The 72,089-nt window shown below is 32.1% G+C and overlaps 3 protein-coding genes and 2 non-coding genes across 5 annotated transcripts; 3 read left to right on the top strand and 2 right to left on the bottom strand.

Annotated features, from left to right (window-relative positions):
* Window positions 1–8,466: 8,466 nt before the first annotated feature.
* LOC131180583 (extensin-like) lies at window positions 8,467–9,635 on the bottom strand. The gene is made up of 3 exons (XM_058147924.1): window positions 9,390–9,635; window positions 8,996–9,030; window positions 8,467–8,593 (listed from the first exon to the last, which is right to left on the bottom strand). Exons 1-3 carry the CDS (start codon window positions 9,633–9,635, stop codon window positions 8,467–8,469), a joined length of 408 nt encoding a protein of 135 aa, XP_058003907.1.
* Window positions 9,636–20,646: 11,011 nt separating this feature from the next.
* LOC131181097 (small nucleolar RNA R71) lies at window positions 20,647–20,753 on the top strand. Its single transcript, XR_009149724.1, has one exon. It is a non-coding gene; the product is annotated as a small nucleolar RNA R71 (small nucleolar RNA).
* Window positions 20,754–32,300: 11,547 nt separating this feature from the next.
* Window positions 32,301–37,155, top strand: LOC110665321 (probable leucine-rich repeat receptor-like protein kinase At1g35710). The gene is given in 2 exon segments (XM_058148397.1): window positions 32,301–35,704; window positions 36,016–37,155. Coding segments are annotated over 2 exon segments (3,555 nt in total). The 5' UTR covers window positions 32,301–32,514; the 3' UTR covers window positions 36,381–37,155.
* A 971-nt stretch (window positions 37,156–38,126) lies between these two features.
* Window positions 38,127–38,680, top strand: LOC131180582 (uncharacterized). Its single transcript, XM_058147923.1, has 2 exons — window positions 38,127–38,448; window positions 38,520–38,680. Exons 1-2 carry the CDS (start codon window positions 38,127–38,129, stop codon window positions 38,678–38,680), a joined length of 483 nt encoding a protein of 160 aa, XP_058003906.1.
* Window positions 38,681–58,569: 19,889 nt separating this feature from the next.
* On the bottom strand, window positions 58,570–58,676 carry LOC131181165 (small nucleolar RNA R71). The gene has a single exon (XR_009149793.1). It is a non-coding gene; the product is annotated as a small nucleolar RNA R71 (small nucleolar RNA).
* Window positions 58,677–72,089: the final 13,413 nt, after the last annotated feature.

Below are 72,089 nucleotides of genomic sequence, written 5' to 3'. Positions count from 1 at the left end.
AACAAGATGAATAATCAAATTTTATTTAAATTTATACATTAAATTCCAATTTTTTCAATAAAAATAATTATTTTTCTCTTTTAATTACTATAAAACAATTATTTTAATATTTTGACTAATAATAATTAATTTTTATCACATAATGATTTCGTTTTATTTTTAAATGAGCATTATATAACGTTTGCATATTAGCTTTATGCAATATATCATTATCTATAAAGCTGCGTCATTTAATATTTCTTTAAACCATAAGCTCTGTTCATGATGTGGCTATCAATTACCACTAAAGTTTTTATCATAAAAAAAAAGCCACTAAAGTTTTATTTTTTACTTGGAATTGATTGAGGGTATAAATATTAATTTTATGCAATTTATCATTAACTTTAAATTAGAAAAAAAATTAACATTATTCTTTCAAAACATACTCTTAAGCTTCAACAAATTTTAAGAAATCCAAAGAGATTACTCAAATTTCAGACCAATTATAATGTTAACCATGGTAATATTCCTTGCATTGTGTCTATCCCAACCTACTCAATGAGTTAGAAATTTGAGTTTTTATGAAAGAGAGAGACGCTTATAAAGTTGCAATCAAATATTATAAAGAAAAATAATTAAGTTGTAAATTTATAAATGAGTTTCTGTTTACAAATTATAAATAATATTTAATCCATTTCAAAATTTCGATAATATTTATCTATTTGTGATTCCATGCAAAAATTTAGCATAAATTTTTTGAACTTTATTAGAAACATAATCGTATCCATTTGGAATATTCGTTTCTAAACCTTTAATTTCTAATATGTTTTTAGTGTCCTTGATTATATATTGTTTGAGAGTTGTTTCAAATTACAAATGGAATTAACCCGTTTTTAATTATATTTCATTTCTATTTCGAAGATTTCTTGTTATGAATTAATACAAATGTTATATTAAATTTTTGGCAATTGCAAATCAAGATGAATAATCAAATTTTATTTAAAAATTATGCATTAAATTAACTTATTATATTAAACATCTAATTTTTAGATTTTTTTCAAATTTCAACTCTCAAATTCTTATCTCATACAAAAAAAAAATCTAAATTTCTTTTTTACAACATCATTTAAAAAATTTTAAAATTCTTATGTTTATAATTTCAAGCATTAAAAAATTTATTATCACCTGAATAAAATTGTGATTAATTAAAAATTTTATCATTAACATAATTTTATAATATAATTATAATAATATAAAAAATAAAAAAAGAAAAATATATTAATTAATATTACTAAAATAAAATAATGAATAATTTATGTAATATGTAAACAAAATGACTAGTTAAATATTATAAAGAAAAATAATAAAGTTGTGGATTTATAAATGGACAGAATTTCCATTTGTAAATCAGAAAGGATATTTAATCCGTTTCAAAATTTCAATATTTATCAGTTTCCAATCTAAACATTTTAAATTCGTTTCTAATGTCCCTGATTATATTTTGCTTTAGAGCTATTTCAAATTATAAACAGAATTAACTCGTTTTTAAATTTCATTTATTCCGAAGATTTCTTGTAAGGAATGAATAAATATGTAATATTAAATTTCTAGCAAATCAAGATGCATAATCAAATTTTGTTTAAAATTATGCATTAAATTCCAATTTTCTCAATAAAAATAATAATTATTCTCTTTTAATTACTATAAAAACCATTATTTTACTATTTTAACTAGCAATAATTAATTTTGACTAACAATAATTAATTTTTATCACATAATGATTTTTTTTTTAAATTTTTACATGAGCATTATATAACGTTTGAATATTAGCTTTATGCAATATATCATTATCTATAAAGTTGTGTCATTTAATATTTCTTTAAACCATAAGCTCTGTTCATCAGGTGGCTATCAATATGAAGCAACTTATTATCAATTACCACTAAAGTTTTGATCATAAAAAAAAAGGCCATTAAAGTTTTATTTTTTACTTAGAATTGATTTAGGGTGTGAATATTAATTTTATGCGATTTATTATTAACTTTAAAGTTGAAAAAAATTAATATTATTCTTTAAAATCATACTCTTAAGCTTCAACAAATTTTAGGAAATTCAAAGGAATTATCCAAATTCTGGACCAATTATAAAGTCAATTATGGTATTATTTCTTGTCCATCCCAAAGGATAAGTTATAATAATTTTATTTTCTTTTTCCATATTTCTCTTTCATATTATTTACATTGAATTTGAGTTTCAGAGGGAGGAAAATAAAGAAAAATAATTAAATTGTGGGTTTACGAAACGGATGGAATTTCTGTTTTATTTAATCTGTTTTTAAAATTTCGATGTTGATGCTCTGAAACTTCCTCAGGGCTTAATGTTGTGTTGCTTTTTACCATTTTGGATTTCATTTTTTTACCTTCTTTTTAATAAAAATTACAGCAGCAGATTTTTAGCTTTTAAAAATGTTACAAAAGAGTTTCTTTAAAATCAAAACATAAAATCTCTTATAAGGTTAAGATATGTATTTTTATAAAATTTAACAACCAAAACTTGTATTGATTAATTCAAAAAATAAAAAGCTGTAAATAAATTTTGATTTGATAATTAATGAAATAAATTTTTTAAAAATGATATGTTTAAATTATAACTAAAATATTAATTTTTAAACTCATTTAATGTTTTTATGTATAAATAATTTCTATTTAAAATTAAAATATTAAATGATAATTAATGAGTTATATCATAAAAAAAAAATTTGATGGATACTTTCTTATTTTTAAATGTTTAAAAGTATATGATATTGATTATCGGAGTTATATTTTTAATTTTTAATATATTAATATTTATTTTTAAGTAAATTTTCATTTTTAGGATTAAACAAATTATCTTAATGAATAAAATATTAAAAAAAGGATGACACCTCATTGTTTAAGCTCATTAAATATCACAGTCTCTCACTTTGTTGCTCAACGAGACCTTTAAGAACCAATTCAATCACTGGCCATTTTCTAGAGAAAAAGAGAAAAATAAAGAGGAAAAGAAAATCTTCTTAGAGAACCCTCAATCGAATCAAACCAATTAGAGATACAATAAATGGGGACAAGTTTAACATGTGTAACAACATTTTAATCAATAAATCCTCTCTGCTTCTCCGCTCACAATTTCTTCCACAAGCAGCTTCTCTTTGATTGGATGTATTTTATGTGTGGGAAATGAAAATAGTTAACTAATTTTTATAATAACTTATAAATAATAATTATATATTTATTTATTTACAAAATTATAAAAATTTTCATAATAAAAAATTATACCAGCCGTATTGCGTGGGTTATAACTTTTGTATTACTAAAAACACACTTCTTTTTATTATTCTTAAAAATAATAAAAAGATTTTCTTGCCCATATTTTCTCTTTTTCTTTTTTTTATTATTAAATTTTTGTTTTAATGCAAACCTAGGACAAGTTAAATGATACACTTGATTGCATATACCCTTGGTTTCCATATTAATGTGAATTTCACGTAAAAATACGTAATATTCATATCAATTAATGATTCAAATTACACAATTACTTCATTTGCGACTATCTTAGCATCCTGACAATTTTAAATTAAGTCTCTGGTATATGATATTATTAAAAAATATATAAAATTAAAAAATTACTCTGATTGTATAGGTAATAGTTTTATGTATCAGGTCAAATGATTAAGTCGGTTGTTAAGTGGGTTTGCGCAAATCTCCTGGCTATACCATGAATAGTGTGCCTTTGACCAAACAGAGAACATAGACAGTGTGGGAAAATTGGCACGTGATATCGCCTTACCACATGACTAACAAAAGATTTAAATTAATTATTAAGCATAAAGCATGATGGCTGGGTTTAGTTCAATGTCCATCATTAAGTTTTTCCTAATCTTTAAGTTCTGTTTAGCAATAGTTTTTAAAGTAGTATTTAATGATTTAACACTAGTCATAGCACTATCTCTCTTATTTATATTATTTGATAGCATAATATTTATACTAGTATTTATAGATTAAGGAAATAGTTTATGAAAAGTTATTCCTCCTAGCATTTAGAGATTGAGGAAGCATGTTGACTAGGGTAAACAAGACGATACCACTTGTTAGAAATATGGTTTAGGTCACCCATGTGAGTCTATCCAAATTTATTAGACTTAAAACCAGAATTAAGAACAACCATATGAAAGTTCATGTTCATAACCAAAAGGTGTAAAAATCCAAAAGTCCTATACATTACCTGATGTGGCCCAACCGCAAGTGCACGGGTCGTACAAGTAATATAGAAAAGATATCGTTCCCACGAGGAGTTGTGTTAATGATTGAATTTTTGATATAAAAAGTTGACTAAATTGAACTATTTTTGAAATTAAAGCAATAAATTGATGGGTATTGGAGTGTGAAATCTATATGTGCAAAATTAATAATCTATTCAACTATGTAATGATTTAACTAAATTTGCATCAAATTAAAATAAGCAATTTCAAATATGGCAAGATTTAAAATGGCAAGCAATTAAATTTGATTAGAAATTAACAATGATAAAAAGGCGATTCCGGAGTTCGGGATTTCATATTCGAGCTATTTTGGGATTTTAAATTGGTTATCCAATCTTGTGGAACTTACGGGTTTTAAGAAGATTAATTCTTAAATCCTTTGAATACCCTTTCGAGTGAGACAAAGCGTGCCTTAATCAATCTAATCCTACTTTCGTGGAGTTAGAGTTAATTAAGACCCATTAGGTTCTTTAATTAATCTGTGAATCCTCTTGATCCTTAGTCTATTTCTAGATCTAAGTTAATTAAGTCCAATTTCTTGATTATCTATCACAAGGCCTTCTCCTTTCGGTGCCTCAACCATGGATTAAGAACATCACTTAATGGGATCCTACACTAAGCATGTCATTAAGCACACAAGAAATGAATAAAACTCATTAAGACCACAAAATATGGATTACCCAATCAAAATCCACAAAATATCTCAAATATTACAACCCTTACTCCAGAATCAAATTAAAACTACTCACTATCCATAATGTTTACAAGATATTCTGAGTTTATAAGGAAATAAAGCTTTAATCTAAGCTAAGAAACAAGAAACTAAACACTAGAAAGGTAGGAAAAATGTAAGAAAAGAAAGAAATCTCCAAATCTGGTTGGAAATGGTGTGGAAAATGATTGTGACTCTTCAGCTGCTCCTGCTCCTTTTTCTCTCCTTCCTTTCTTTATTCCCTTTCTTTAAAATGGGAAATGGGGCATATTTATAGCATTTTCTGACATGGAGCCCTAAAATGGTGTGTTTGAGGAGGGATTTTCTGAGGGAATCTTCTGCCAGCTCATTAATGAAGTCTTTGTGGGACTGCATAAGTGGACTGCATAAGTTATGCAGTCCCTTATGCAGTTTTCGGCTGTTTCTGGTTCACTTATGCGAAACTGCATGACTAGGCGCATAGGTTATGCACAATTCCGTGAGATTGCATAAGGGAGGCGTGAATCTGCATAAGCTATGCACTCTGCTTATGCACAATTCAGCAGGTATTGGAACAGTGTTTCTTCTCCTTATGCAGATCTGCATAACCTATGCACTCTGCTTATGCGCAATTTGGCCAATGCATATTTCAACTTTGAAACTTGTTTTTGACATATTTGGCTGTAGAGATCACTCCTCAATGGCAAAATTTCTTTTTAGTCCTTCCAAAAACACCATTTTTCCTACAAAATAAAGTAAAATTTACAAATTAATCCAAAAATTGACAATTATGAAAAACTAACTAAATGACTAATGAAATTAGCTAAAAGTGACTAATAATCAAATAAAATGGCTATGAAATTAAACCTAAATGATTATGCAAAATGTATGCATCAAATACCCCCAAACTCAAGCTTTTGCTTGTCCTCAAGCAAACTTTAAAATGTGATGCAATTTTTAGGGGTGCCTTATCCAAAGAGCTATGAAAATCACCTATTAAAGTAACTTAACACCCCTTTAGCCATACCAACAATCCATATACCCATCCTTCAAAATGCAAAGAATCTAGTGCTTATCCAAGCTTTCACCGCTTAGCCATCAAGTCAATTATCATTCAAAATTCCCAAACCAACCAATCAAAAGAGAGAGTCATGCTCAAAAGGAATTCTAGGATAATCAATAGTCAAAGTGTCTCTATATGGAATGATGGAATTGAATGAATGAATGAATAGTTTTCCAATCCCATAGGCAAATTCCCTACTCCCATCTCTACTAATGTAGCAAGTACTATCAAGAGATCAAAGGTCTTTTTAGGGATGTAATGGGGCCATGGGGTTCAAAATGAGGCTAAGAAGAAAGATGGGTAAAAAGGATTCAAAGCATGAGAATATTTTCAATCTTGACAACATAAGGTACACTTTTTATTTTATTATATTATTTCTTTTTCTCCTTTTTTTTTTAAATATATATATGGAGGAGAAATACACAATGAGAATTGTCAAGTGCTAGCATATTTTACAAAACACATAAAAATGGAGGGACATTTTGATTCTTTAACTTGTATTTTGCATTTTCTTTTGATGATTGTCCCTAAAATTGCCACCCCCAAACTCATTTCTTTTAATACTTTGGGTGGATGTCTTTCATTTTGAATGACAATAGTGAAAAGCACATATACTAGCATTTTTACAAGATGACAAGCATTTCTTCTCCCTTTTATTGTATATATTTTTTTTCTTTTCTGTTCTTTTTTTTTCTTTTTTTTTATGTACCTAATATTATAAATAATTATTCTCATGAAAAGGGTTGGAGTGTTTGGTTCATTGGCTAGGTAGCAATAAGGGTTTCAAGAAAAATTAGGAATAAAAAGGCTCAAAGGGGTTTGCAAGGGTCAATTTTAATTAGGACAAGGGCCAAAAGTTTAAAATGAAAAGGTTTAAATCAAAGAATGCCTAATCATCTCTCTTTTCAAGTACAAGCTGGTATTTCACCTTGAAAGGTTTAGAAAATTTGTTCTAGGATTGGTGAGACATCATTTGACTACCTTATATCCAATAACTCCCTCTAAACACTCCAATCTCTAAAGGACTAGTTGGATGGCTTTTTGGCTAAGAAGATATAGGCAAGGGATAGACACTTCAAAACCTTGCACCTCTTAGGAAACTTTCAATCCACAAACCCAACTAAAGGTAAGTCAAATCACTCTCATAGGCAACTTTTCAATACTCAAGGGATTTGGCAAAAGATTTTAATGCATGATGTATGATTCCTAAAAATGAACAATGCATTAACTAAATGGAGGAAATCTATTTGTCTATTTGTGTGCAATGTGTACAATTTCTAAGTGATATATAATGTGTGTGTAAATGTGTTATGTATATGTATGTATGGATGTATATGTAAAATATTTACAATATATGTAAATGGAATGGGATGAGATGTTCCTATACTCAAAATGTAAAAAATGTAGCAAAAATTAAAATGTATACCCCCAAACTCAAAATTGGACATTGTCCTCAATGTCTCAAGCAGTGTATTAGCAAAACTCAAAGCAAATAGTAATTACCAGGAATTGTGAAATTTAAGAGCAAAAAGAAAGAGTTACCTGGTATAGAGCAGATGAGAATTCAAGAAACAATGGGGATGCATAAGAAGCTGCACAGGTTATGCAGAATAAAGTGCTGTCCAGAACAGTGCATAAGTAGGGTGCATAAGCTGTGCGGTTCTGCATGAGTAGCAATAAGGACTGCACAGGCTATGCAGAACATTTGTATAAGGGGATTACAGCCTGTGCAGTTCTGCATGAGTGGCATAAAGGACTGCACAGGCTATGCAAAACATTTGCATAGGGGATTCACAGCCTGTGCAATATATTCGAAAGCTGCTACATGATGATTAGCAAGGAAAAATGTGCAACCACCAGTAGAAGCATGCAAATATATACAATGTATGGACAAGTATGCACAAAAGGGCAGTAAAGGCAATGAAAATCAATGAAAAACTAATGTAATAGCCATCCAATAGAACTTCAAGAAAAACAGAATTCAAAACAAACTAAAATTGTTTGAACATATCTACAAAGAAAAAACTCCTAAAAGTTTGAACAAAAGTAAAACAGAAACTAATCTAATTCTATTGTTTTGCCCTTGTCCAAAGATGTTGCTAAGGGGCTGGTTGGAGCTGGTTACTGTCGAAGTGATGGTGCTGGAGGAGGTGATGGAGGTGGAGGTGGCATTCCCAGAAAAACCATGAGCTGTTTCATCATCTCCTTTAATTCTTTCTGCTTATCTCTGGTTTCCATGACAAAGTCAAATAGTTGATCATGACGATCCTTGAGGGTATCAAGACCAATGTCAAGTTTCCTATCCACAAAATATATATCATCACTAAGCCTTTCAAGATAGGTGAATAAGGCTTTAGTGTTGAAGGCAGGGGGTGTTGTGGATGAAGAGGGTTCAGCTGCAGGAGGTGTAGGTTGTGCAGAATCTGTTGGGATGTCCTATGCAAGCTGAGTGGGTGGTGTAGGTTCAGCAGAATGCTGTTGGACTGGTGGGACAGGTTGTGTTTCTGGTTGTGCAGTGGGTTCAGTTTCTGCTGCTGGTTGTGCAGTGTCAGAATGTGGCAAACTGAATCCAGTTTTGGATAGGTGTGTAGCATCAAAATATAAAGTGTCTGAAAGTGCTGGTATTGGATGCTCTTCCGGATTAAAACCAAAATGTTGGCTATGACAGTTATGAGCCCACCCAAGACAATGTCACCTATGGATTTGGTAGCAATATGTAATACATGCTCACAAAAGAAGTAACCAGGAAAAATCTTGACCTTGTGAAAAGCACACCATAACATGAATAATTCAGATTTCCCAACAGCACCAGAACTAGTCCCTCTGCCCAAGATAGTGCTAGCAATAAGCCTATGGATAAATCTAAGTACAGGGTTTAGTATTTGAGAAGTTTTGGATCTGCCAGCAGAAAAAGTCTGAGGTTGGTTTGTGATAATTCTCCAAAACTGAGCAGCATTTCAAATACCTTTGTTTGCTATCTCTACCCTTGTATATGGTACTCTAAACAGCCCATCAATTGCAAACCCAAGAATGCTATGAAATTGGTCCAATGATAACTCTCTATTTTTCCCCAAACATCTAAATTTCATAGTTGGCTTATAATCTACGTCATGCAATTTCAGGGTGGCAGAGAATGAGGAAATAAATTCCAAAACTAGAGCTGGATAAACTATTTCCTGCTTATGCACAAATTCCATCCAACCCATACCATCAAGGTATGCAACCACATTATCAAATAAACTAGCTGATTGGAGGGCCTCTGCAGAAATATACCTTGTGGGTTGCACCCTCCTTTCCTTAAGTCTCTTAAAGGCTGCCTTGTGAGTTGCATCAGGAAGAGGCCAAGGTAGTTTTGATACCTGTGTTGCTACTGATGTCTGCTTTTTGCTGAAAGAGGGTGATTTGGCTTGTGTGGAGGCTGAAGTTTTTGGGTTTTTAGTTGGAGGCTCTGACATTGGGGTGGTGGGTGGTTCTTTACGTTTTGAGAGAGGAGGTGCAGAAGCTATGGGTCGGGTGGATTTCGACCTGATTTTTCTCTTGTAAGTGGCTATGGGAGGTGGAGGAGGGGTTTCTTGTGGAGGGGAATCGAGGTTGGGAGGCCGCATTGCCAAGGGTAAAACTTGAAGAGGGGAGGTTTGAGGGGAATGAGGAGGCGACTCCATTGGGTTGCCGATGGTGAGGATGAAGGAGATGAGGGAGAAAATGAAAGATGCAGAGGGTAGCTAGGGCTAAGGCGGCGAAAAGATGAGTAGAGCAGAAGGGAGGGGTAATGCCGGAATAAATGGACGTGGGGGGGAAAAAAGTGAACAGGAATATCGGGAGGTGGAGGTGGGAAAATGGGTGCCGAAAACAAATTTTGATTTGAACAGGACATGTGTTAAGGCTGCATAAGGGGAAAAGTGGGTGTGCATAACTTATGCACTCTCTTATGTAGGTTTCAGTGGAAGATAAACAGTGTGAAAAACTGATTATGCAAGAGTGCATAGCTTATGCGCTAACTTATGGAAGTTTCGATTAAAAATGGAAGTGTAGGAATTGTGGTCATGCGGAAGTGCATAAGCTATGCACTGTCCTTATGCAGGTCTCGGCAAGTTTTGATTTTTGGAGAGTGTGGTCATGCGGAAGTGCATAAGTTATGCACTCTCCTTATGCAGGTCTCGGCAAGTTTTGGAAGTCAGAGTTGGTGGTCATGCAGAAGTGCATAAGTTATGCACTCTCCTTATGCACCTCTCGACAGGTTTTGGAATTCAGAGTTGGTGGTCATGCGGAAGTGCATAAGCCGTGCACTCTCCTTATGCACCTTTCGGCAAGTTTTGGAATTCAGAGTTTGTGGTTATGCGGAAGTGCATAAGTTATGCACTCTCCTTATGCAGATTTCGGCAGAAAGAGAAAATGCAGGATTTGAAGTCATGCAAAAGTGCATAAGTCATGCACACACTTATGCAAGTCTCGGCAAGTTTGAAATTTGACAAAAATGTGGCTATGCAGAGTTGCATAAGCTATGCACCTCCTTATGCAGTTTGCAACAGAGATGAAAATGGCAAGAATTGTGCTTATGCAGGATTGCATAAGCTATGCAGTTACTTATGCACAATTCAACAAGATTGATATTACAATTGAAAATGATTTGCAAGTATGAAAAATACCCTAGAATGAAGAAATATAATTCTATGAAGCATAAATCATGAGAAATTGTCATAAAAAACACATCAATATATACAAAGTCCATCAAAATTGCATCACACAAGCTTGTAGAAGTGAATCCTGCATAAAAAGGCCTTTGTGAACCATGCCATTTCAACTCAAATTCTGCAAATCAACCTTTAGCACATAAAACTCAATAAAATCTGCATAAAGTTGCATCTTTCCACAAATGATGAACTCCCCAAGTTATGCCAAGAAAATGCAGTATGTCCACGTTGAATCCCACAACCCAAATAAGCTCAAAATTGCAAAAATGACTCACTTACCACCATATTAACATTATAAGCACAAATACTTAAAAGTTACACACCCAACCTTACCAAGAACATAAGTCATCTGCTGCAGACCCTTCCTTGTTGCAAAATTTCATTTTTTTCTCTGCATAAACCAGATAGCAACCCTGCACAGGTTATGCAGTAAAAATCAATCAATTTTGGGAGAGTTTAAAGGACAAAATTTCACATTTTAGATTAAGAATCACTCCCCAGTAGTTCACCAATCTTCCTCCATTGAAATACATCTACAAGGGACAAGATTCAACAATGTCAAAAATTGAATTTGGGGAGATTTAAGATAAAAACAAAAGCAATGTAAATAAAAGTAAATCAGCAAAAGCAAAATAAAAGGACTTGGGATGCCTCCCAAGAGGGCTAATTTATAGTCCTTAGCTGGACTCTTCATGAATTTCACTAAAAAGAGGTGAGGGATTGGAGAGCTTGTAACAGCTTGCTCCTTTTGTTGGGTCTCCAGTTATGTAATGTTTCAATCTATGCCCATTGACCTTAAAATTCCCAGATTTTTCACTCCAAATTTCAATTGCTCCATAAGGAAAAACCTTAGAAACTCTATATGGACCAGTCCACCTTGAACAATTTCAATCTTGAGTTGAACAACAAAACTGAATCACCTTCTTTAAATTCCTTTTTTCTAAGATGCTTATCATGCCAAACTTTGGTTCTTTCTTTGTAAATACGGGCACTTTCATAAGCATCCATCCTCAATTCTTCAAGCTCATTAAGTTGCAATAACCTTTTCTCACCAGCTTGCTTAAGATCAAAATTCAAGGTCTGAATGGCCCAATATGCTCTATGTTCTAGTTCCACAAGTAAATAACAAGACTTACCATACACCAACCTAAAAGGAGTAGTTCCTATAGGGGTTTTGTAAGCAGTCCTATATGCCCATAAAGCATCATCTAGTTTGACAGACCAATCTTTCCGAGAATTGCTTACTGTTTTCTCCAAAATATGTTTGAGTTCTCTGTTAGAAATTTCAACTTGACCTGAAGTTTGAGGGTGGTATGGGGTAGCTATCTTGTGCACTATACCATACTTCCTCATTAAGCTCTCAAATTGCTTATTACAAAAATGTGAACCCCCATCACTAATTACAGCCCTAGGAGCTCCAAATCTACTCAAGACAAATTTCTTCAAGAATTTCACTACCACTCTAGCATCATTAGTTGGAGTTGCAATAGCTTCCACCCACTTTGACACATAGTTAACCCCAACTAGGATGTATCTATTACCATATGAAGGAGGAAATGGCCCTATAAAATCTATTCCCCAGACATCAAATAATTCTACTTCAAGAATATCATTCAAGGGCATTTGATCTCTTTTTGACAAATTTCCACTCCTTTGACATTTATCACATTCTAACACAAATTTCCTCACATCCTTAAAAAGATTTGGCCAAAAGAAACCAGCTTGCAAAATTTTACTAGCTGTTTTAGAGATTCCAAAATGTCCTCCATAATCAGAAGCATGGCAATGATGCATAATACTCTGTGTCTCCTTATCAGGAATACATCTTCTTATTAAACCATCACAGCATCTCCTAAAGAGTAAAGGATCATCCCATCTATAAAATTTTACCTCATGCAAAAACTTTTTCTTTTGTTGCTATGTCATTCCTAGAGGCAAAAACTCCACAAGATAAATAATTCACAAAGTCTGCATACCAAGGTAGTTTAGCAATAAGAGAGAAAAGTTGTTCATCCAAGAAAAACTCATCAATAGGGACTTCATCCATTTCTTCATCATCCAATTTCAACCTACTAAGATTATCAGCAACTACATTTTCAGCTCCCTTCTTATCTCTAATCTCCAAATCAAACTCTTGTAGCATCAGAATCCACCTAATGAGCCTAGGTTTGGCCTCCTTTTTACAGAGTAAATACCTGATGGCTGCATGATCTGAAAATATAACCACCTTTGAGTCAATAATGTAAGGTCTGAACTTTTCCAATGCAATGACAATTGCTAAAAATTCCTTTTCAGTTGTTGCATAATTTGTTTGAGCCTCATCCAGTGTTCTACTAGCATAATAAATAGCGTAAGCCTTTTTGTCCTTTCTTTGACCAAGAACAGCTCCAATTGTATAGTTGCTAGCATCACACATAATTTCAAAAGGTAGGCTCCAATCAGGTGGTTGCATGATTGGTGCAGTGATAAGAGCTTGCTTCAACCTGCAAAAGGCATCCAAACACTCTTGGTCAAATACAAATGGTATGTCATGACTTAACAAATTAGACAAAGGTTTGGCTATTTTAGAAAAATCCTTGATAAAGCGTCTCAGAGAACCCAAAGATGTCCTAGGAAACTTCGAATTCCCTTGACATTGGTAGGAGGAGCCATCTTCTCTATCACTTCAACCTTGGCTTTATCAACCTCTATTCCTCTGTTAGACACCAAATGTCCAAGCACTATCCCTTCCTGAACCATGAAATGACACTTTTCCTAGTTTAACACAAGGTCAGTATCTGCACATCGCTGCAAAACTTTAGAAAGGTTAGCCAAGCATATGTCAAATGAAGATCCATAAACAGAAAAATCATCCATAAAAACCTCCATTATATCTTTAATGATGTAACGATTGGGAACCAGCCACTAGAGGAATTGTCCGCTTTGGCCATAAGCCTCACGGTTTTGTCCCATAGGTGGAATGGAGAACTTCCCAGGAGGTCACCCATCTTGGGATTTCTCTCAAGCGAGCACGTTTAACCCTGGAGTTCTTCCAACTCTCCAGGCCATTCCACCAAAAGGCGCCTCTAGTGATTAGTTCCCCCATCTTATATATCATTACTTTTGAGCCCAAGACCATCTCCGTGCTTTGCCGATGTGGGATTTGCCTAAGGGACCTTTCTCCCCCCCTTTCGGGACTCAGCGTCCTCGCTGAGGTTTGCCCCACCATCGCCCAAGAGGACACGCGAGTGGCTCTGATACCAATTGTAATGATCGGGAACCAGCCACTAGAGTAATTGTCCGCTTTGGCCATAAGCCTCACGGTTTTGTCCCATCGGTGGAATGGAGAACTTCCCAGGAGGTCACCCATCCTGGGATTTCTCTCAAGCGAGCACGTTTAACCCTGGAGTTCTTCCAACTCTCCAGGCCATTCCACCAAAAGGCGCCTCTAGTGATTAGTTCCCCCATCTTATATATCATTACTTTTGAGCCCAAGACCATCTCCGTGCTTTGCCGATGTGGGATTTGCCTAAGGGACCTTTCTCCCCCCCTTTCGTGACTCAGCGTCCTCGCTGAGGTTTGCCCCACCATCGCCCAAGAGGACACGCGAGCGGCTCTGATACCAATTGTAACGATCGAGAACCAGCCACTAGAGGAATTGTCCGCTTTGGCCATAAGCCTCACGGTTTTGTCCCATAGGTGGAATGGAGAACTTCCCAGGAGGTCACCCATCCTGGGATTTCTCTCAAGCGAGCACGTTTAACCCTGGAGTTCTTCCAACTCTCCAGGCCATTCCACCAAAAGGCGCCTCTAGTGATTAGTTCCCCCATCTTATATATCATTACTTTTGAGCCCAAGACCATCTCCGTGCTTTGCCGATGTGGGATTTGCCTAAGGGACCTTTCTCCCCCCCTTTCGGGACTCAGCGTCCTCGCTGAGGTTTGCCCCACCATCGCCCAAGAGGACACGCGAGTGGCTCTGATACCACTAAATGTGACACCCCTTACCCGTCTACAGTATAGCCGAGCAAGAAGTGCCACATTCGGTGCCGGAGCACCCTATCTTGTTTTATCATATCTATTGTAAACTTTTTATGTCATTTAAAACATGTATTCTATGTGTAGAATTTTTTTTTTTATATCTTATTTCTGTGGAGACCTGGACAGAGCCTCCCTTGTTTTATTAGCATCTGGCGGATTCCACTAATCACCTGTTAACATGTTCATATTCATTTTACACATTTCCATATCATATTCTCATGTATCATATCATTTACAATTATTTATGAGATCTCAAAATGAAGTATTATCTATTGCATTCATATAGAAATTCATAGATAATAAATTACAAGTTTTCATTTCAATCTCAAAGTTTAATTACAAATCCAAAATGAAATACATCATAAACTAGTAATTACATCATGACTAAACATAATGAACCAAAATACTAGTCTATACATGGGCCCTACCAAAATACAACAGACCGGTGAGGTGACTCTGGACAATGGCAGATCTGATCAAAGCTCACGGTGTACTCGGTGTCTTTCTCTTTGCCGCTGATCTCGATACCTCTGCCGATGGAAAACCAACGCGTTAAGCATAAGGCTTAGTGGTGCATAATTTATAATAACAATAATTTAATAATTTGAAATAATATATGCAACTCATAATTTCTGGGTATTTTACATTTTTATTGCTCTTTGGAAATAATTAACATTATTGGGATCTTTTATGATTACTTATTGTATTTTAAGTCTTAATTATTTTTTTTTTCAGTGCCCAAGAAAACCTATAACAAATTATAAAAGCTGGATGTACGGGTGTATACTGGTTAGACAGCCATATGTCTATCCAGTATACGTCTGTCAGGCACGAGGCCAGCTGTCGGGCACGAGGCCCGCTGTCAGGCTTGTAAAGCCAGAAATAAAGTAGGCATATAGCCTGTAGAACAATCATACCAGACATATATTGTCAGTTCATGATTTTCTCGGTAGGCAGTACTGCTATCTGTAGTCCCTAATTGGTATACCAATTTATCCAACTAAATAAATAAGTCTAGGTATACTATGGGCAATTAAATATTTTTAATTAATTTAGCACTATTCACTATTACTATTATCTAGTACTGTTCATTGGTACCATAAATTTCATATTAATAGGACATTAGTCCTAATTTACATATTCATATCATTTTTAATATTAAATTTTCCTTATGAGTATTTTAATTATCCTATATAGCATTTTTCCCATGAACCTTTCTTTAGGTTCATGTTGATGTGTTATCCTTATCTAGGAATTTGACTAGGTTGGGATGTCTATTTAGTCACAATTCCTTCATAACAATTGCTCCTCTATGTTTAAACTTGAATTTCAGTTTTTGAATCACTGAGTTTGGGGTTATAGAACTCAAGTTATGGTCAAAATACCAAAGGAATAGTATTTTGGGACATTTTCTGGGTTGGCAGTTTTAGTGACCCAACTTGTGCTAACAATTTGAATTGGTTAAAGGCAAAACTGGGTTAAGTGGTCTTCATGAAAAGTGTAGCCCTATGTCTAAACTTTCCATGGTTAAAATTTTAGGTCATTTGGACCAGTATAGAGAGAGTTATGACCAAATGAACACGTACTGTTCATTTGGTCATTTTCTGGGTTGGCAGTTTCAGTGACCCAACTTGTGCTAACAATTTGAATTGGTTAAAGGCAAAACTGGGTTAAGTGGTCTTCATGAAAAGTGTATCCCTATGTCTAAACTTTCCATGGTTAAAATTTTAGGTCATTTGGACCAGTATAGAGAGAGTTATGACCAAATGAACACGTACTGTTCATTTGGTCATTTTCTGGGTTCAGTTTCAGTGACCCAATTTGTGCTAACAATTTGAATTGGTTAAAGGCAAAACTGGGTTAAGTGGTCTTCATGAAAAGTGTAGCCCTATGTCTAAACTTTCCATGGTTAAAATTTTAGGTCATTTGGACCAGTATAGAGAGAGTTATGACCAAATGAACACGTACTGTTCATTTGGTCATTTTCTGGGTTGGGTTGCAGGGAAATCCGAATTTGGGCAGTATTTAGGTCAAGTTTTGGACAGAATTTGGGCATGGTTTCTTCATGGAAAATGGGCTATTTTGGGTCTAGTTTCACCTCCAATTGGCCTCATACCAATTGGGGTCACACAATTTTATTTATGGCCTAAAATGTACACTGCCCTCAACAAACACAACCTGCAGAAAATTGACACTTCCAAAACTCAACCTCCTCCAACTTCCTTACTTCAATTTGCATGCAATACACTTCTATAAGCAACAATCTCATCCCAATAGATCAATTTCAACATTTTACACAAAGTCCTCAACATTTACACAAACCCTAGTTTTCAAAGTTTCAAATTTACACAATCAAACACCCAAACATTTCAACTAATTACACATTCTCATAGAACCATTTTTCATCACTTAAAAGCAATAAATTTCAAGTTCCATGGCTGCCAAAAATTCAAGGGTTCTTTCCTCTAGATTTTCTTTTTGTTTTAATGGTATTTATGCTTAGCTAAACATGCTTTTCATGTTTAATAAAGAGAAGAAGAGGGATTAGTGCACTAACCTCTTGTGACCCACTTCAAACTTTAATCTTTCTTCTTCTTATGGGTATCTAAAGCTTCCTTATGGTGTGGGCTAAATTTTTTGTGAAGGGGTCTATGGGTTTTGGTGAGTGAAAGCTTGGGAAATCAAGCTTTAAGCTTGATAACAATGGTGGGGAGGGAGAGAGCAAGGGAACGGCAAGGAGAAAGAGAGAAGAGGAAGAAGAATGGTTGGTGGGGTTTTGTCTTCTTGTGTCTATTTATATACATTTATGTGTACTTTATTATTTTTTTTTTTAAAATTTCATAAATCTATTTCCTTTCTTTTCTTTTCTTTCCTTTTCTTTTCTTTCCTTTTCTTTTATTTTCTTCTTCTTTCTCTTCTCATTTTTCAAATTCAAATTCATAAAGTTAATTTATGTTAATTATTCTATTTCCAAATTTTAATTTGACATTTAAGTCAAAATTCACCTCTAGGGGTGAAATGACCAAAATACCTTTCATGGTGCTCATCGGATTATTTTTATTTTATTTTTTTATACCAATTAATAAATTCTTTAAATTTTATTTTATTTCTCAAAATTTTTCATATATTTTTTTTAATATTTATTTCATTAATTTATGCCTCCTCACTATAGTTTAGGTGTAGTTCCAGACATTTTGACTGTCCGAACAGATATGAGTCGTCGGAACAGTAAATTGTACGGACTACCTATGGTGAGGGCGTTACAAATGAAATCTGAGAAGATTGCCATCATGCACCTTTGAAAAGTGGCTGGTGCATTACACAACCCAAATGGCATCCTCCTATAAGCCAAGGTTCCATATGGACAAGTAAAAGTGGTTTTCTCTTGATCATTTGGATGGATAGGGATTTGAAAAGAACCTGAATACCCATCTAAATAGCAAAAATAAGAATGCCTAGCCAGTCTTTCTAACATCTGATCAATGAAGGGAAGTGGAAAATGATCTTTTCTAGTGGCAACATTTAATTTTCTGTAATCTATGCACATTCGCCAACTAGTCACTGTTCTGGTGGGAATTAATTCATTATTTTCATTTTTGACCACTGTCATTCCACCCTTTTTTGGGACAACATGTACTGGGCTCACCCAAGTACTGTCTGAGATAGGATATATGATCCCTGCATCAAGCAACTTCAAAATTTCCTTTTTAACAACTTCTTTCATATTTGGGTTCAACCTCCTCTGATGTTCAATAGATGGCTTACAATTTTCTTCCAAACTGATTCTGTGCATGCAAAAGTGTGGGCTTATTCCCTTAATGTCATCTATGGTATATCCTAAAACTTTTCTGAATTGCCTCAACACTCTTAACAACTTATCAACCTCTAAGGTACTCAAGTTTGCATTTACAATTACTGGATAAGTGTTATTGGTGCCAAGAAATTCATACCTGAGCTGAGAAGGAAGTTGCTTAAGTTCTACCTTAGGTGCATCTTCTTCCTTGAATGATGGTTGCTTAGATTCTGCTATTTCCTTTTGTGTGAGTTGAAAAACTGGAGCAGAAATGAATGGTGGACTTCCCTCTAAATGTTGAGCATATGCAGCCACATGAGGGTTGTCATAGTCTATGCCTCCTCCATGAACCAAGCAATTTTCAAGTGGATCTTCTGGATATCTCTTTCTGAAGTGTTCTTCAACCAGCTCATCAATGATATCAATTCTCAAACAAGTATCAGCTTCAGAATGATGCTTCTTCATAGTGTTATTAATATTGAAAACCAATTGATCTTCACCAACTCTAAGAGTCAATTTTTCTCCCTTAACATCAATCAATGCTCCTGCTGTAGCTAGAAAGGGTCTTCCCAAAATGATTGGGATATTAGAATCCTCCTCCATGTCCAAGATGACAAAGTCAACAGGTATATAGAACTTCCCAACCTTCAGAGGCACATTCTCCAAAATCCCTTCAGGATACTTAATTGATCTGTCAGCTAACTGGAGAGAAATGTGGGTTGGCTTAAGATCTCCCATATTGAGCTTCTCATAAATGGAGAGGGGCATAAGGCTAACACTAGCCCCTAAATCACATAAAGCTTTTGTAGAACATGATTCCCCAATGTGGCATGGAATTGAAAAACTCCCTGGATCCTTGAGCTTTGGAGGAAGTTTCCTTTGGAGGATAGCACTACATTCTTCTGTCAAAGCTACAGTATCATGGTCTTCAAGTCTCCTCTTGTTTGAGAGAATTTCTTTTAAGAATTTTGCATAAGAGGGCATTTGTGAAAGAGCATCAATAAAAGGCACATTTATGTATAGCTGCTTCAAAACCTCTAAGAACTTCCCAAATTGCTTATCAAGCTTGGCTTTTTGAAATCTTTGTGGAAAGGGAAGCTGTGGCTTGTAAGGCTCTGGAGGTACATACTTCTCTTCCTTCTCTTCAATTTTCTCTTTACATTTTTCTGCACTTTCTTTCTCACTTTCTTGTTTTTCACCCTCATCAGTTTCTTTCTCATTTTCTCTCTTCTTGCTATTTTCACTCTTCTCATTATTTACAACTTTCCCACTTCTTAAAGTAATAGCTTGACACTGCTCTCTTGGGTTTTCTGGTTGACTTGGAAGTTTTCTAAAAGACTTGGTACCTGAGGAAGATGCTTGTTGAGCAATCTGATTTTCTAGCATTCTGTTGTGTGTTTGCATTTGTTCTAGCCTTGCTTTCATCTCTCTCATCTCCTCATCATGCTTAGTTTGGTTAGCAAGAATTTGTTGTAATAAAGCTTTTGTGGTGGAACTTTGTTCTTGCTGTTTTGGTGGAGGATTCATATTTTTCTGCTGAAAATTAGGCAATGGTTGCCTATTTTGCTGATATGGAATTCCTTGTTGCTGTTGTGGTTGAAAATTCTGATTTGGAACTTGACTTTGCTGATTTCCCCATGAAAAGTTGGGATGATTCCTCCAAGTTGGATTATAAGTTTGAGAATAAGGATTCCCCATTTGTTTGTTTCAATAATTACCAACATATACAGCTTGCTCACCATAGTCTACTCCACAGCTGGTAGTTCCCTCTGCATAAGCAACTTGTTGTGAACTTCCAAATGATGATGATGAACTAACCAACATACTTAAGTCTTCCATCTTCTTAGCCAAAACATTTGTAAGTGCATCAAACTTTGCATTAATCATGTTGAACGGATCAAGATCATACATTCCAGCAGCTTGCCTCTTTTGAGTTGGAGCTGGTCCTCTTGGACTACTCCAAAGATGAGTGTTCTTTGCAATTTTCTCCAATAGCTCATAAGCTTCATCTTCATGCTTCATAATAAATTCTCCTCCTGTTTGAGCATCAATTATCCCTCTAATTGCAGGAGTGACATTTGTGTAAAAATTTTGGTTTATTATCCATTTCGGAATGGCATGATGTGGGCATTGTCTCTCTAATTCCTTCCATCTCATCCATGATTCATAGAGAGTTTCATCTTCTCTTGGTCTGAAAGCTGTCATTTGATTCCTCAATTCTTGAGTTTTTCCAGGTGGAAAATATTGTGCAAGAAATGCATCAGTGAGTTGCTCCCAATTTGTGATGGAGTTGTGAGGTAAAGAATCAAGCCAATCCAATGCTCTATCTTTCAAAGAGAATGGGTATAGCTTCAATCTTGCTGCATCATCAGACACTCCAGGTTGTTTTTGCATGTCACATATCATAGCAAACTTCTTTAGATGTGTGTGTGGATTTTCAGAAGGATGTCCCCCAAATTGGGAATTTTTAATCATTTGAAGAACTCCAAAATCCATATTGTAACTATTTGCATCAATTCTTGGTCATGCTATGCTTTCTCTCAAGTCATCAAAACGAGGAAAAGCATGATCCATCATACTTCCCCTAGGCACATTAGCATTTACAACCTCTTCACCTTGGGCTGCATTTTCATTGTTTCGATCATTTCCAGCATTACCGCCACCAATTCTGATTCTTTCGTCAGCCATGTCTGCTTCTAATTCAGTTTCTCTCAAAGCTTCTTTTCTTTTTCTGGTTTCTTTCTTGTTGGCTTTACAAAATTTCTCAATTTCAGGATTGAACTATAAGGATGTGTCACTTGTGCTTCTAGCTCTTCTCATAAAAGATTAAGAGTACCTGAAAAAGAACAAACAAATACAAAATGAAAAGATAACAAAAATAAAACTATGAACAACTAAAATAATCAAGAATTCAATCTTAAACAAACAACTCCCCGACAACGGCGCCAAAAACTTGATGTGGCCCAACCGCAAGTGCACGGGTCGTACAAGTAATATAGAAAAGATATCGTTTCCACGAGGAGTTGTGTTAACGATTGAATTTTTGATATAAAAAGTTGACTAAATTGAACTATTTTTGAAATTAAAGCAATAAATTGGTGGGTATTGGAGTGTGAAATCTATATGTGCAAAATTAATAATCTATTCAACTATGTAATGATTTAACTAAATTTGCCTCAAATTAAAATAAGCAATTTCAAATATGGCAAGATTTAAAATGGCAAGCAATTAAATTTGATTAGAAATTAACAATGATAAAAAGGCGATTCCGGAGTTCGGGATTTCATATTCGAGCTATTTTGAGATTTTAAATTGGTTATCCAATCTTGTGGAACTTACGGGTTTTAAGGAGATTAATTCTTAAATCCTTTGAATACCCTTTCGAGTGAGACAAAGCGTGCCTTAATCAATCTAATCCTACTTTCGTGGAGTTAGAGTTAATTAAGACCCATTAGGTTCTTTAATTAATCTGTGAATCCTCTTAATCCTTAATCTATTTCTAGATCTAAGTTAATTAAGTCCAATTTCTTGATTATCTATCACAAGGCCTTCTCCTTTCGGTGCCTCAACCATGGATTAAGAACATCACTTAATGGGATCCTACACTAAGCATGGCATTAAGCACACAAGAAATGAATAAAACTCATTAAGACCACAAAATATGGATTACCCAATCAAAATCCGCAAAATATCTCAAATATTACAACCCTTACTCCAGAATCAAATTAAAACTACTCACTATCCATAATGTTTACAAGATATTCTGAGTTTATAAGGAAATAAAGCTTTAATCAAAGCTAAGAAACAAGAAACTAAACACTACAAAGGTAGGAAAAATGTAAGAAAAGAAAGAAATCTCCAAATCTGGTTGGAAATGGTGTGGAAAATGATTGTGACTCTTCAGCTGCTCCTGCTCCTTTTTCTCTCCTTCCTTTCTTTCTTCCCTTTCTTTAAAATGGGAAATGGGGCATATTTATAGCATTTTCTGACATGGAGCCCTAAAATGGTGTGTTTGAGGAGGGATTTTCTGAGGGAATCTTCTGCCAGCTCATTAATGAAGTCTTTGTGGGACTGCATAAGTGGACTGCATAAGTTATGCAGTCCCTTATGCGATTTCATTGTTCTGGTTCACTTATGCGAAATTGCATGACCAGGCGCATAGGTTATGCACAATTCCGTGAGATTGCATAAGGGAGGCGTGAATCTGCATAAGCTATGCACTCTGCTTATGCACAATTCGGCAGGTATTGGAACAGTGTTTCTTCTCCTTATGCAGATCTGCATAACCTATGCACTCTGCTTATGCGCAATTTGGCCAATGCATATTTCAACTTTGAAACTTGTTTTTGACATCTTTGGCTGTAGAGATCACTCCTCAATGGCAAAATTTCTTTTTAGTCCTTCCAAAAACACCATTTTTCCTACAAAACAAAGTAAAATTTACAAATTAATCCAAGAATTGACAATTATGAAAAACTAACTAAATGACTAATGAAATTAGCTAAAAGTGACTAATAATCAAATAAAATGGCTATGAAATTAAACCTAAATAATTATGCAAAATGTATGCATCATTACCCAAAAAATGTAATTACATAAAAGAGATGCAATTATTTGGCCAAAAAGTATAATGATTTATAAATAGCTAAGTTTTTGTCTTCATTAAGGAGATAAGGAAAAAACACATAAATAAAATGACAAATAAGTATGCATTCGTGTGTGTGCAAGTTTAGCCTGATTCTTAATATTTAAAGGCTTCATTTTAAACAAGTTATAGAGTAATTTATTTCTGTAAATAAGGTACAAATCTAGACTATAAATTCACCTATGTAGTTCATCATAAACATGTGATTACATAAAAGACTAATAAAACAAATATGGTATAGATCTTAAGATTGCATAAATATGGGTTAGAACCTATGCATTTGAATCCATATGCCGGATCTCTAATTTCTCTTCACCACTATTTTAACTTTTAATAGGTAATCCAACAACTGTTTTTACTGAACACTTCTACTTTAAATCACTATATAAACCGCTAACCACTAATAGTTAATATTTAATAGTTAACAACTAGTAAAACTGCTGATAGACGTGATATCGCCTTACCACATGACTAACAAAAGATTTAAATTAATTATTAAGCATAAAGCATGATGGCTGGGTTTAGTTCAATGTCCATTATTAAGTTTTTCCTGATATTTAAGTCATATTTAGCAATAGTTTTTAAATTAGTATTTAATGATTTAACACTAGTCATAGCACTATCTCTCTTATTTATATTATTTGATGGCATAATATTTATACTAGTATTTAGATATTAAGGGAATAGTTTACGAAAAGTTATTCCTCCTAGCATTTAGAGATTGAGGAAGCATGTTGACTAGGGTAAACAAGACGATACCACTTGTTAAAAATATGGTTTAGGTCACCCATGTGAGTCTATCCAAATTTATTAGACTTAAAACCAGAACTAAGAACAGCCATATGAAAAGTCATGTACATAACCAAAAGGTGTAAAAATCCAAAAGTCCTATACATTGCCCAAAAAATGTAATTACATAAAAGAGATGCAATTATTTGGCCAAAAAGTATAATGATTTATAAATAGCTAAGTTTTTATCTTCATTAAGGAGATAAGGAAAAAACACATAAATAAAATGACAAATAAGTATGCATTCGTGTGTGTGCAAGTTTAGCCTGATTCTTAATATTTAAAGGCTTCATTTTAAACAAGTTATAGAGTAATTTATTTCTGTAAATAAGGTACAAATCTAGACTATAAATTCACCTATGTAGTTCATCATAAACACGTGATTACATAAAAGACTAATAAAACAAATATGGTATAGATCTTAAGATTGCATAAATATGGGTTAGAACCTATGCATTTGAATCCATATGCCGGATCTCTAATTTCTCTTCACCACTATTTTAACTTTTAATAGGTAATCCAACAACTGTTTTTACTGAACACTTCTACTTTAAATCACTATATAAACCGCTAACCACTAATAGTTAATATTTAATAGTTAACAACTAGTAAAACTGCTGATAGACGTGATATCGCCTTACCACATGACTAACAAAAGATTTAAATTAATTATTAAGCATAAAGCATGATGGCTGGGTTTAGTTCAATGTCCATTATTAAGTTTTTCCTGATATTTAAGTCATATTTAGCAATAGTTTTTAAATTAGTATTTAATGATTTAACACTAGTCATAGCACTATCTCTCTTATTTATATTATTTGATGGCATAATATTTATACTAGTATTTAGATATTAAGGGAATAGTTTACGAAAAGTTATTCCTCCTAGCATTTAGAGATTGAGGAAGCATGTTGACTAGGGTAAACAAGGCGATACCACTTGTTAAAAATATGGTTTAGGTCACCCATGTGAGTCTATCCAAATTTATTAGACTTAAAACTAACTAAGAACAGCCATATGAAAAGTCATGTACATAACCAAAAGGTGTAAAAATCCAAAAGTCCTATACATTGCCCAAAAAATGTAATTACATAAAAGAGATGCAATTATTTGGCCAAAAAGTATAATGATTTATAAATAGCTAAGTTTTTATCTTCATTAAGGAGATAAGGAAAAAACACATAAATAAAATGACAAATAAGTATGCATTCGTGTGTGTGCAAGTTTAGCCTGATTCTTAATCTTTAAAGGCTTCATTTTAAACAAGTTATAGAGTAATTTATTTCTGTAAATAAGGTACAAATCTAGACTATAAATTCACCTATGTAGTTCATCATAAACACGTGATTACATAAAAGACTAATAAAACAAATATGGTATAGATCTTAAGATTGCATAAATATGGGTTAGAACCTATGCATTTGAATCCATATGCTGGATCTCTAATTTCTCTTCACCACTATTTTAACTTTTAATAGGTAATCCAACAACTGTTTTTACTGAACACTTCTGCTTTAAATCACTATATAAACCGTTAACCACTAATAGTTAATATTTAATAGTTAACAACTAGTAAAACAGCTGATAGCTAATAAAATAGCTAACAGTTACGAGAACAATTAATATTCCCTAATAGGGCCTAATAATAATAATAAAACTCTTGGTGGGAAGGAAGGTGGGTGAAAGATAGTTATAAATTAAACCTGCAAAGAAGCCCCCTCTTTAATTTACCATCAAGTTCATGATTGATTGCATTGGATTCATATTACATTGAAAAGATCATTTCTTTGAAGCAGTCAGCAAGGACCACCAATAGATATTACCAAGTCTAATCAACATTTAAAATTTAATTTTATAATCCACATATATATTCCCAGTTATCTATGAATAATAGCATTATGACTAATTAATTGCAGACAAGTCTACATAAGCATATTTCCTTCTTTAATAACATTAGGAAGATAGCAACCGCAACTCCATTATCTTGTTAGAATTAGTCAAATGTCATCTATCATGGTAATGTAAGAATTTTCAAATATTGAACTAATTAACTCAGCTCATTTAACACTATGAAGTAACGTTCAACCTCCTACTTTAAGGTAGGACTATAAGCTCAAGTAATGGAGAGATATTAGCGGAAGAATGCAACATGTCAGCTCCTATTTAATTGGATGTCCCACGTCAAAACAAATAAGGAAAAACAAGAGAATATATAGCAAGAAGAAGCCAAGACAAATTGACTTAAGTTATTTTAGTGGAGGCAACTCCAAGCTCAATGCATATACTTTGCAGATATTTTGAGACCCTAGAAGCATACTGGACAGTGTTATAACGAGCCAAATCAGGTGGATCCATGGGTTAGGAAAAAACTAGACTTAGTAGGCCAAGCCGAAAAGAAGAGGCTAGAGTCTAGGTGGGCCACTACATACAGTACAAGTAATAATTGGACCTATAAATTTAAGTCTAATATTATTGTGCTTGATGGAGAGTGTTGGATGTCCCATGTTGAAAGAAAAAAAAAAAGAAGCATGCTTATATAGCAAGTGGAAGTTAAGCTAAATTGGCTTAAAGACGAAGACATTTCTAAACTCAAAACATGGACATTACCTGCAGTGATCTGCTTTCTAGATCAGAAAATTTCACATACTTCCAATGAAGGAGAAAAAAAGTAATCCTCAATCAAACGTTACATATGGACACACCTGTAGCATTTAGATATATACATGATAACTGTCTAACTAATTTGAATTTTCAAGCACTCAACCATAACAAAATGGTCACTTTTCCCATTTGTCATAGAGTCTATAATGAATATAGAAACCTGTAAATTAATTAATCCTAAGGTTAGCTTTGTTAAGTGGGTTTACTTCTCATCTTATCGATCAAGGTTCGAATCTTAGATCAAACCATAATCTTTTTATTTATTTATTATTTTTCGAATTCCCCAGTTCTAGCATGAATATTGAATAGTCTACCTTTGACCAAACTGAGAAGAAAGACAGTATGGTGCGGAAAATTAACACCTTACCACAACACTAATAAAAGATCAAAATTTTATTAAAAAATGATTTGAATTAATTATTAAATTAAAAAAAAATTGCATTGACCCAATAGGAATTTGAAATATCAGGAGGAGTTAATGATATTTTAGTATTAATATTTTGCCAAATCAAAATAATAATAAAATTTTATTTAAAATTATGCATTAAATCCCAATTTCCTCAATAAAAATAATTATTCTTCCTTTTTTAATTATGACAAAAACTTGATTAATATTTGAAAAATAATCGATTGTTGAACAATCTAGAATTCAAATTAAGGAGATTTTGCTTTCCATGCATTTTAATTAATTTTATCACATAAAGATTTTGTTTTATTTTTACATGAACTCTAAATAGTGCATGAATATCAGCTTTATGCAGTATTTCTTTAAACTATGAGCTCTGTTTATGACGTGACTATGAATATGAAGCAACTTATTTTACCCCTAAAGTTTTATTTTTTACTTGGGCTTGATTTAGGGTATCACTATATGTTAGCTTAATGTAATTTATCATTAGCTACAAAGCTGTCACAATTAATATTATTGTTTAATATTATGGTCATGAGTTAATCTTGTCCAAATGCCTTTGAATCCTTTTAAGTCTCAAGCTACTATAACTTGCCTCTAATTTGTGTAACTTAGACCATAAATGACAGTAAATCTTTCTAGGAAAAGAATGGAAAGAACAAGAGGAAGAAAAAGAGCTGGAAGCCTTCCCTTCCTTTCTCAAAATCCCATTTTTTATTCAGTCTCAAAAGAAAGAAACAAACCATTACTAACAAAAGAAAGAAAGAAAGAAAAACAGAGGAGCACAAGCGTAAATTGCACCAAACATCCATACACACAAGAAAAGGTAAAAGAAAAGGACTTGTATTTCTCTCTTGTGTATATTAATGGTGGGAAGATGATTGATTAAACCTGCAAAGAGGGGCCCCCCTCTTATGCATTAATTCACCATCAAGATCATGATTGATTGCGTTTGATTCATATCACATGGAAAGTATCTTTTCTTTGAATCAGCCAGCAGGGACCACCAACATATATTACTAAGTCTAATCAACATTTAAAATTTGGTTTTACAGTCCAGATTTTTATTCCCAGCTTAGATTGATTAATAACGGCTAACAGTTAATTGTGCAACTCCATTATCTAGTTAGAATTAGTCAGATGTCATCTATCATGGTAGAGTAGATGACAATTTCCTTCTCTCATGTCCATTTCCACCCACTGGATGAGTTAGAAATTTGAGTTTCAGTGAGAGAGACGCTTCATTGTCCATTTATAAATTTGTAATCAAATATTATAAAGAAAAATAATTAAATTGTGATTTTACAAATGGACGGAGTTTTCATTTCTAAATTAGAAACGATATTTAATCCTTTACAAAATTTCAATATTTATCTATTTTTCGTCCAATGCGAAATTTAGCATTAATTTTTTTCTCGCTATTTAGAAATAGAATATTATCATTTTGAATATTCATTTTTACACCTTTTCTAATGTCCTAGATTATATCTTGTTTCATAGCCGTTTTAAATTACACACAGAATTAAATTGTTTTTAAATTTCATTTCTATTTCGCACATTTCTTGTAATGAATTAATAAAAATGTAATATTAATTTTTTTTTGTCAAATCAAGCTGAATAATCAAATTTTATTTACAATTTATGCATTAAATTCCAATTTCCTCAATAAAAATAGTTATAATCCTTTCTTAATTTCGATAAAAACAAATATTTTAATATTTGACTAATAATAATAATTAAATTTATCACATAATGATTTTGTTTTATTTTTACATGAGCATTATGTAGCGTATGAATATCTATCATTGTCTATAAAGTTTCCACATTTAATATTTCTTTAAACCATAAGCTCATAGTTAAAATAAATAAATAAACAAACCATAAGCTCTGTTCATGATGTGGCTATCAATATGAAACAACTTAGTTTTACCACTGAAGTTCTATTTTTTACTTGGAATTGATTTAGGGTATGACTATTAATTTTATGCAATTTATTATTGACTTTAAAGTTGGAAAAAATAAATATTATTCATTAAAATTATATTCTTAAGCTTCAACAAATTTCAAGAAATTCAAAAGAATTACTCAAATTCCAGACAAGTTATAAAGTCAATTATGGTATTGTTTCTAATTGTCCAACTCAGAGGATAAGTTATAATAATTTTGTTTTCTTTTTCCATATTTCTCTTTCACATTATTTTCATTGAAAATTAGTCCCTCCACAATTTTATTTAATCTGTTTTTAAAATTTCGATGTTGATTATTACATGCACTGAAACTTCCTCAGGGCTTAATGTTGTGTTGCTTTTTACCATTTTGGATTTCATTTCTTTTAGCTTCTTTTTAATAAAAATTATAGCAGCAGATTTTTAGCTTTTAAAAATGTTATAAAAGCTTTTCTTTAAAATCAAAACATAAAATCTTTTATAAGGTTAAGATATGTATTTTTATAAAATTCAACAACCAAAACGTGTATTGAATAATTCAAAAAATAAAGAGCTGTAAATAAATTTTGACTTGATAATAATGAAATAAATTTTTTAAAAATGCTATGTTTAAATTATAACTAAAATATTAATTTTTAAACTCATTTAATGTTTTTATGTATAAAATAATTTCTATTTAAAATTAAAATATTAAATAATAATTAATGAGTTATATCATAAAAAGAATTTTGATGGATACTTTTTTATTTTTAAATATTTAAGAATATATGATATTGATAATTATGAATGAACTCTTATTTAGTAGGTAATATTAAAAAGAAAATAAAAAATAAAATTTTAAAATAAATTAACTATGAAAATGTTTTGTAAATAATTACTAACTTGTATTTAGTCAGTAATATTAAAAAAATAAAAAATAATATTTTAAAATAAATTTTCTATGAATATGTTTTTGTGGGTAATTACCAATAAACTCGTATTTGCTCAGTAATATTAAAAAAATAAAAAATAAATTTTAAATAAATTACCTAAGAAAATATTTCATGGTTAATTTTCAATAAATTCGTATTTGGTTGATAATATTAAAAAAATAAAAAATAAAAAATAAAATTTTAAGAAGATATTATGATAAAAATATTATGATAAAAATTAGATGATTAATATTTAAAAAATAATTGATTTTTTTGGAAAAAAAAATCGATTGATAAACAATAGAATTCAGAGGAGATTTTGCTTTTGATGGATTTTAATTAATTTTATCACATAAAGATTTTGTTTTATTTTTACATGAGCTCTATATAGTGCATGAATATTAGCTTTATGCAATATTTCCTTAAACCATGAGCTCTGTTCAAGATGTGACTGCCAATATGAAGCAACTTATTTTTACCACTAAAGTACTATTTTTTTACTTCGGTTTGATTTAGGGATGACAATATATTAGTTTTATGTAATTTATCATTAGCTATAAAGTAGTAAAAATTAATATTATGGTCATAAGTTAATATTGTTCAAATGCCTTTGAATCCTTTAAAGTCTCAAGCTACTATAACTGGCCTATGATTTGTGTAATTTAGGCCATAAATGACAGTAAATCTTTCTAGGGAAATAATGGCAAGAACAAGAGGAAGAAAAAGAGCTGGAAGCCTTCTCTTCCTTTCTTAAAAACCCATTTCTCATTCAGTCTCAAGAAAAGAAACAAACTTAGAAAACAACAAACCATTACTAACAAAAGACAGAAATTGCTTTAAAGGAAAACAGAGGAGCACAAGTGTAAATTGCACCAAACACCCATAAGAAAAGGTAAAAGAAAAGGACTTGTATTTCTCTGTATGTGTGTGTTAATGGTGGGAAGATGAGTGAAGAAGGTTATTTTAACTTGCAAAGAGAGGCCCCTTATGCATTAATCGTCATCAAGATCACGATTGATTGCATTGGATTCATATTACATTGAAAGGATCTTTTCTTTGAATCAGCCAGCAGGGACCAGCCACATATATTGCCAAGTCTAATCAACATTTAAAATTTGATTTTACAATCCAAATTTATATTCCCAGCTTAGCTATGATTGTACAAACAAGTCTACATAAGCATATTTCCTTCTTTAAGAACATTAGGAAGATAGCGACTGCAACTCCATTATCTAGTTAGAATTAGTCATATCTCATCTATCATGTTAGAGTGGGAATTTTCAAATATTAAACTAATTAATTCAACTCATTTAAGTGTATGAAGTAACATTCAACCTCCTACTTTAAGGTCAGGACTATAAGCTCAAGTAATGGGGATAAATTAATGGAAGAATGCAACATGCCACCTCCTACTTTGTCGGATGTCGCACATTGAACTAGATTCGCAGTGTCAAGTCAAAAAAAAAGAGGCCAGACTCCAAGTGGGCCACTGCATACAGTACAATTGACACGTTGACCTGAAGACCTAAGTCTAATCCGATGCACTTAAGGAAGAGGGTTGGATGTCCCACGTCAAGAAACAAACCAGGAAAAAAAAAGAGAGAATATATTGAGAGGAAGTCAAAACCAAATGGGCTTAAGCTATTTTGGTGAAGGTAACTTCAAACTTAACACGTAGATTCTGGTCCAAAAATTTCACATACTTGAGATTGGTGTATTTGTGGTCCTTGTGATGATGCTTTGTCATCTAACAACTGCACAGTAACTAAAATTTCAGTGCAATTATAAAGTCAATCATGGTATTATTTTTTGCCCAATCCAGAGAAATGTTATAATAATTTTGTTTTCTTTTTCTACAATTCTCTTTCACTTTATTTTCATTAAAAATTACTCACTGCCCAACTCACTGGACAAGTTAGAAATTTGATCCAACATTTATGAAGATGATGCAAACCTTTACTTCTTTCATTTTCCGTCACTATTTTCAGTGGACCTCAACATTAACAATACCAGTCTCGAGGTTCATATTAATGTAAGTAATGTAAGAAATTTATATAATGTTGACAAAAATTTGACAGCTAGCTTTATATATATATATATATATATATATATATATATATACACACACACGCACACTCTCTAAGCAATAGGTTATACAACTGAAAAATAATTTCCAAGAATATTAGATTAATGGTTCATTTTATCTTGATTGAACTAGCAATATGGAGTTCTAATTTGATTTCTACTTTTACATAGACGCTCACAAAAACCAGAAATAAAAATGATATGATAGAAAAGTGTCAAAAGCAATTTTAAAGTCAGAGGTTAATTTTATAATTGCTTTTAAGAATTACAGTGCCAAAAGTGAAAGTGGATTAATTTCATATTTCGAATTAATATAATGGATAATGGATTTATTAACACCTGCAAAAAGGAAATTTCCCTGAGGGCTTCTCAACATAAGTGATTTGTTAAGAGATTTTTGACTGTTCAGGATAATGCGTTATTCTATAAATACCTCTCCATGATGTTAAAGCTCTTCACTCGCCTAGAAAATAATCCATCTCCTTCTATTTTTGTACTGTAATAGACTTGACCTAAACTAGTCACCAAAGCCACAATGTGCTTGCTCGCTAAATCACTTTCTAAGTTTTTCCAACCTCTGCTTGTTCTCATATTTCTATCTTCTATATCTTTCTTCATCATTTCTTCTGCTTCCATGGCAACTTTAGTCTTTGCTGATGCAAAGAGTGACAAACTAGCTAAAGGTGGGAAGGAAGCTGATTCTCTCTTAAAATGGAAAGCCAGTCTTGACAACCAAAGCCAATCTGTTTTAGATTCTTGGGTTGGCAACAGGCCTTGCAATTGGGTTGGGGTCACTTGTGATAGCTCTGGAAGTATCACCAATTTGAGCCTCATTAATTTAGGTTTAAGAGGTACGCTTCATAGTTTCAATTTTTCATGCTTTCACAACCTTTCAAGTCTTGAGATTTCAAACAACTCATTGCATGGGACCCTTCCGTCACATATCTGTAATCTCTCCAAAATTATCTTATTGGACTTGTCCGGTAATCATCTCACAGGAAATATTCCATCTGAGATAGGTATGTTGATAGATCTTTCTGAGCTCCATATGGAGATAAACAATCTCACTGGTTTAATTCCTACTTCCATAACAAACTTGACAAATTTATCCATTCTCTCCTTGTGGGGTAATAAACTCTCTGGTTCCATACCTTCAGAAATTGGGTTCTTAAAATTTTTAAAACGACTTGAGCTCTGGAATAATAGTTTAACTGGTGTAATCCCTCCTTCCATTGGAAAATTGAAAGAGCTATCAATTCTTTATCTTGATGACAACAAACTCTCAGGATCCATTCCCCATGAAATTGGGATGCTTAGTTCTCTTTCTGAACTCTATTTGGAGGCAAACAATCTTACGGGTTCTATCCCTACTTCCATAACAAACTTGACAAATCTATCTTTCCTCTACTTGTGGGGTAATAAACTCTCTGGTTCCATCCCTTCAGAAATTGGGTTCTTAAAACTTTTAAAAGAAGTTGATCTATCGACTACCGGTTTAACAGGTGTAATCCCTACTTCCATAACAAACTTGACAAATCTATCCATTCTCTCCTTGGAGGGTAATAAACTCTCTGGTTCCATACCTTCAGAAATTGGGTTCCTAAAATTTTTAAAACGACTTGAGCTATGGAATAACAGTTTAACTGGTGTAATCCCTACTTCCATTGGAAAATTGAAAGAGTTATCAATTCTTTACCTTGATGACAACAAACTCTCAGGATCCATCCCCCATGAAATTGGAATGCTTAGTTCTCTTTATGAACTCTATTTGGAGGCAAACAATCTTACGGGTTCTATCCCTACTTCCATAACAAACTTGACAAATCTATCTTTTCTTTACTTATGGGGTAATAAACTCTCTGGCTCCATACCTTCAAAAATTGGGTTCTTAAAATCTCTAAAAGAACTTGACTTAGCGAGTAATTTTTTATCCGGACCAATCCCTTCTTCCATAACAAACTTGACAAATCTATCTTACCTCAACTTGCGGGGCAACAAACTTTCTGGTTTTATACCTTCAGAAATTGGGTTCTTAAAATCCCTAAAAGATATCCAATTGTGGGAAAATGTTCTATCTGGACCAATCCCTCCTTCCATAGGTGAACTTAAATCCCTTAAAAGATTGATCTTGTCATCTAACCAACTCAATGGTTCGATCCCCAGAGCCTTGGGAAATTGTACTAGCTTATTCAGACTTAGGCTTGACTCAAATCAGTTAACAGGGAATATTTCAGAAGATTTAGGGATATATCCTCATTTGAGTTTCATTGATTTGAGTAACAATAGATTGCATGGAGAGCTTTCATGGAAATTGGGACAGTGGAAAAACATTTCTTGCCTAAAATTTTCAAACAACAATATCTCTGGTAGCATACCGCCTGAGCTTGGAAATGCTACTCAATTACAATGGATTGACTTTTCCTGGAATCATTTGCAAGGGCAAATTCCTAAAGAATTGGCAAAGTTGAAGCTGTTGTTCAAAATTTTTCTAAATAACAACAATCTTTTTGGCGTTGTCCCTCTAGATTTGCAGGTGCTATTTAATCTGGCTGAACTTAATTTAGCAGCAAATAATCTAAGTGGTTTACTTCCTGGACAACTTGGAAAACTTCCAAATTTATTGGTCTTGAATTTGAGCCGAAATGAATTTACAGGAAGTATTCCGTTTGAGTTAGGGAAACTACATGTTCTAGATGTTCTTGATCTTAGTCACAATTTGTTGATGGGACATATACCACAACAACTTGGGCAATTGAGCACTCTAGAAGTGTTGAATCTCTCTTGTAACATGCTTTCTGGTTCAATTCCAACCACTTTTGATGATTTGAAGAGCTTGATTGCTGTGGATATATCCTACAATGAGTTAGAAGGTCCTATTCCTGATGTTAAGGCCTTCCGTGAGGCTCCATTTGAGGCATATAGAAACAACAAAGCCTTATGTGGTGATGCTAGTAGTCTAAAGGCTTGTTTGTCTATTAAAACAGGTAAAACCACTAAGAAAAAGAGAAAAAAAGTTGTCATCCAGATTGTACTTCTTGTTTCGGCGACTTCGTGTCTTGTGTTCTTGATTGGAGGTTTCCTGATTCTTCTTCGACGTAGAAAAAGACATGCCCAGGCAAGGGAATCAAAAGATAAAGATATAATGGTGATACCTGGTCATGATCCGGAATTACAGTATGAAAAAATCATTGAGGCCACTGAGGATTTCAACTCCAACTATTGCATTGGAGCAGGTGGAAGTGGAGTCGTTTATAAACTTGTGCTGCCATCAGGTCGACTGTTTGCGGTGAAAAAACTTCATCCATTACGGGATGACAACTCAGGGAACTTGAGAGCTTTTGAAAGAGAGATTCAAATGTTGTTAGACATTCGACATCGAAATATTGTAAAGTTACATGGTTTTTGTTTACATTCAAAGCACTCATTCTTGGTTTATGAGTTCGTGGAAAGGGGTAGTTTGAGAATCATTTTAACAAGTGAAAAGCAAGCAACGGAGTTGGATTGGATCAAAAGGCTAAATGTTGTTAAAGGGGTGGCCAACGCTTTATCTTATATGCACCATAATTGCCCTTTTCCAATCATTCATCGGGACATTTCTAGCAATAATATTCTTTTAGATTCAGAATACGAGCCTCGTCTATCTGATTTCGGCACAGCTAGTCTTTTATTGCCCGACTCATCCAACAGATCCTCATTTGCTGGTACCATTGGATACACAGCTCCAGGTACATGCAAATTTATATATATAGATAAATTTATATATATAATAGGCCCTTTTTATTATATATGGTCACACACAAGCATTAAGGTTCCACTTTATTTTCATATTATGAATTATTTAGAACTCTTTTATAAACTATATTCTTTCTTGGATTTTTTTTGGATTAGTTTGAATTAATTAAACAAATAATGAAAAATTACATCTGAATTTTCTGAATGTTTTAATTTAATGATTTCTAGCCATAATATTATTAGGAATATACCCAAAAAAATTAACATATCATTAAGCATAATTGCACCTTTTTTTTTTTTCCAGAATTAGCCTACACAATGCAAGTGAATGAAAAATGTGATGTGTTCAGTTTTGGGGTGATAACACTGGAGTTAGTAATGGGAAAGCATCCTGGCAACCTTATTTCATCTCTTTGGTCATCAACATCTTCCTCATCACTAAATGATCAGCATAAATTGTTAAAGGATGTGATTGACTAGCGTCTTCCACTTCCTCAAAATCAAGTTGCAGAGGGTGTTGTCTACATTACCATGTTAGCATTTTCATGCTTGCATATCAATCCCAAATCTCGACCTACAATGCAAAAAGTTTCCTCGAAGCTGATTCCTAAGTTTCCTTTAATTTCAAAGCCATTCTCTGCAATAAAATTAGAAGAACTATTTCCCTAAAGTAATGCCGACGTTTGAATATTTTCTTGCAGGTCTGTATAGATGTGTCTGTTGAGTGTTCCTTCCCATCTATATTTTCTCCCTTTGTAATATATATATATTTTTTGGCTTGTGTTTTGTTTTATTAAATAGTACTAGATTTACTAGTTGATTTGCCCCACATGTGCTCTGGTGCTGATGGTTTTATTTTAGAATCTGACTCTAAAATTGCAGCGTCCTGGGTTTTATGTCCATGTAATGGTCCTTGGCGTCTAGCAGCATTCATCAATTCCATTATCAATAATCTGTCAACTTTACCGCATCTGGTGATCCAACACATTTTCTATAAGCATCGCGATCTGAAGATTTCATTGCTTACTTTTGAGTTCTTGCCTTCGGTTTTCAGCCTTATGTTGTGTGTTTTGTTGTTGTTATTTTTTGCTTGTGTTGTGAAGTTTTGGATATTTGTATTTACGCTGTTTTGAGTGAAATTTCTATTCAGTGTGGTCTTGGTTGTCTGCATCTCTCCTTCCCAGTTTTTCACTCAACATGTCGTGTCCTAGGTTGAGTGTATTGAGGTGGCCTATTGGCCAGGTTTTAGATGGACAAGCTAACGCTAAGTTTTTCCTAGATTTAATTGATAATAAAAATTATTATTTATAAAAAAATAAATTAGTACTATGCTTTTTAAGGCAATTTAGCTTTACTAGATCACTGATCTCGTAGAGATAAAATTGTATTAAACACAAATTGCCTAATTATTTAATTGATTTTTAGTACTGTGAGGTTTTAATATTGTTATACTCAACTTCCATTAATAGAACATATGTAACCTCTAACCAAAATACCATGTTTTCCCCCAACAATTAACTAATTGAATATAAGGGGCTACTAACATAGACTTCTCAAACAACTGATTTAAATAAAATCAATCAACGCACACGCACATATATATATAAAGCTAACCTTTTAACGATAAATAAGTCCGTCAATAAAACCAACAATGTTTGAAATTGAGAATATGCTCGTAGCTAAATTTTGGCGACAGACAATTAAAATAGTCGCTAATTAACTACAGATAGTTTCATCCTTGACGCATGAAATTAATCAATAGCTTAAAATAATGCAAAAAGAAAATGTAGTTTCTCGTATTCAAGGTGTAACACCCTTCCCCCTATTAGATTTACCTCTTGCTTCTTAGGACTCTGGAATCTAGCAAATCAGAGCTCAATCATCAACTGATACCCACCATTCACCTTATATAACTTCCAAAACTATTGAGTTTAATGAGGTGAGCTTTTGGGGAAAAGCTAAGTAAGTTGGCATTTACAATATATATCACGCAACAAATAAGATAAACAAGTAAGCAAGTAAGAAGAACAATCATCAAGCTAAATGAATAAACTTAATGATTATAATTTTTTTTTAGAATAAGCTAAATATATTGGACAATCAATTCCAACATGCTATGCAGTGGTAAAATCTTCATATCAATCTCAAATTATACTTTTCCTAGTCTCCAATCACTCTTCATTGCAATGGTAGAGATCATTTGTGCACCAAATATTGGCTTTGGCACATTAATTTGGTACCTTACTCTCAAAAACTTGATCTTGTGCTGTGCTGAAAGGGAAACTGTTTCCCACATTTTCCTACATTGTAAAAGGGCATGGTCAGTCTGGTCCTAGTTTATGAGCTGCTGGGACACTTTGTTTTGTATGACTTGTACTCTCTCTTCTTTCTTTAAAGAATGAAGTTTTTCGGCACATGGTTTTTTCCAGAAAAGATTTTGGTCTAACATGTTTTACGCAAAAAATTTGGTCGCTCTGGTTGGATAGAAATGACAAAGTCTTCAATGGGAAGGATTCTTCAACTTTTGACTCGTATGCTATTATTCTTCATCTTCTTTCTCCTTGGGTGAAGGCACTTGACGCAGATTTTCCGTACTCAGCAACAGATTTGTTTATTACATCTGAATCCATAAGGTCTTGGACTAATCATCCAAAGTGCAGGCGTGTGTCTCCATGGATTGCCCCTACCCTTTCTAGCTTCAACCGGAACGTTGATGGCTCTTCTCTAGGAAGGCCTCGTATTAACACAATTGTTGGAGTTCTTCGGGACTCAATAGGGCTTTCAAATGCATATTTTCTTGTCCAATAGGATGTATGGACTCTAATGCTGCAGAACTACTAGCCATCCGCAAGGCTCTGGAAATTTCAGTACCTTTACCTATTTTGAAGGAAGGCTCATTCCCCATTTACTTAGAATCAAACTTGCAAGTTGTCGTCTCATGGGTCTTAGACTCTCCATCAGCTCCTTGAAGCTGACTTCAGTCATTAATGAATTTTCCAATCTCCTAAATGCTTTCTGTTGACCCCGTGTAGCTCAAAATGAGCATTGATTTTGATGATAACAAAACTCAACTAGAATTTATCTAACTCAATTTTAAGTGATGTTTAGATTCTTTCTCTTACTCATGAAAAATCTTTGAGGTTGCATATAAGGAGGAATAGCACTCAAAAGCATCTCAAGATGAATCCAAGTTGAGAAAGAATAAGATTATGAAATTTAAAACTCGAAGTAAAAGTATGAAAGTCATAGAGTTAGGAATTGAGTCTTAGAACTTGTGTAAAAAGAATAGATGAAAGTTTTAGTCAAATGGAGCTCAAAATTAATTTTTCTTTTAATTATTTTATAAAATTTTCTCTCATCATGACATTGGACATTGCTATTGGAATATATATTTTTCTTAAGGTCTAAATTAGATTTTTAAAGATTACAATTTGAAACAAGCATCTGATAAATTAGTTTGCTAACTGGTTTGCTAAAATATTAGTTTGCTAATGTGTTTAATAAAATATTAGTTTGTTAACTAGTTTACTACTGTCGCCAAAAATTTCATTAGTTTGCTAAATGATCAGAGTTGCTATATGATGCATACATTTTGCATAGTCATTTAGGTCTAATTTTATAGCCATTTTACTCTATTATTAGTTATCTTTAGCTAATTTCATTAGTAAATTAGTTAGTTTTTCATAATTGTCGATTTTGGATTAATTTGTAATTTTTACTTTGTTTTGTAGGAAAAATGGTGTTTTTGAAGGACTGAAGAGAATTTTGCCATTGAGGAGTGTCTTCTACAGCCAAAGATGTCAAAAACAAGTTTTCAAGCTGAAATATGCATTGACCAAATTGTGCATAACTTGCCGCATAAGGTATGCAGATCTGCATAAGGTATGCAGATCTGCATAAGGAGAAAGATCACTGCTCCAGAACCAGCCGAAATGTGCATAAGGAGACTGCATAGCTTATGCACATTCTCGCCTCCCTTATGCACCTTCACGGAATTGTGCATAACCTATGCACCAAGTCATGCGATTTCGCATAAGTGACTCGAGAACCAGTAAGCGCATAAGGGACTGCATGACTTATGCAGTCCACTTATGCAGTCCCATAAAGAGTTCATTAATGAGCTGGCAGGAGATTCCCTCTAATAATTCCTCCTAGAACATACCATTTTAGGGCTCCATGTCAGAAAAATGCTATAAATAGTCTCATTTCCCATTTTTAGAGAGGGGGACAAGGAGCAGAAAAGGAAAGGAGAAGAGAGGCAGAATTTGAGGAGTCATTTTTACCTTCCACACCATTTTCAACCAAGATTTGCAGATTTCTTTCCTTTCTTACATTTTTCTACATTTCTAGTGTTTAATTTCTTATTCCTTAGCTTAGATTAAAGCTCTATTTCCATTTAAACTCAATATATCTTGTAAGCATTATGGATAGTGAGTAGTTTACTTTTGATTCTGGAGTAAGGGTTGTAATATTTGAGATATTTTGTGGATTTTGATTGGGTAATCCATATTTTGTGGTCTTAATGAGTTTTATTCATTTTTTGTATGCTTAATGACATGCTTAGTGTAGGATCCCATTGAGTAATGTTCTTAATCCATGGTTGAAGCACCGAAAGGAGAAGGCCTTGTGATAGATAATCAAGAAATTGGACTTAATTAACTTAGACCTAGAAATAGGCTAAGGATTAAGAGGATTCACAGATTAATTAAAGAACTTAATGGGTCTTAATTAACTCTAAGTCCACGAAAGTAGGATTAGTTTGATTAAGGCACTCTTTGTCTCACTCGAAAGGGAATTCAAAGGATTTAAGAATTAATCTCCTTAAAACTCATAAGTTTCATAGGATTGGACAACCAATTTAAAATCCCAAAATAGCTCGAATATGAAATCCCGAACTCCGAAATCACCTTTTTACCATTGTTAATTTCTAATCGAATTTAATCATTTGCCATTTTGAATATTGCCATATTTGAACTTGCTTATTTCAATTTGATGCAATTTTAGTTTAATTAATACATTGTTGAATAGAATGTTAATTTTGCACATTTAGATTGCATACTCCATTACCCATTAATTCATTATTTTAATTTCATAAATACTTTGATTTAGTCAACTTTTATATCGAAAATTCAATCATTAACACAACTCCTCGTGGGATCGATATTTTTCTATACTACTTGTACGACCCGTGCACTTGCGGTTGGGACGCATCACTATACTTCGTACAAAAAGACAAAATAACGGTTATTTTGCCTAGAACAGAGTGTATAACGTTCCAAAAAGGTTTTAAACAGTTTAAAATGATTTGGGACTATAAATACATCTTCTTTACTTCGTTTAACATTGGATGAAAGCTTACAATTGCACTCCAATCTTGATTTTTTATTTATTGCTTTCATTCAAAAGCTTTAAAGTGTTTGAGCTACCATTGGTAAATTAACTCATCTCTTCTTTATAGTTTGATTTGTATTGAGTGAGAGTGAGTGTTAAAACATTAAAATGCATTTAATAAAGGTTGTATAAGCACCTATTGAAGATTGAGAGTGTGAGTGCTTGAGATAGCACTTGTCTAAGGGTTCAAGCTACCTTGGTAAAAGTTTGGTGTTGAAAACGTTTAAAGGGCTTTTAGTCTCTTGCCTTTAAAAGAGCAAATAGTAGAGAGAAGACTCAAAGAGAGTTCTTTGAGAGAGTGGATGTAGGCTAGTTAAGCTGAACCACTATAAAAATCATTGTGTTTGATTTCTCCAACCTTAATTTCTTTACTTTTGTGTAATTTAAATTCTATGCATGTTATGTTAAAAATTGCTATAAATATTGATTGAGGCTCAAATTGCAATTTAGGGACACATTCTTAAAATACATATCACTTTTACTATATATATAGAAGCACCTAGTTGAACAAAGCCACAATTTTTCATTAGGCTACAAGCAAGAGCCGAAAAATTGGTTAAGTCCTCTTGGACTATTTTGGGACAACACTTTCCCTCTTGTAGTGATCAGTCATATTCTCCGTAAGGCAAACTTTGTTTCAGACTCATTGGCCAAGCAAGGTCTTAACCAAAATTCAGACCTTATCACCACTCTTCAATCTCATTTCGGTTGTATCTTTGAGTTTTTTGGCAGATTGTGGGTTCCAAATTGGGATAGTTTTGTGGCTACAATTTCTTTGTTTTAGCTAGTTATAGATTAGGAAATTCTGTGGTTTTTGTTTTGTTGCTTCATGTCTTGCCTTTGCTGCTTTTGATGTGTAATCTGGATTTCCTTTGCTATTTTGAGATTTCTTGTTTTGGTAGTATCCTTTTGCATTTGTACCTCTCTTTTTCAGGGTTTTCACTTAGCATGTCGTTGTCTAGGTCTGGGTGTATTGGGGAAGCCTATCAGCTTGGTATAGATGACAACATTGCAATGGCCATAGTGGTGCAATGAAATCTATAATGCTTGAAAGCAATGAATAATTCCAAGTTATAAAGAAGCAAAAAATTACATAAACCCCAACACGGCCGTGCTTGTGGTCGTGTACATATGAAAGCCATCATAACACAAGTACATGGTGCTTCTATTCACATAAGTGGTGTAACCTCTAATATTAGTTTGAACAGAGAAAGCGATGCAAAAAACATGAGGGATAGCACGAGTAATATTTTTGGTTGTGTAAAGACATTCAATGAAATTCCACCAGCTTGTGTAAAGTTTACACAACTAATGCTGCACGAAGCTTGAAGGCTTCCTGTGCCAAACAGATTACACGTGTGGTGTAATTTCAGCATTGAATTTACACCAGTTGTGTAAATTAACTCTAATTACTGACCTGGGTTGTATGATTTCTGCTCTTCTAAATTCTTCTTGTACTTATTTTCTGACCTAATATGGCTACAATTTTGGCAATATATAAGCTTCATTTTACTATAATAAATAAAAGAATGTCAAAGAGCATATGACCTTATTTAAAGAGCACATTTCATGTATTTGAATGCTTATAAATAAAAGAATCATCGAGTTTAATTGTAGCTTGGAGATCAAGCATTTGCAAGAAAAATAGAATTAACTGGTTAATTATTATACAAATGGATAAAAAAAATAACAATAGTCCTCTGATGTGTAAGAAAGAAAGAGCTGTCAATAGATTCAAAAGTTAATCAATAATTAATGGAAGCCAAAACGTAAGTTATAGAAATTAAAACAAATTCTCTTGAATGACAATTTGTGCTTGCTCGATTTAAATACAAAAGCTACATGAGCTGATGCAGTACTTAGTAAAAAAGAGTATTTGAAGCCCCAATTGATTTAGGATTTCTATTATAATTTGGATTCTTTAATTTCTATTTAGTTTTAATTTGTTATTTCTAATTTATTTAGGACTGCAAAATATTATTCCAAATTAATTTAGGCATTTTAAATTATTTCTTTATTAGGATTAGGATTTAGAACTCTATATGTATCCATTATATTTTCAATATGTACAAGTTTTCAAATTTATTCAATTAAGTTTTTTTTTTTTCCTAATTTCTCATCATGTTTATGCATGGCTGCACCAATTTATTCTATGTTTCCAATCAATTAATTTCAAAATTTCAATTGGCTGGTTATTGATTAAGCATTGGTTGCGGATAAATTTTAACAACTGTCCCTGAATTTATATAGTTATAACACTACAGTCCTTTAACTTTGAAATGTAATATAAAACCCCTTAAACTTTCAAATTTTACACAGTAAAATCCCTTTGACTTTCAATTACTGATTTTTTAATTAGAAACTGATGTGAATAGCTCCCGCATAGCACTTAGTCAACATTTCTCTCTCATCTCTTATGCAAAGTACAAAATTATTCTCTTTGCGCATGAAAATTATTCTGTCTATAGAGAGAAAAATAATTCAATTTAAACATGGCTTGAGAGAGAAAAGAGAAATACTGACTAAACTCTATACTGGAATTGTCCAGGTCAGCGTCTAACTGAAAAGCTAGTAATTGGAGGTTAGAGAGATTTTACTGTGCAAAATTTGAAAGTTGATGGGGTTTTATGTTATATTTTTAAGTTGAGATACTATAATGTTACAATTAGATAAGTTCAGGGATAGTTGTCAAAATTTATCCCGTTGGTTGCAGCAGCAGTCAAATTCTTATGTTGTCTAGGAGTGGACAAGTGACACATAACTCATTTACATAGGATAAGCTTCATATATCACCCAACTTATTCAAATAGCAAGGTGGCTTAAGTAAATTTTCTATTCCTGAAGAATCCTTGTGCCACCTTTCGAACGCCAAGACTAAGCCCCTTCCTCAGGCTAATAGATGTGATTGTTTTTAAATATTGTTTCTTTTATTGAAAAATATATTTAAAACCAAAATATATAATTAATATGCTAATTTTGCCAATTATTGAATCTATTAGTTAATTTAAATTATTAGATAACTTCAAATCCTGTTGATTGAATAATTCTTCTTATCTTATTTTAATAAAATGAATATTGTAAAATTTATATGGAATTTTATTTTGAGTGGAAGTTGTTGTGGAAGTTTAACTAAATATTTTATTATGTACTAAAAAGAAAGTGTAAATGTAATATTTTCTTTTATTTGATTTAGATTGAAACTTGAATTTGAAATGTCATAGTTGTTAAAGATAATTCAAGTGCTATTTAAATTAAAACTCATTAATTATATGAATAATTTTATTAAAAAATATAATTCAACATTATGTTAAAAATTTAGATAAAATTCTATTAAAACCTAATAACACTAACATTCTTGAATCAAAATGAAAAATTTTTTTCCCGTTTTCTTCATTGAGCAGAAACAGGGAAAGAACTACCCAAAATTTCATAAGAAAAATTTCATTTTTCCTCCTTTCAATGCATACCCAATTTCTTCTTCCTCCCTCCATTCACCTCCCTTTCATTAAATCAACATATAGACCCACACAAGCATTAGTTAAACCTCTAATTTTGACCAAAACATAAATCTAAAATCCATTTCCCCCTGCAAAAGCTAGTAATTTCTTTCAAAGTGCTGAGTCCTTCCTTCCTTTCTTCTTAATTATTAAAGTTTAATTTGATATTCCTTTGTTTTATGTTGATTTTCTATGCCATAGGAATAAGAGGGACACAAGTTTTATATTAGATTAGTGAAAAAAGTTTTATTTTGAAGTAATAGGTTTATATGGGTTAATAAAAAAATATAAAATTTCTACCTTGTTAAGTATGTGTTCTTTAATATGTGAAATTAAGAGTTGATGTATGTGGAGAGGATTGAATTTATTTTATGTCTTAAATATTAGGTTGAGAATGAAGAGAATTAAAGTATGAGGTGGTAGGTTTTGGAGCTGTTAATAGAGATTAATTATGATTAAATTAGCAAGAATTTTGATTTAATAAATGGAAGGAATTTTAGCATGAAATGTTTAAGGAGCAGAAAAATATGTTGAATGGAGGAGGAGAAATAAACGGAGAAAATATGAAATTTATTACATTATTTTGTGTAGGTCCTAGATGGACATTTTAGATTTATTTGTGATGCGTTGTGAATTGTTGAGAGCTTATTGAGCTGTTGGAATTTTGGGGAACGTTAGGTTTTATGTCGAAGTGCTACCGGATTTCTTTTAAAATTTTGTACATAAATCATGCATTTTACATCTCACTATTCTCATTTTGGACTTTAAATTTCCTTCTTAGATGCACTTCTATTTTTCCTTAACTTTAGGAGAGGATTCAACTCTTATAGTAGATATTAAGGGTGCTCTAGTGGTCTAGGCTTCAGTCTGTCTTCAGTATAAGTGAGTGAATAAATATATGACACTGATAATTTATTAAATGTAAATTATTTATATTATTTCTAATTATGTAACTGCGAACAGAGAATGGTAATTAATGCTTTATTATTCAATAGAATGAGATCTACAATGTAGCTTAATAAATAGCTGAATATACTTAATATATGCACTGAATAGATAGCACATTGATGACAAGTGGCTTATTTTCAGCTCAACTTATATTTATACTATCTTTGGGACAGTGCTTGATATACACATAGCCTTTGGGGCGTATATTATGTGGTCGCTCTTTGGGAGTAGCTTTGCACATGTGTATGACCATTGCTCTTAGGCCAATAGAGTCATCATAGAGCCTAAGATACCAGCATTGCTCTCTAGCCGCCAGAGTTTATTTTATGCTCCTTAGATGCCAACATTATCTACAGGAATAATATTGCAAGTGTATGAGGATATTACAGATTTCATGATATTCCAGCAACTTTATTTCAACAATAATTTTACAGAATGAATTTATTTTAATTTAATTATGTGGCTTCAAAACGTTGGAATTTATTCAGCTGACTCACACTAGTATCATATAATGGTACTTTTAAGTACTAAAACCTTTTTTTTTCCCTCTGTTATTTATTTATTTATTCATTGGGTATTTGTACTCACCTCTCAATTTTTAATATTTCAAATCCTTTTTGCTAACTCCAATACTAGCAGCCTAGCCTTTAGTATTGTCCTCTCTTCCACTTCACTAGTTGTAGAGTTCTGTGGAGGTTGGGCTAGTATGTTCTTTCATAATTTATTTTGTATTGGATTACTGTACATATGTATAATTAGCTAGAAGCTTTGGTTTATAAACATTTTCTTTTGATCCTCACAAAGAGGAAATATATATATTTGTGTATTTAGAAATGTCTGATTGGCATGGAGCCATTAACAGGTTTGACATGTTCTTTTAGTTATAAACTTAGGGGAAACTCTATCAGTTTTATAGGTTATATCAGTCTCATAGGTTGGGGACAGATGTGACATTTTGTGATTTCAGAGCATAGATTTATAGGTTCTGTAGGTCCTTCTACTTCTAGTGTTAGTATTGTTAATTATATACCTTGATATTCTGTTCCTTATCTTTATTTTATAGGACAATGCCGCCCAAGGTAGTTCATAGTAGAGGTCGTGGTGTCAATCATGGCTATGGTGCTTGCAGAATTAGATTAACTGATGTTAGTCAAACTTGTAGGGATCCTGCAAATCCACTTCCACCTCTAGAAGAGGTGGCAGATCATGAGTTTTATGAGGTGTCACAAGCGTTTTACAATTCTCACCGAAGTAGAAAAATGAGGAGTCACCACTTTAATTTTGAGGAAAATTAAAGAAAACCATTTTTATTTTGAATTGTTTTTTTAATGTCACTTTTAGAACAGAGGTTCTAGGTTCAGGGTCCGTATACGTATGGGGAAGGTGTAAGGCATCTCACATCGTTCCTCAATGAGGGCAAGTAGATTCAATGATGTGCTTTTTATAATTTAAAGCCGATAATTTTGGGGTTAAAATTGCCATGTTGGTTCCTTTGACTTAATAAAGGAATATATGATTTTTCATTATTTTGGATTTCCCATAAACATAGGTAAATGAGATGACTCCAAAGTGAGTTGAGTTTGAGTTTGTTTAATTTATTATGCACTTATTAAATTCCTCCCTCCCCGAATTAGGACTCTAATTCCAAAGAGGTATTATTTGGTTCCTAAAGATTCATAATGAGTGAGGAGGACTCTCGGCTCACTCATCATTCACATCCTCATTGGCATTCAAATAATTGAGGGTGTGGTGTATGTAGTGAATATGTATGAACTGATATGGGTATAGATTTTCATTCCTTTTAATTAGGACTCTAATTCAAAAGGAATGGGCTAGTTAAAACCTAGAGAGTTTCCTTCATTAATGAGGACTCTCAGTTAATAAAGGAAGGTCTCATCGTCCGCAATAATTTTGGGACCCAATTTTAAGGTTTATTTAGGTAAAAAAAAAATGACATTAAAAATGTTAAAGAAAAGTTAGAGAAAATAAAATAAAATTTAGAGAATTTATTAATTGATACAAAAATAATAAAAATAACTCGATATGCACCCCGAAGGGCATTTTGGTCATTTCACCCCCCAGAGGTGAATTTTGACCTAAATATCAAATTAAAAATTGAGAGAATAAATAATTAACATAAATTAAAAATTTATGAAATGAATTGGAAAATGAGAAAAGAAAAGAAAAGAAAAAAGGCTTATGAAATTAAAAAAAAAAAAAATTAAGTACACATAAATGTATATATATAAATACCCACAAGAGACAAAACCCCACCAATCATCTTCTTCTTCCTCTTCTCTCTCTCTCCTTGCTGTCTCCCTTGGTCTCTCCCTCCCCACCATTGTTATCAAGCTTAAAGCTTGATTTCCTCTTCATTTACCCATCAAAACCCATAGCTCTCTTCACAAATAATTCTCCCCACTCCATAAGGAAGCTTTAGATACCCATTTGAAGAAGAGAAATTGAAGTTTGCAAGTTGGGTCACAAGGTAAGTGTAAAAATACCACCCTCTCTCTTCTTTAAATCTTGTAAGAATGATGAGATGAGTGAGTATTCCATGAAAATGAAAACAAATAAAAAGGAATTGAAGAATCCTAATTTTGGCAGCCATGAATCTTGTGAGGTTTGCTATTTTTAAATGATGAAAAATGGTTCCATAAGGATGTTTGAATAGTTGATATGATAAGAAGTGTAAAAGAGTTGAGTTTGTGTAAATTGGGTGATTAGAATTAGAGTTAATTGGAATTAGGTTACCCAGAAATTACTGGACCTAACCTCATCCGACCAGTTTTGGCAAAATGACCATAACTTGGTCTACAAGAACTCAAATGTAATGAAACTAGTGGCAAAATGTCCACAAGACACAGACCTACAAAATTGGTGTTTTGACCAAAACCCAGAAAACAAGAGAACTAGGTCAAACAGTTAGAATAAGTCACTGCATCAAAACCTGTACTCTGACCAAACTTCACTTGACCCCAAAACAGTCTTTTAGTCATAACTTTCGCTAGAAAATTCCAATTGAGATTAGCCATATCTTTCCAGAAACCTAAGAAATAGGGATACAACTTTGTTTTAGGAACTATCCTCAAATTATGAATTTAGGAATCTCAAAAAGTGACCTGCAATCATTGTCCTGAATTGAGCCCCTGTTGGCACAGGGTACATGAACCCAGGTCAGTTAATTGGCCATAAATAATTCCACAAATATTAATTTTGTGCAATTTATCATTAACTTTAAATTTAAAAAAAAATTAACATTATTCTTTCAAAACATACTCTTAAGCTTCAACAAATTTTAAGAAATCCAAAGAGATTACTCAAATTTCAGACCAATTATAATGTTAACCATGGTAATATTCCTTACATTGTGTCTATCCCAACAATGAGTTAGAAATTTGAGTTTTTATGAGAGAGAGAGAGAGACGCTTATAAAGTTGCAATCAAATATTATAAAGAAAAATAATTAAGTTGTAAATTTATAAATGAGTTTCTGTTTACAAATTATAAATAATATTTAATCCATTTCAAAATTTCGATAATATTTATCTATTTGTAATTCCATGCAAAAATTTAGCATCAATTTTTTGAACTTTATTAGAAACATAATCGTATCCATTTTGAATATTCGTTTCTAAACCTTTAATTTCTAATATGTTTTTAGTGTCCTTGATTATATATTGTTTGAGAGTTGTTTCAAATTACAAATGGAATTAACCCGTTTTTAATTATATTTCATTTCTATTTCGAAGATTTCTTGTTATGAATTAATAAAAATGTTATATTAAATTTTTGGCAATTGCAAATCAAGATGAATAATCAAATTTTATTTAAAAATTATGCATTAAATTCCAATTTCCTCAATAAAGGTAATTATTATCCTCTTTTAATTACTATAAAAACAATTATTTTAATATTTGATTAATAATAATTAATTTTACCACATAATGATTTGTTATATATTGGGTTGAATTGAGCTCTCTAAATTATTTTATAATTGAGTTATAACATTTTATAATATTTTCATTTCTGTATTTTGAATTTTGAGTTTTGATTCAGTTACGAGTTTAAGAATAATAAGACTTATTATAAGTTTCGAAGGTTTATACTAATCCAATTTCTAGTGTTAGTCCAGCCCTTAAAATTGGATTGTTACATAATCATGGCATTATTTCTTGCTCAACCCATAGGACAAGATATAATAATTTTGTTTCCTTTTTCCACATTTTCCCTTCACCTTATTTTCATTGAAAATTTGTCTCTTGGCAATTCCCTTTCCTTGTGCCCATCCTCACCCACTTGACGTGTTAGAAATTTGAGTTTCACTGAAAGAAAGAGATGCTTTGTTGTCTGTTTATAAAGTTGCAATCAATTAATCACTTTATATTAAAGCTGAAGCTTCAAAATTTATTTACAAGAATATGCCATCTAAGCTATTAAAGTGCTTAAAAATCACCATGTAGAACAACCTCCTCATTATTTTTATTTTTGTATTCTTTTATATAAAAAAAATTAACTTATTATATTAAACATCTAATTTTTAGATTTTTTCAAATTTCAACTCTCAAATTCTTATCTCATACTAATATATATATATATATTTTTTTTCTTTTTTACAACATCATTTAAAAAATTTTAAAATTCTTATGTTTATAATTTCAAGCATTAAAAAATTTATTATCACCTGAATAAAATTGTGATTAATTAAAAATTTTATCATTAACATAATTTTATAATATAATTATAATAATATAAAAAATAAAAAATAAAAATATATTAATTAATATTACTAAAATAAAATAATGAATAATTTATGTAATATGTAAACAAAATGACTAGTTAAATATTATAAAGAAAAATAATAAAGTTGTGGATTTATAAATGGACAGAATTTCCATTTGTAAATCAGAAAGGATATTTAATCCGTTTCAAAATTTCAATATTTATCAGTTTCCAATCTAAACATTTTAAATTCGTTTCTAATGTCTGATTATATTTTGCTTTAGAGCTACTTCAAATTATAAACAGAATTAACTCGTTTTTAAATTTCATTTATTCCGAAGATTTCTTGTAAGGAATGAATAAATATGTAATATTAAATTTCTAGCAAATCAAGATGCATAATCAAATTTTGTTTAAAATTATGCATTAAATTCCAATTTTCTCAATAAAAATAATAATTATTCTCTTTTAATTACTATAAAAAAATTATTTTACTATTTTAACGAGCAATAATTAATTTTGACTAACAATAATTAATTTTTATCACATAATGATTTTTTTTTTTAATTTTTACATGAGCATTATATAACGTTTGAATATTAGATTTATGCAATATATCATTATCTACAAAGTTGCGTCATTTAATATTTCTTTAAACCATAAGCTCTGTTCATCAGGTGGCTATCAATATGAAGCAACTTATTATCAATTACCACTAAAGTTTTGATCATAAAAAAAAGGCCATTAAAGTTTTATTTTTTACTTAGAATTGATTTAGGGTGTGAATATTAATTTTATGCGATTTATCATTAACTTTTAAGTTGAAAAAAATTAATATTATTCTTTAAAATCATACTCTTAAGCTTCAACAAATTTTAAGCAATTCAAAGGAATTATCCAAATTCTGGACCAATTATAAAGTCAATTACGGTATTATTTCTTGTCCATCCCAAATAATAAGTGTTAGAATCCCACATCGAAACAATATGAAGTAAAAGGGCAATATATAAGTGGTTAGTTTGCAACATTGACTTGATTAGTTATTTTGATGTGTAAAGCAATCACTTATATAAGCCCGAATTAAAATAAATTAAATTGTAATTTGACCGACACTCTCTTCGAATTTAATATGGTATCAGAGACCGAACTGAGTTGTAGATTTCAACCGCCCATAAGGCTGTATGATTGGGCTCGTATTGGGTTAAAAATATAAACTAATTTTCAAGTGACAACCATATGGTTGCACTTGAGGGGGGAGTGTTGGGATTATAAATCCCACATCGGGAAAGTATAAACGTAAAATGGTAAATATAACTGGTTAGATTATAACATTGACTTGACTAATAATTTTGATGTGTAAAGTAATCTAATCACTTATATAAACCCGAATTAAAATGAATTAATTATAATTTGACCGACACTCTCTCCGAATTTAACAATAAATTATAATAATTTTATTTTCTTTTTCCATATTTCTCTTTCATATTATTTTCATTGAAAATTAGTTCCTTTGCAATTCTTTCCCCTCTTGTCCGGTTTGCCCAACCCGCTGAACAAGTTAGAAATTTGAGTTTCAGAGGGAGAAAAATAAAGAAAAATAATTAAATTGTGGGTTTACGAAATGGATGGAATTTCTGTTTTATTTAATCTGTTTTTAAAATTTCGATGTTGATTGTTACAACTTCCTCAGGGCTTAATGTTGTGTTGCTTTTTACCATTTTGGATTTCATTTCTTTTAGCTTCTATTTAATAAAAATTATAGCAGCAGATTTTTAGCTTTTAAAAATGTTATAAAAGCTTTTCTTTAAAATCAAAAAAAAAAATCTCTTATAAGGTTAAGATATGTATTTTTATAAAATTTAACAACCAAAACGTGTATTGAATAATTCAAAAAATAAAGAGCCGTAAATAAATTTTGACTTGATAATAAGGAAATAAATTTTTTAAAAATGATATGTTTAAATTATAACTAAAATACAATTAATAATAAATAAATAAAACTTAATTTTTAAACTCATTTAATGTTTTTATATATAAAATAATTTCTATTTAAAATTAAAATATTAAATAATAATTAATGAGTTATACCATAAAAAAAAATCTTTGATGGATACTTTTTTATTTTTAAATATTTAAAAGTGTATGAAAATGATTATCGGAGTTATATTTTAATTTTTAATTAATATATTAGTATTTATTTTTAAGTAAATTTTCTTTATTAGGATTAAACAAATTATCTTAATGAATAAAATATTAAAAAAAGGAAGACACCTCATTGTTTAAGAATAGTGAGACTTATGATGGCTTTCGAAGACTTATGCCAGCCCAACTCCTAGTGTTGGTCCAACAAATAAAATTCAATTGTGACATAATCATGGTATTATTTCTTGCCCAACCCATAGGACAAATTATAATAATTTTGTTTCCTTTTTCCACATTTCTCTTTCACCTTATTTTCATTGAAAATTAGTTTCTCGTCAATTCCCTTTCCTTATGTCTATCCCAACCCACTGGATATGTTAGAAATTTGAGTTTTAATAAGAGAAAGAGATGCTTCATTGTCTATTTATAAAGTTGCAATTAAAATGGTATTTGGTTTGGTTTATAAGTCGATTAAATCTACTTATAGTAGAAAATTATAAGTAGATTAGTATTTGGTTTGGCTTATAAGTTAAAACTACTTAAAATAAGTCAAAAGTCAAAAGTAATGGCTTATCTATATATTTTAAAACTATATTTTGACTAAGCAAAAAATTATATTATCCTAATAATTTTTTAAATGCCTAATATTAAAAAAAAAATCCAAAACTTTATGCGTTTTTGTAATTATAGCCAAAACTTTTTTTTATCAATTTTTGCCTAATTTGAAAGTGTAGCATTTATTATGGTCCGGTCAAAATTGGGGATTTTGGAGTGCTTATGTAGTGGCTGATATGGCAAAAATATTATTTTTAATATGTTATTGCTGACGTGGTAAATTATTATTATTATTATTATTATTATTATTATTATTATTATTATGTCATTGCTAACGTGGTATAACTTTAATGATTAAAAAAATTTAAAACTTTTTTACTTATATCAATTATAGCCAATGCTATAAGTTTATTTCATTTATAGTCAATTGATTAATTTTGATCTAACTTGATGAAAATTTAATATTTAATTACCTAATAAAATTGTAAAAATGAATATTTATGTTGGTATAATAAAAAAATAATTTTTCCCTTTCTCCTCTCATTTTTTTATTTATTTAAAAATTAAAATTTCATGCAAAAATTGTCAATAATAACAATGTTCATCATTCTAGCAAATAATAATAATAATAATAATAATAATAATAATAAAACATGTGGTTGAATGTCTATATATTATTGGATCATAAAGGGTGGGGAGAGAGAGATATGAATATTATTTAGAGGGAGACAAGTGAGTGGATGGTGTATATAGACGTGTTATTGGATAACGTAGGACGAGAAAGAAATGGGTAAAAGGATATTTTTAATTTTAAATAAATAAAATTTTATCTATTTTCATAAATAAATTTCATAAATAAAAAAAAGGGAGAGAGATAGGGGAAAGTTTCATTTTTTAACCTTCTATTTAATAAAAATTATAGCAGCAGATTTTTAGCTTTTAAAAATGTTATAAAAGCTTTTCTTTAAAACCAAAACATAAAATCTCTTATAAGGATAAGATATGTATTTTTATAAAATTTAACAACCAAAACGTGTGTTGAATAATTCAAAAAATAAAAAGCTGTAAATAAATTTTGATTTGATAATAATGAAATAAATTTTTTAAAAATGATATGTTTAAATTATAACTAAAATATTAATTTTTAAACTCATTTAACGTTTTTATGTATAAATAATTTCTATTTAAAATTAAAATATTAAATGATAATTAATGAGTAATATCATAAAAAAATTTTTGATGGATACTTTCTTATTTTTAAATGTTTAAAAGTATATAATATTGATTATCGGAGTCATATTTTTAATTTTTAATATATTAATATTTATTTTTAAGTAAATTTTCTTTTTTAGGATTAAGCAAATTATCTTAATGAATAAAATATTAAAAAAAGGATGACACCTCATTGTTTAAGCTCATTAAATATCACAGTCTCTCACATTGTTGCTCAACGAGACCTTTAAGAGCCAATTCAATCACCGGCCATTTTCTAGAGAAAAAGAGAAAAATAAAGATTAAAAAAAAAATCTTCTTAGAGAACCCTCAATCGAATCAAACCTATTAGAGATACAATAAATGGGGACAAGTTTAACATGCGTAACAACATTTTCATCAATAAATCCTCTCTGCTTCTCCACTCACAATTTCTTCCACAGTGAGCTTCTCTTTGTATGGATGTATTTTATGTGTGGGAAATGAAAATAGTTAACTAATTTTATAATAACTTATAAATAATAATTATATATTTATTTATTTACAAAATTATAAAAATTTTCATAATAAAAAATTATACCAGCCGTATTGCGTGGGTTATAACTTTTGTATTACTAAAAACACACTTCTTTTTATTATTCTTAAAAATAATAAAAAGATTTTCTTGCCCATATTTTCTCTTTTTCTTTTTTTTTTATTTAATTTTTGTTTTAATGCAAACCTAGGACAAGTTAAATGATACACTTGATTGCATATACCCTTGGTTTCCATATTAATGTGAATTTCACGTAAAAATACGTAATATTCATATCAATTAATGATTCAAATTACACAATCACTTCATTTGCGACTATCTTAGCATCCTGACATTTTTAAATTAAGTCTCTGGTATATGATATTATTATTAGAATATTTTGAGTTACATCAATTGAATTAACATAAAAAATATATAAAATTAAAAAATTACTCTGATTGTATAGGTCATAGTTTTATGTATCAGGTCAAACGATTAAGTCGGTTGTTAAGTGGGTTTGCGCAAATTCCCTGGCTATAGCATGAATAGTGTGCCTTTGACCAAACAGAGAACATAGACAGGTGTGGGAAAATTGGCACGTGATATCGCCTTACCACATGACTAACAAAAGATTTAAATTAATTATTAAGCATAAAGCATGATGGCTGGGTTTAGTTCAATGTCCATTATTAAGTTTTTCCTGATCTTTAAGTCCTGTTTAGCAATAGTTTTTAAAGTAGTGTTTAATGATTTAACACTAGTCAGAGCACTATCTCTCTTATTTATATTATTTGATGGCATAGTATTTATACTAGTATTTAGAGATTAAGGGAATAGTTTACGAAAAGTTATCCCTCCTAGCATTTAGAGATTGAGGAAGCATGTTGACTAGGGTAAACAAGACGATACCACTTGTTAGAAATATGGTTTAGGTCACCCATGTGAGTCTATCCAAATTTATTAGACTTAAAACCAGAACTAAGAACAGCCATATGAAAAGTCATGTACATAACCAAAAGGTGTAAAAATCCAAAAGTCCTATACATTGCCCAAAAAATGTAATTACATAAAAGAGATGCAATTGTTTGGCCAAAAAGTATAATGATTTATAAATAACTAAGTTTTTGTCTTCATTAAGGAGATAAGGAAAAAACACATAAAGAAAAGTATAAATAAGTATGCATTCGTGTGTGTGCAAGTTTGACTTGATTCTTAATCTTTGAAGGCTTCATTTTAAACAAGTTATAGAGTAATTTATTTCTGTAAATAAGGTATAAATCTAGACTATGAATTCACCTATGTAGTTCATCATAAACACGTGATTACATAGTAGACTAATAAAACAAATATGGTATAGATCTTATGATTGCATAAATATGGGTTAGAATCTATGCATTTGAATCCATATGCTGGATCTCTAATTTCTCTTCACCACTATTTTAACTTTTAATAGCTAATCCAACAATTGTTTTTACTGGACACTTCTGCTTTAAATCACTATATAAACCGCTAACCACTAATAGCTAATATTTAATAGTTAACAACTGATGCATGCATTTTATATCATCATTTAGGAGTAATTTTTGCACATAATTTACCCTTATTCATAGCTATTATTTTAGATATTAATATATATTTAGTCAATTTTACAATTTTCACATCTCTTAGTTTAATTTTTGGAATTTATTTGTTTTGTAGGTTAAATCTGGAGAAATTTGATGTATTTTGATCAGAGTAGCCATTTGAAGGAGATTAAAATCGAATTGCAAAAATTTTGAAGTTGAAAAAAAAAAAAAATGGCCGAGAGCGACACAACCCGCGACACAACTGACTCGGCTTATGTCGTTTTTACTGGAAAATAATTGACGTGGCATTTCCGTTACTCCAGCTTTTTACCTCACTTTCTCTAGATCCTTCCCCCTTTTACCCATTCTAGAACAATCCCTTAGCCTATATAAAGACCCATTTTATCACTTTCTTGGGATATAGAGAGCATAGAGAGCAAGGGAGGCATTTTTAGAAAGATAGAAAGAGAGCAAGGGAGGCATTTTTAGAAAGATAGAAAGAGGGAAAGGGAGGAGCATCTTCTGCATCTTCTTCCAGCAGCAGCAAGGATCAAGTTTCTGCACTTTTCTGCAGAGATCCTGCTGCAAATTTGCTGGGTTTTTCTACCCCTTTTAGCTTACATTTCCATTATTTCTTCATTTCTTCATTTGGGTTTGTCTTTAAACAATGATTTGTGAGTAGTTGATTGAGATTCTAGAGATGGGTTTGTAAATATTGATTTGTTTTGTGGTTTTGAACTGATTTAGCCATTTAAATGAAGATTGTTATATTTTGATTTATTGCTTGTGTGCTTATTTCCTTGCTTGATGAATGGGCCCTCATTAAGTTAAGTTTTAATCCTTAATAGATGGACTGAAAAGTGAATATTGGGGATGGATAATCTTGCAATAAACTTTATTTTCTTGGTGTTAGAAATAAGCTAAGAAGATTAAGGGGAACTTTCCAAAATCAATTAGAGCATTAATTGGGTTTTGTTAGATTTGAAATACCGTGAAAACAGGGTTTGATTTTATGAAAACCAATTTTGAGATGCTTGAAAAAGGTTTCAAAAATTTAAGAATTGATTTCTCAAAATTGCAATTCTCATGTGTTTGGCTAAATTAGGTAAAAACCACATGCAATCAATATTGAAAATCCAATCTCTAGAATCAATTTATTTTTCATTGAAATTAGATATAAATCCTCCAAACCTCATAAATAGCAATTTAAATTTAAATCCAATTTAAATCCAATTTCTATAATCACTTTATTTTTATTTAGATTTAATTTAGATTTAATTTCTCTCAATTTCATAAATAGATATTTCAAATTAATTTTTGGGTAATCTAGTTTAATTAATTTTAGTTAATTGATTGATCTAGTTTTAATTCCTCAAATACCAATTTTAATTCCAAATTTCATTTTACATCTTTAATTTTTGTCTTAATTTTAATTTTTAGATTTTATTTTTAATATCTTTTAATTTTTGTCATTCTAATTTGCTTATACTTTTATTTCCAATTTAAGCACAATTCCCTGTGGGATCGATATCAATTTTTAAAACTATACTACTGTGACCCGTGCACTTGCGGACACCGTATCAAGTTTTTGGCGCCGTTGCCGGGGAATTGTTTGTTTTTAAGTTGGATTTTAATTGTTTTAAGCTAATTAGAATTTTTATTTTCTTTTATTTTCACTATTGTTCCTTGTGTTTTTCAGGTACTTTTCTTGTTTATGAGACGATCGAAAAGCACAAGTGATACTGAATTGTTGTTCAACCCAGAAATTGAAAAATTCTGTCGAGCCAACAAAAAGGAGTACAAGAGAAGAAAAGAAGCAGAAAAAGAAGAACAACAAATATTTGAGCAAGAGGAGACAATAGAAAATATGGAGAATCAAAATAGAGCTATTGGTGGAAACAATGGAGCAAATGAGCAAAACGGGCAAAATGCTGTGGTTAATCAAAATGATCCTCAAAGAAGATCCATGTTAGACTATGCTTTTCCTAGATGTACTGATGTGAGAGATAATGACTATTATTGGAGCTAATCAATGTGAATTAAAAACTGGTCTTATTCAAATGGTTCAGAATTCACAATTTGGATGTAGCCCACTTGAAAATCCTCATTCTCTTTTGAAGAAATTTTCGATGATATGTGGTACTCAAAGACAACCTGAGTTTCGATGAAGTTATTCTACTCACATTATTTCCATTTTCTCTTGGATTCAAAGATTGGAGTGGTATGACTCACTCCCACAAGCTATTATAGCTACTTGGGAGCAGTTATCTCAAGCTTTTCTATCTCAATTTTTCCCACCTGGGAAAACTACTCATTTGAGGAATTTGATGGTAGCTTTTAAACCAAGAGATGATGAAACTTTGTATGAATCTTGGATGAGATTTAAGGAGCTTGAAAGGCAATGTCCTCATCATGAAATACCCAAATGGATGATTGTTCAGAATTTCTACACCAGAGTTACTCCAGCCATAAGAAACACAATTGATTCACAAGCAGGAGGAGATTTCATGAGAATGACAAGTGAAGAATGCTATGATCTATTAGAGAAGATTGCTCATAATACCCATTTATGGGGAAATCCTAGAGCACTTGAGCCAAAGAAAGTCGGATATATGAACTTGACTCAGTTAACTACATGAATGCAAAATTTGATCAGTTGACTCAGCTTCTTAGTGATTTTTGCACAAAGGCAACAACCTCAACTCCTACAACTATGCAACAAGTTGCCTTCACAAATGGAACTCAAAGTTGTGGAGTTGATTACTCTTCTTATGGTGATGATTATTTGCAAGAGCAAGCTGCTTATGCAGGAGGTTATCAACAAAAACCTATGGGAAATTCTTATTCTAATATGAACAACTCAACATGGAGACCACAAGCAACTTTTGCTCAACAAGGCCAAAGCTCAAATTATGCTCATAACCAGCAGTTTATGCAGCAGAACAAGCCTCAATTTCAGCCTCAATTTCAGCCCACAAGGCAACCACCACCTGGATATCAAGCAAGAGCACAACAATCCCTTCCACCTCATGAACCAAAGCCAACCTTGGAGAGCATGATGGAGAAATTTTTTGCTGAACAAAGCAAGATGAATAACAAATTGGAGGAAGAAATGCAACACATGAGACAAACCATGGATCAATTACAAGTCCACAACCGCATGTTGGAGACTCAATTGGCGCAACAAGCAAGCTCATCAGGAAGCAATTCCTATGGGAAACTACCTAGCCAACCACAAAACCCTCATGAACAATGTAAGTTGGTGACCTTGAGAAGTGGTAAAAAAGTTGGTCAAGAGAGTGAAAACAAGAGAGAAGAAAAAGAGAGCACAAAAGAAGAAAACTCAGTTGAGAGCAAGAAAAATGAAAAAGAAGAAGAAAGCAAAAGTGAGCAAGATGAGGGAGAGAAACCATACATCCCACCTGAACCTTACAAGCCCACCCTTCCCTACCCTCAAAGATTCATTAAGCACAAGCTAGACAAACAATTTGGCAAATTCCTTGAAGTGCTAAAGAAGTTGTATATCAATGTGCCATTCACTGAGGCACTATCTCAAATGCCAAGTTATGCCAAATTTTTAAAGGAGATTCTTTCCAACAAGAGAAGGCTAGAAGATTATGACACCATCAACTTGGGAGAGCAATGCAGTGCTATAATTCAGAAGAAGTTACCTCCCAAACTCAAAGATCCGGGTGTGTTTTCCATTCCTTGTCATATTGGTGATAATTGTGTGGCAAATGCCTTATGTGACCTTGGAGCTAGTGTCAGCCTAATGCCACTTTCAATATATGAGAAGTTGAATATGGGAGAGTTGAAGCCCACAAACATGTATCTTTCACTGGCTGACCGTTCAATTAAATATCCGGAAGGCATTCTTGAAAATGTGCCTATCAAGGTTGGGAAATTCTACATTCCGGTGGACTTTGTCATTTTAGATATGGAAGAAGACACAAAAGTTCCTATCTTATTGGGAAGACCCTTTTTGGCAACAGCTGGTGCATTAATTGATGTGAAGGGTGAGCAATTGACACTTAGAGTGGGAGATGATCAAATGATATTCAACATCAATCCAGCCATGAAAAGGAAACATGAAGAAGTTGAGTCTTGTTTGCGGGTAGACATTATTGATGAGATTGTTCAAGAGCATTTCAGAAAAAGCTATCCACAAGACCCACTTGAAAATTGCTTAGTCCATGGTGGGAGCATTGATGATGATAATCACAACATGGCTACTTTTGCACAACACTTAGACAGCTCTCCACCACATCCTGACGCCACAATTTTTCAACTTGAAGGAGTGCAAAATTTGGAGATCAAACCACCATCATTAAAGGTAGAGGATGCTCCAAAGGTAGATCTTAAACCTCTTCCTTCCAACCTCAGGTATGCTTTTCTTGGACCCAATGAAACATATCCTGTTATAATTAATGCATCTTTGACTAATATTGAGAATGACAAATTGTTGAGAGTATTGAGAGAATATAGAAGAGTTTTGGGTTATGCAATTGATGATATAAAAGGAATAAGTCCAACAGTCTGTATGCATAGGATTTTCCTTGAGCCAAATAGTAAACCTTCCATTGAACATCAAAGAAGATTAAATCCTACAATGAAGGATGTTGTGAAAAAGGAAATCCTAAAATTACTAGCTGCTGGAATTATTTACCCTATTTCTGACAGTGAGTGGGTTAGTCCTGTGCATGTTGTACCAAAAAAAGGTGGGGTGACAGTTGTTAAAAATGAAAATAATGAATTGATACCCACTAGAATCAAGTACAGTTGGAGAATGTGCATAGACTATAGGAAGTTGAACAATGCCACAAGAAAAGACCATTTTCCCCTTCCTTTTATGGATCAAATGTTAGAGAGATTAGCCAAGCATTCATTCTTTTGTTACTTAGATGGATATTCTGGTTTCTTTCAAATTCCAATCCATCCTGATGACCAAGAAAAAACTACCTTTACATGTCCCTATGGCACTTTTGCATATCGAAGGATGCCATTCGGATTGTGTAATGCACCTGGCACATTTCAAAGGTGCATGATGGCTATTTTTTCTGATTTTATTGAAGAAATTATGGAGGTCTTCATGGATGACTTTTCAGTATATGGAACTAATTTTGATTCATGCTTGACTAATTTGTCTAAGATTTTGCAGAGATGTGCTGATAATGATCTGGTGTTGAATTGGGAGAAATGCCACTTTATGGTCCAAGAGGGGATCGTTCTAGGGCATTTAATCTCAAATAGGGGAATTGAAGTGGATAGAGCTAAAATAGAAATTATTGAAAAAATGCCCCCTCCAACCACTGTCAAAGGAGTGCGAAGTTTCCTTGGACATGCCGGGTTTTACCGGCGATTTATTCAGGATTTTTCTAAACTTGCTAAACCCTTAACAAATCTTTTGAATCATGATGTTAAATTTGATTTTAATCAAGATTGTATGGTTGCTTTTTGCAGGTTAAAGACGGCCTTAACAACAGCTCCTATTATGCAACCCCCATATTGGACTTTGCCATTCAAATTATGTGTGATGCAAGCGAGTTTGTTGTTGAGCCGCCCTTGGCCAAATAAAAGATAGAAAACCTTATGCCATTTACTATGCAACCCTTGATGAAGCTCAAGTCAATTACGCCACAACTGAAAAGGAGTTCCTTGCGGTAGTATTTGCACTCAATAAGTTTCGTTCTTATTTGGTCAACTCAAAGGTAATTGTTTTCACTGATCATGCAGCAATAAGGTATTTAATGAGCAAGAAAGAAGCTAAATCTAGGTTGATTAGATGGATTTTATTACTTCAAGAATTTGATTTGGAAATAAAAGATAAAAAGGGTGTTGAGAATGTGGTGGCTGATCACCTTTCTAGGATAAAAACTGAAAATAAAGATGATGAAATTGTGCCAATTGATGAGTTTTTCATGAATGAGCAGTTGTATGTGTTGAATTCTGCACTTCCATGGTTTGCTGATATTGTGAATTTCTTGTCTTGTGGTGTCTTGCCACCTGATTTATCTTGGCAGCAAAAGAAAAGATTCTTGCATGATGTTAAATTTTATTCTTGGGAAGAACCTCTTTTGTTTAGGAGATGCAATGATGGAATAATTAGGAGATGTATACCAGAGGAAGAAATGCATGATGTTATTTACCATTGTCATTCCTCTGAATATGGTGGTCATTTTAGTGTCTCAAAAACTGTTGATAAAGTCTTGAAATCAGGTTTCTATTGGCCTAAAATGTTTAAACATGTGAGAGACTTTGTAAGCAGGTGTGATAGGTGTCAAAGGGTAGGCAACATTTCCAAAAGAGATGAGATGCCCCAACAGTCCATATTGGAAGTTGAATTATTTGATGTGTGAGGAATTGATTTCATGGGGCCATTTCCATCTTCTTATGGGAATAAATATATCTTGGTAGGGGTGGACTATGTATCTAAATGGGTAGAAGCTATTGCTACACCTAACAATGATGCAAAAGTTGTGGTGAAATTTCAAAAATTTGTTTTGACTAGGTTTGGTGCCCCACGTGCCATAATCAGTGATGGTGGTAGCCATTTTTGCAACCACCAATTTGAAAAATTGATGAGAAAATATGGGGTAAAGCATAGGATTGCCACACCATATCACCCTCAAACAAATGGCCAAGTAGAAATCACAAATAGAGAAATCAAGCAAATCTTGGAGAAAATCACAATAAGTCCAAAAAGATTGGTCCCTTAAATTAGATGACACTCTTTGGGCATATAGAACAGCATTTAAAACCCCCATAGGAACTACACCTTATAGGTTAGTTTTTGGGAAATCATGCCATTTGCCCGTAGAGTTAGAACATAAAGCTTATTGGGCCATTAGAGCAATCAATTTTGATTTGCAAGCTGCTGGACATAAAAGACTTTTGCAACTTGATGAATTAGAAGAATTGAGACTTGATGCTTATGAAAATGCTAGGATCTATAAAGAAAGAACTAAAAAATGGCATGATAAGCATATCAAGAAAAAGGACTTAAAAGAAGGAGATTTGGTTCTCTTATTCAATTCAAGGTTAAAATTTTTTCCAGGAAAATTAAAATCAAGGTGGTCAGGTCCATTCAAAATTGTGAAAGTTTTACCTCATGGTGCTGTGGAAATTTTTGGTGAAAAATCTGGTAATTTCAAGGTAAATGGACAAAGGTTGAGGCATTATTTAGCTGGTGAGCCAATTGAGAAAATAGCAACTTGCTATCTTTCTCATTCTCCATGAAATTTTGAGTAAGTATGGTCAAGCTAAAGACCTAAACTTAGCATTTTTGTGCATAACTCCCAATTTTTCTTTCATTTGTTTTAAGTTTTTTTTATATACTCCTTATTCAGAATTTAACATTGTTCTAATTTCCTTGTGCAGATGGGATGCAATGCATTGCAAGCAAATGAGCAATAAAAATTTTATTTAGCTTTAAATTTTAGCTTTCTATGCACATATAGCCAAATTATCCCATTCCTTGCACATTTTTAACATTGAGGACAATGTTCATTCTGAGTATGGGGGAGAGGGTAAATTTTTTGCAAAAATTATTTTTCCTTGCAAAAATTATTTTTCTTTTTCATTTGCATATAGCGACACACTCATTACTTCATACTTGTACATATTCACGTATATACACTGCATATAGCTTCATATACTTAGTTATGCATACTTAGTTGCATATAGGTTGACTAGACATTTACACTCATGCATTTCATTCACTCATTTAAAATTTTTGAATTTTTAAACCAGTCTTTGAACTCCATAAGCCACTTATTCAAGCAATCCAACTTGCCTTTAGATGGTTAGTGGAATGAAAGTTCCAGCTGGGTACAAAGTCTTAAGCATTATTCTTTCTCTTACTTAATAGCTGAAAATTAATATATCAATCTAGGTATGCAGATTCTGATTAGTTATTTTGAGTTTTGAGTGTCTGGATAAGCCTTTAAGGAAGAAAATGGTCATTGTCGTCTCACCATTCCTAGAACAAGCATCTTAGATCTTTCAAAGCGAAATTTTTAACTTGCATCTGATAAGAATATGATTTAGGCATTCCTTCATATTTTAAACCTCACATTTAGCCTTAACCTACCTCAATTTCATTTTAACCCTTGCAAACCCCCTTGAACCTTAAATCCCTAATTTCTTTGGAACCCAAATCATTTACCGAGCCATTAAACCTAAACACTACCACCTATCTATGAGAATAGTATTTTAGCAATTAAGTGCATAAAAAAATGATAATGATTTAAAAAAAAAAAAAAAAAAAAAAGGCTCAGAGGATTGAAACATCTTGAAAAGTGCTAGAGTAATTGTGAAAAGTTGAAAAGGTCACCAAAATATCCCAAAGGTAATTTTGGGTGTGACATGAAATAGGGACCAATACAAAATCAAAATAAAATAAAATAAGCATAAAAAAATAGTCCCTTTGTATAAACATTGTGATAGCACTTGAGCTTCATTGAGAATTTCTTTCCTCTTGATAAAAAAAAAATAATAAATAAATAAATAAAAAATAAAAAATAAAAAATAAAAAAAAAATAAAAATAAAAATGGATGCACTTTGAGTTTCATATTATTCTCATATTTTGTTTACCTTATTCCCTTTCTTTGTTAACCACAATTCTACCTTATTAGACCCCATTACAACCCTTAAAAAGACCTAATGATTCTTTGAAAAATGCTTGTTACATTAGTAGAGTTAGATCTTTTATGCTTGCATATGGGTTTGGCAATATAACCTTCCATACATTACTCACCATCTATTTGAGACACATTGGCTATCTATTTCATTTAGGTTTGTTTTGGCACAATTGACTCTTGTAGTTGGTTGGTATTTGTTTGGGTTGATTGGTTAATTCTTAGCTATTCTGTAAAAGTTGAGAGTGCTTGCTTCATTCTTTGTGCTTTTGCTGGTGGGAATTTGGAATGTTGGTGGCTAGAGGTAAGTTGGTAGTTTGGATTAGTGAATTTTTGAGTTTTCAAAGACTGATTCTATTCCCTTCCAAATGAGTTTTAATGAAATTTTGCTTGAGGACAAGCAAGAGTTTGAGTATGGGGGAATTTGATGCATGCATTTTATATCATCATTTAGGAGTAATTTTTGCACATAATTTACCCTTATTCATAGCTATTATTTTAGATATTAATATATATTTAGTCAATTTTATAATTTTCACATCTCTTAGTTTAATTTTTGGAATTTATTTGTTTTGTAGGTTAAATCTGGAGAAATTTGATGTATTTTGATCAGAGTAGCCATTTGAAGGAGATTAAAATCGAATTGCAAAAATTTTGAAGTTGAGAAAAAAAAAAAAAAATGAGAGCGACACAACCCGCGACACAACCGACTTACTTATGTCGCTTTTCTCGGAAAATAATTGACGTGGCATTTCCGTTACTCCAGCTTTTTACCTCACTTTCTCTAGATCCTTCCCCCTTTTACCCATTCTAGAACAATCCCTTAGCCTATATAAAGACCCATTTTATCACTTTCTTGGGATATAGAGAGCATAGAGAGCAAGGGAGGCATTTTTAGAAAGATAGAAAGAGAGCAAGGGAGGCATTTTTAGAAAGATAGAAAGAGGGAAAGGGAGGAGCATCTTTCAGCATCTTCTTCCAGCAGCAGCAAGGATCAAGTTTCTGCACTTTTCTGCAGAGATCCTGCTGCAAATTTGCTGGGTTTTTCTACCCCTTTTAGCTTACATTTCCATTATTTCTTCATTTCTTCATTTGGGTTTGTCTTTAAACAATGATTTGTGAGTAGTTGATTGAGATTCTAGAGATGGGTTTGTAAATATTGATTTGTTTTGTGGTTTTGAACTGATTTAGCCATTTAAATGAAGATTGTTATATTTTGATTTATTGCTTGTGTGCTTATTTCCTTGCTTGATGAATGGGCCCTCATTAAGTTAAGTTTTAATCCTTAATAGATGGACTGAAAAGTGAATATTGGGGATGGATAATCTTGCAATAAACTTTATTTTCTTGGTGTTAGAAATAAGCTAAGAAGATTAAGGGGAACTTTCCAAAAATCAATTAGAGCATTAATTGGGTTTTTGTTAGATTTGAAATACCGTGAAAACAGGGTTTGATTTAATGAAAACCAATTTTGAGATGCTTGAAAAAGGTTTCAAAAATTTAAGAATTGATTTCCCTCAAAATTGCAATTCTCATGTGTTTGGCTAAATTAGGGAAAAACCACATGCAAACAATATTGAAAATCCAATCTCTAGAATCAATTTATTTTTCATTGAAATTAGATATAAATCCTCCAAACCTCATAAATAGCAATTTAAATTTAAATCCAATTTAAATCCAATTTCTATAATCACTTTATTTTTATTTAGATTTAATTTAGATTTAATTTCTCTCAATTTCATAAATAGATATTTCAAATTAATTTTTGGGTAATCTAGTTTAATTAATTTTAGTTAATTGATTGATCTAGTTTTAATTCCTCAAATACCAATTTTAATTCCAAATTTCATTTTACATCTTTAATTTTTGTCTTAATTTTAATTTTTAGATTTTATTTTTAATATCTTTTAATTTTTGTCATTCTAATTTGCTTATACTTTTATTTCCAATTTAAGCACAATTCCCTGTGGGATCGATATCAATTTTTAAAACTATACTACTGTGACCCGTGCACTTGCGGACACCGTATCAACAACTAGTAAAACAGCTGATAGCTACTAAAATAGCTAACAGTTACCAGAACAATTAATATTTCCTAATAGGGCCTAATCATAATAATAAAACTCTTGGTGGGAAGGAAGGTGGGTGAAAGATAGTTATAAATTAAACCTGCAAAGAAGCCCCCTCTTTAATTCACCATCAAGTTCATGATTGATTGCATTGGATTCATATTACATTGAAAATATCATTTCTTTGAAGCAGTCAGCAAGGACCACCAATAGATATTACCAAGTCTAATCAACATTTAAAATTTAATTTTATAATCCACATCTATATTCCTAGGTTATCTATGAATAATAACGGCTAACAGCTAATTGTACAGAGAAGTCTACATAAGCATATTTCCTTCTTTAATAACATTAGGAAGATAGCAAACACAACTCCATTATCTTGTTAGAATTAGTCAAATGTCATCTATCATGGTAGTGTAAGAATTTTCAAATATTGAACTAATTAACTCAGCTTATTTAACACTACGAAGTAACGTTCAACCTCCTACTTTAAGGTAGGACTATAAGCTCAAGTAATGGAGAGATATTAGCGGAAGAATGCAACGTGTCAGCTCCTATTTAATTGGATGTCCCACATCAAAAAAAATAAGGAAAAACAAGAGAATATATAGCAAGAAGAAGCCAAGACAAATTGACTTAAGTTATTTTGGTGGAGGCAACTCCAAGCTCAATGCATATACTTTGCAGATATTTTGAAACCCTAAAAGCATACTAAACAGTGTCATAACGAGCCAAATCAGGTGGATCCATGTGTTAGGAAAAAACTAGACTTGTAGGGCCAAGCCGAAAATAAGAGGCTAGAGTCTAAGCGGGCCATTACATACAATACAAGTAATAATTGTACCTATAAATTTACGTCTAATATTATTGTGCTTGATAGAGAGTGTTGGATGTCCCACGTTGAAAGGAAAAAAAAAAAAAGAAGCATGCTTATATAGCAAGTGGAAGTTGAGCTAAATTGGCTTAAACCATTTTAAGGAAGACATTTCTAAATTCAAAATATGGACATTACCTACAGTGATATGCTTTCTAGATTAGAAAATTTCACATACTTCTAATGAAGAAGAAAAAAAGCAATCCTCAAACAAATTTTACATATGGACACACCTGTAACATTTAGATATATACGTGACAACAGTCTAACTAATTTGAATTTTCAAGCACTCAATCATAACAAAAATGGTCACTTTCCTCATTAGTCATTGTTGACCCCGTGTAGCTCAAAATGAGCATTGATTTTGATGATAACAAAACTCAAATAGAATCTAACTTACTCATTTTTAAGTGACGTGTAGATTCTTTATCTTATTCATGAAAAATCTTTGAGGTTGCATCTAAGGAGGAAGAATACTCAAAGGCATCTCAAGATGAATCCAAGATGAGAAAGAACAAGATTATGAAAGCTAAGACTCAAAGTAAAGGTATGAAAGTCATAGAGTTAGAAATTGAGTTTTAGGACTAGTGTAAAAAGAATAGATGAAAGTTTAGTTAAATGGAGCTCAAAATTAAATTTTTCTTTCAATTACTTTATAAAATTTTCTTTCATGATGACCTTGGTTATTGCTATTGGAATATATATTTTTAAGGTCTAAATTAGATTTTTAAATATTATAATTTGAAACAGACATTTGGTAAATTAGTTTGCTAACTTGTTTGCTAAAATATTAGTTTGCTAGTATGTTTGCTAAAACATTAGTTTGCTAACTAGTTTACTACTGTCGCCAAAATTTCATTAGTTTGTTAAATGATTAGAGTTGCTTAACTTTGCACAAAAGGACAAAATAACGGCTACTTTACCTAGAACAGAGTGTATAATATTCCAAAAAGGTTTTAGACGTCTTAAAATGATTTGGGACTAAAAATACACCTTTTCTACTTCATTTTAAATTTTGATGAAAGCTTACATTAGCACTTCAATCTTGATTTTTCATTTATTGCTTTCATTCAAGAGCTTTAAAATCTTTGAGCTACCATTGGCAAATCAACTCATCTCTTCTTTATACTTTGATTTGTATTGAGTAAGAGTGAGTGTTAAAATATTAAATTGCATTTAAGAGAGGTTGTACAATCACCTATTGAAGCTTGACAGTAAGAGTGCTTGAGATAGTACTTGTCAAGGGTTCAAGCTACCTTGGTAAAAGCTTGGTGTTGAAAAGTTGTAAAAGGCTTTTGGTCTCTTGCCTTTAAAAGAGCAAATAGTGAAGAGAAGACTCAAAGAGGGTTCTTTGAGACAGTGGATGTAGGCTAGTTAAGCTGAACCACTATAAAAATCATTGTGTTTGATCTCTCTAACCTTAATCTCTTTACTTTTATGCAATTTAATATCTATGCATGATAGTAAATGATTGATTGAATAGATTGAGTTTATATACTTGAAGTTATATTGAGTAGGTTGAGAAATTGGTTGAATATCTTGTGATGCATGTTATATAAAAAATTGCTATAAATATTGATTGAAGCTTGAACTGAAATTTAGGGACACATTATTGAAACATATATTACTGTCACAATATATAATAGAGCACCTAGTTGAACAAAGCCACAATTTTTCATTAGGCTACAAGCAAGGGCCGAAAAATTGTAAAGTCCAATTCACTCCCCTCTTGGACTATTTTGGGACAACAAATTGGTATCAGAGCCTGTCTCTCTTGCTTAGGGTGTTACAACCTTGGAGTGATCCCCAATGGCTAGTTCATCTAGCAACACTACCGGTATACCCCCACCACTAGCTGAAGGCTACTCAATTACTAGACCACCACTCTTCAATGGCACTAATTACTCATTTTGGAAAGTGAGAATGAGAAATTTCATACAATTTGTAGATATTGATGCATGGAGAATTATTAAAAATAGTCCACATGTTCCTCAAAAGAATGGTCAAGGAAATACTAAAGTTCCTAAAAATGAAGATGAATATGATGACAATGATTGGAAGAAAATTTCTGTAAATGCTAAAGCTATTAATATTTTGCATTGCTCACTTGACCTTAATGAATACAATTGTGTTTCAGGATGTCAATCTGCTAAGGAAATTTGGGAAAAGCTTGAGGTCACTTATGAAGAAACGGATGTCGTCAAGGAGTCCAAAGCAAACCTCCTTATCCGAGATTATGAGCTATTCGAAATGAAGCCAGGAGAATCAATTGCGGATATGAGTACAAGGTTTATCGATCTTGTCAATCTTCTCAAAGCACTTGGTAAAAGATTTGAGGAAGCTGAACTTGTGAAGAAAATTCTTAGATCACTTCCAAAATCTTGGGAAGCAAAGACTACAGTTATCCAAGATACAAAGGATTTTAAAACCTTCACCTATGATGAACTCATTGGATCTCTCATTGCACATGAGATGGTATACAAGAAAGATGAAGTTGAAAATGAGCAAAAGAAGAAGAAAAGCATTGCTCTCAAGACAAATAAAGATGAAGATAAGAAGAAAGGAGTTGTACTTAAAATTGACTCAAGTGACAACTCAAGTGCTTCAAGTGATGATGATGATAAAATGGCTATGCTTGCAAGGAAATTCAAAAGAGCTTTCAAGAAGGGAGGAAGTAAATACAGGAAATTCTTGAAAAAGTATACTCCCAAGGATAAACGTTTCAAGGATTCAAAAGACGAAATTGTATGTTATGAGTGTCACAAACCAGGACATATTAAGCTTAAATGTCCATTGCTCAAAAAGAAGAAAGGAAAAGAAGACAGGAGCAAGAAAGCTATGAAAGTAGTGTGGAGCAATAGTGAAGAATCTTCAAATGATGAATCAAGTGACAAGGAGACTGCTCACCTTTGTATGATGGCATTTGAAGAGAAAATCGAAAGCTCACAAAAGGAAGAAGAAAGTGAAAATGAGGTAAACTCTCTTGAATCTCCTAATGTAGAGGAACTTGAACTTGCATTTGCTAAAGTATATGATGAGTATAGAAATTATAAGAGAAAGTGCACTAAACTGAATTTAGAAATTGAATCTTTGAGATCACAAAACATTGCCATGTCCAATGTGTATAAAGAAAATGAATTTTACAAAGGGCAAATTGCCTTGTTTAAAGAGCTAGATTTAGAATTGAAAATCTCAAAAGAAACTTGTGAAAAGCTCATTGAGAAAAATAAGGTTCTTGAAGCTAAAATAGAAACTTTGACAAATGATTTGGCAAAATTTACAAAAGGAAAAGAAACTCTAGATGTACTTCTTGGAAACCAAAGAATTTCAAATGAAAAATATGGAATTGGTTTTGATGGTTTCATGAACTATGGCAAATACAAGAATTATTTCATTAAAGCATCTACATCCTCCTTGCCTAATGTCACATGTTATTATTACAATAAAAGAGGTCATATGATCAGTTCTTGTGCACTTAGGAAGGATCTTCTTAAGGTGAAGAAGGTATGGGTGCCAAAGGAAACCTTACCTAAGGTCACTAACCCCTAAGGACCCAAAGTTGCTTGGGTACCTAAAGCTAAATGATTAAATTTCAGGTTTCTTTCAAAGGGATGAAGGAAAGTGAAAAATGGTATATAGATAGTGGTTGTTCAAAGCACATGACCGGTGAAAAGGATAAGTTTTAAAAAATCACAATGGTAGATGGAGGACATGTGAAATTTGGAGATAAAGGAAAAGGAAAAATAATTGGAAATGGCACAATTGGAACCAAACCTTGCATTGAAGATGTGTCACTTATTGAAGGTTTGAAATACAACTTGCTAAGTGTAAGCCAACTTTGTGATAAAGGTTTTGAGGTAATGTTCACTTCTTCTCTTTGTACAATCAATAACTTAGATAACGACACATTGTTCATTGCCAATAGATCTAATAATGTTTACTTGCTTGACATGAATAACTTTAAAACTAATCATGGTACATGTCTAGTATCTTTTGATAATTCTAGTTATTTATGGCATAGAAGATTAGGACATGCAAGCATGCATACACTCTCGAAATTGTCTAAGAAAGAACTTATTAAAGGTCTTCCTAAGATTAACTATGAAAATAAATTTCAATGTAAGGCATGTGCACTAGGAAAGCATACTAGAGCATCTTTTAAATCTAAAAATATTGTTTCTACCACTAGGCCATTAGAATTGCTTCGTCTTGATTTATTTGGAACCGTGTCTCCTGCTAGTCTTGGTGG

This window comes from Hevea brasiliensis, chromosome 6 (assembly GCF_030052815.1).
Source record: "Hevea brasiliensis isolate MT/VB/25A 57/8 chromosome 6, ASM3005281v1, whole genome shotgun sequence".
Lineage (NCBI taxonomy): Eukaryota > Viridiplantae > Streptophyta > Magnoliopsida > Malpighiales > Euphorbiaceae > Hevea > Hevea brasiliensis.
The sequence above is the reverse complement of the archived record's forward strand: the minus strand, read 5'-3'. Positions and strand labels throughout refer to the sequence as shown.

What these genes read in the sequence shown, in the direction of transcription:
- LOC131180583 (XM_058147924.1), bottom strand. Translation starts at nt 9,635, where the DNA reads ATGCGGCCTCCCAACCTCGATTCCCCTCCACAAGAAACCCCTCCTCCA. An exon ending in AGACATCAGTAGCAACACAG is followed by an intron (nt 9,031 to 9,389) that starts GTATCAAAACTA and finishes TGGGCTGTTTAG; the next exon opens with AGTACCATATACAAGGGTAG. An exon ending in GGTAGAGATAGCAAACAAAG is followed by an intron (nt 8,594 to 8,995) that starts GTATTTGAAATG and finishes AACTGGATTCAG; the next exon opens with TTTGCCACATTCTGACACTG.
- LOC131180582 (XM_058147923.1), top strand. Translation starts at nt 38,127, where the DNA reads ATGGTTTTTTCCAGAAAAGATTTTGGTCTAACATGTTTTACGCAAAAA. An exon ending in CTCTTCTCTAGGAAGGCCTC is followed by an intron (nt 38,449 to 38,519) that starts GTATTAACACAA and finishes CTTGTCCAATAG; the next exon opens with GATGTATGGACTCTAATGCT.